At 37.6% G+C, this 54,043-nt stretch overlaps 4 protein-coding genes across 4 annotated transcripts; all 4 read right to left on the reverse strand.

Annotated features, from left to right (window-relative positions):
* Positions 1 to 21,911: 21,911 nt before the first annotated feature.
* On the reverse strand, positions 21,912 to 22,675 carry LOC123918181 (MFP1 attachment factor 1-like). Its single transcript, XM_045970156.1, has one exon. It carries the CDS (start codon positions 22,573 to 22,575, stop codon positions 22,078 to 22,080), a length of 498 nt encoding a protein of 165 aa, XP_045826112.1. The 5' UTR covers positions 22,576 to 22,675; the 3' UTR covers positions 21,912 to 22,077.
* A 2,483-nt stretch (positions 22,676 to 25,158) lies between these two features.
* Positions 25,159 to 28,094, reverse strand: LOC123918182 (putative cyclin-A3-1). Its single transcript, XM_045970157.1, has 8 exons — positions 27,543 to 28,094; positions 27,203 to 27,435; positions 26,700 to 26,775; positions 26,511 to 26,587; positions 26,372 to 26,405; positions 26,134 to 26,283; positions 25,913 to 26,047; positions 25,159 to 25,822 (listed from the first exon to the last, which is right to left on the reverse strand). Exons 1-8 carry the CDS (start codon positions 27,822 to 27,824, stop codon positions 25,760 to 25,762), a joined length of 1,050 nt encoding a protein of 349 aa, XP_045826113.1. The 5' UTR covers positions 27,825 to 28,094; the 3' UTR covers positions 25,159 to 25,759.
* Positions 28,095 to 37,977: 9,883 nt separating this feature from the next.
* LOC123918183 (G2/mitotic-specific cyclin C13-1-like) lies at positions 37,978 to 40,101 on the reverse strand. The gene is made up of 8 exons (XM_045970158.1): positions 39,714 to 40,101; positions 39,365 to 39,597; positions 39,190 to 39,265; positions 39,022 to 39,098; positions 38,887 to 38,920; positions 38,650 to 38,799; positions 38,427 to 38,561; positions 37,978 to 38,341 (listed from the first exon to the last, which is right to left on the reverse strand). The coding sequence occupies exons 1-8, from the start codon at positions 40,029 to 40,031 to the stop codon at positions 38,273 to 38,275; spliced, it is 1,092 nt and encodes a 363-aa protein (XP_045826114.1). The 5' UTR covers positions 40,032 to 40,101; the 3' UTR covers positions 37,978 to 38,272.
* Positions 40,102 to 42,608: 2,507 nt separating this feature from the next.
* On the reverse strand, positions 42,609 to 45,525 carry LOC123918184 (putative cyclin-A3-1). The gene is made up of 8 exons (XM_045970159.1): positions 44,856 to 45,525; positions 44,520 to 44,746; positions 44,353 to 44,428; positions 44,187 to 44,263; positions 44,050 to 44,083; positions 43,812 to 43,961; positions 43,584 to 43,718; positions 42,609 to 43,495 (listed from the first exon to the last, which is right to left on the reverse strand). Exons 1-8 carry the CDS (start codon positions 45,150 to 45,152, stop codon positions 43,430 to 43,432), a joined length of 1,062 nt encoding a protein of 353 aa, XP_045826115.1. The 5' UTR covers positions 45,153 to 45,525; the 3' UTR covers positions 42,609 to 43,429.
* Positions 45,526 to 54,043: the final 8,518 nt, after the last annotated feature.

Here is a 54,043-nt window from a genome sequence, read left to right on the forward strand (position 1 = left end):
CTTCACCCAGAAACTTTCATCTCCACCCAAACCTAAATCACCTCAACCTCCACCACAAAAAGAATCACCTATCACATCACCATCTGAACCTCAACCAGATATTCCTGTCACTAAACCAACCTCTCCCACAAAACAATCCTCTCCACCTCCTGAACCAACCCCTGAACAAATTGCTCCTAAACCAACTCCTGAACATAAATCTCCTGAACCATCTCCTGAACATGTTCACCCTGAATCCACTTCTGACATCTCATCATCTGAACCAACCCCTGAACCCCATCCTAATCCAAGTGCTGAACAAGCTTCTCCTGAGCGTATTCACACTTGTGCTCCCAAGCCTTCAGAGGCAGAGGTTGTCATTATTGACAAACATGCTAATGACTCAACCAATCTCTCTACCATTCCCAATCCTTCACCCTCATCATCCAACCCTTTTAGTAATCTATCCACTCAGTTTCATGAAGATTTGCTTAGATTATCTCAAATAAAGGACAGGTTCTTAGTTTGTCCTTCTGATGTGGATTTGGAAGTATCACGCATTAAGGCAAGGATTTGCAATGCTTTGGATGGTGCTGCTGAAGAGATTAAAGCTGTTGTTGGTAAGAGGGATTTGGATCTGATAGACTTCTTAAAGACAAGTCTGGCTAGGGCTGAATTGAAAAGGTTAACCATGTTTAATCATGCTGGTTTTGAACTTGCTAAGCTGGAAGAAATTGCTGCTGTTGAACACCGTCTGAATGCTTTCAAAGTCATCTGGATAGACTCCAAGCTGTTTCAGAGTCTTGAAGCTCAGAGGTCTGAGTCTGAAAGGTTAGAAGAAGCTGCTGCAAGAGTTGCCCAGTTGGCTAATGAGTTGCAGCCAGAGAACATCTCAGAGGATGATGTGCTTGCTTCTCAGAATCAAGAGGATGTGCTGATGATTGACTATCCAGAGGATGGTGAACCCTCTGATAAAGGCAAGGCGCCTTTGGTAGAAGAACAAGCACCTGTGATTGAAGATCAAGCCCCTGTGATGGCTAATCAGTTGCAGATTTTTCAAGAGGCCCTGAGGGAACAGCAAGAAGGTTTAGAACGTCAAAGAGCTGCTCATGAGACATTGGAAACCAAGGTGGATGGTTTAGTTTCCAATGTGGGATCTTTGAATGATAAATTTGACCAACTCTTAGCCTTTCTTAAGAAACCCTAGGATTCTATGCACATTTTCTTCATATTTTTATGTTTTGCTTGCTTATTTTGTCATGTTTATTTCCTTGTTTACCTTCTGAACACTTTTTCTGGTTTATCTATTTCAAGATTTTGTTTATGTTTTGATTGATTACTTATTTTAAGTCCACTTGATATCTATATTTTCTTGATAAATAAGAACACAAGAACACAAGATGCTTTTAAAAACGAAAATTTTTATTAATGATCTGATAATGTAGAGTACATTGGTAAAAAGAAAAAGAAAAAGACAACCTAATCCTAATCAGATGGATAAAACTCAGAAGAAATCTCTGATTTCTCCTCAGCATCCTCTGATGATATTTCAATGGGATCTGGGTTTTGCTCTTGTTCTTCTTCTTCTTGTTCCTCTTCTGGAACGTAGCTAGCCAAGAACTCCACATAGTCAGCATCATCTTCATTCTCTTCAGCTTCAGAGTCTGATGAGATGATTATTATCTCAGCATCTTGTGGTTTCTTGTTGTCTTTTTTATCCTTCTCTTCGTCTTCGCGTTTCTCTTCGTTCTTCTTTCTTTTAAACTCTGCGATGCGCAAACTAAATCTTTTCATTATTCCAACCTTCTCTTGCTTCACTTGTTTCTTCTTGTTTTTACGTGAAGCAGGCATGTTAACTTGTTCCTTTTTATAAACCCTTGAGCGCGTTGGTTTTTGTTTTTGAAATTAATTCACCTTTGTAACAACCACTCTTTCTTCTTTGACTGTCTTGGTTTTATAACTTTGTTTTACTTTTTGATAATGACAAAAGGGGGAGTAGTTACGCATTAATTGATATGTTCCAAAACTGAAACCACGCCTTTTATCTCGCTTTTATCTGTTAAATTAAAAGTTGTTTCTTTTAAGTTGTCTTACGTATTTCAATGCGGAGACTAAGTTAGTTGAAACTGAAATAAATTTCATAAGTAAGGATAAGTTAAGAGTGCAATTTTAACTTAGCCTTATGAGACTTAGGGGGAGAGCTTGCAAACCTCTCACTCTGAAGAAAGATATGAAATTTGTTTTATTTCAAAACATCTTAATCTTATACTAAATTAAAATATCATGGATAAAACATAAAGTTCAGACTTTATGGAGTATCAATCTTAGGGGGAGCTTGCAAACCTCATAAACCTAAGAGAAACATGATAAGTTAATTTAACAACAATTGTCAATTAATACTTATGTTTGTCATCATCAAAAAGGGGGAGATTGTTGGAACAAAATTGATTTAAAAAATGTTTGCCCCTAAATCTATAAAGGTTTTGATGATAACAAAGTATTAATTAACAAATTGGAAGGACTAAAAATTTATTTTAAGTGCGCAGATATAAGCATCATTTAAGTCCTGAGTGGAGTTCAGAGGATGTGAACTCAGAAGTTCACAAGCGCTCAGAAGATGTTGGTCTTCAGAGGTTACAACGTTCAGAGGATGAAGACTTCAGAACTTCTTGTCTGTCTACAAGCTTCATCAAACTCTGAAGATCTCTTTGAAAGCTGTGAAGATTCTCTTTACTAGTCAACTCTTCTTCCAATGAAGAAAAGGACCTTTCAAGTCTGATCAGCTCAGCTATCTCTGTTTTGTCTGTCCTATCTTGAGAACGTGGGTCTTCAGTTTTGTTAGCTGAATAAGGAAAGTCCACTCTGCAGTAGTCAAAGTAACTGAAACTCTTTCTTAGTTTTGGATACAACCAAACTGCATCAAGACAGACTGCTTGAAGACAAAAGGTTATCAACTCCAACGGCTCCTTTGCAACGACTCTTTTCTAGTGGTATATATACTAGAAGGATCAGCTGCAACATATAACAATTATTAAGATTTGAACGTGCGCTGAACAAACTCTGAACTCTGTGATATACAAGCTCTGAACCTTTCTCAAGTGTTTTTGCACTTTAGCCAAATACTCTGTAATATTTGTATTTGCTCTCTTTAGGTTCATCTAAGAGCATTTGTATATTTTTATATACTTTACCATTACTTGAGGAAACTTAAGCTTGTGTGCTTAAGTGTGTAACTTAAACTTGTGTGTTTAAGTGTGAAGTCTTAAGCTTGTGTGCTTGAGCATAGTTGTGAAGTCTCTTGCTTGTGTGCTTGAGCAGGTGTAATCTTGTGTGATTATAGTGAACTCCCTTGGAAGTGCAAGGGGACTGGACTACTCTCGTTTTTGTGAGAGGAACCAGTATAAATTGCTTGTGTGATCTCTCTCTCTATCTCCTTAACTTGTTATTTATTGTGTTACTTTTCCGCTGCTAACGTAGTTGAGTTAAGAACTTGAAAAAGTTTTAACTTAGCTAAAACACAATTCAACCCCCCCCCTTCTTGTGTTTTCACACCTTCAAAAATTATAATAGAAAATATTTGAGCACCAAAATTTGTTAAATTTTGAATTTGCTATTGAAAAAAAAAAACTTGTTAATTTTTTTTTTATATTGGCTAAAAACAAAACTTAAGATATTTATAGGGATCAAAAAACATATTTAACCCTAAAATTTAATTAAATAATCAAAAGAAGAGACAATTGATGACGAATCGTCACACTCTCTAATCCATGCCTATTTTAGCAACATTAGATGCATTTTAGTAGGTTTTTAGCAATAAATATAAGAGAAATCTAACCATAAGCTTGATTACTTGATTTGCAAGAAAACAGGAAAAATTGCAGGAAATGGAGGATTTTCACTACGCTGGGGGCGTAGCCCATCACGCGCCGCGTGATGGAGCTCACAGGGAGCCAAGATTTTTACTCTGATCACGCGCGGCGTGATACCTGACCACGCGCGGCGTGAAGCTTTGTTCAGGAACTGGATTGCTCTCTGACTTGACCACGCGCGGCGTAGCTTTGACCACGCGCGGCGTGAAGCCTTGATTGAAGAAGAAGATTGTTCTCTGACTTGATCACGCGCCGCGTGATTCTGTTACCACGCGCGGCGTAGTTGATGGATTTGCAACCACGCGCGGCGTGATAGATCTGGCGCGCGGCGTGGTTGCCTTCTGTATATATAGTTTCTGCATAATTCTGTTTTGGGGTTGGAAAATTCTGCAAATTTGATCTACATTCTGGGTTTTGAACTTCAAGATTGGGATTCAAGACTCCGAAGGAAGCTCCAAGCACATCGATAGCATGGATTCACAAGCCATGACATTGAAGCTCGGACGCGGACAAAGGGAGATGAGGAGCTAAGTTCTTCGGAGGTAGGATCTAGGATAGCCTAGGATGTAGATAGACTTCATGTAATCGGCTATATGTGTAAGAAACTACTCGGTTATAGTGTTGATTTAATGCAATTCGATGTTTAATGCTTTATAATCCTTCATTAGTGTTGTAATGATTTCGAGTTAAGTCACGTGCGAGAGTATTGATTTAATTTCTGAACTGAATTGCATTAAGCGCTCGAGTGTCTCCGGTCGAGAGATTGAGGCATAGAGTGTAGCGAAAGATTGACGCGCGTTAATATCATTCGTTGTAGGTAGCTTCCGCCCGAGAGATCGGGGGAGTATCGACAACGAATAGAGTGGATTTTGACAAGAGATTGCGATTCACTAATTTGTCGATCTAGTTGTTAACACTTGAGTAGATTCCTATGATATAGTAGATTGCATGTTGTTTAGCGATAGACTAGGCGATTCCGATGATTCTACCTCGCTTTTCCATTATATCAAAGCACGTTTTCTAGCAATTCATAACTCAACATACCCCCAATTTATGTGTATTTCTTGCATAATGTCTATGAGCACTATTCGACTAGTTTGATCACACAATCCCTGTGGATCGATATTTTTATTACTACGTGGTAATTCGTTCACTTGCGAAATAATCCATCAAGTTTTTGGCGCCGCTGCCGGGGATTGTGATTGATTCGACAAGGCGATAGTGTTCATATTTTCTGTGTTTTCTTATTTTCTGTTTTATATTTTTCTCCCGGAGCGTTCTACTTGTGTGTTTCATTGTGCATGCGGAGAACAGGTCCTCAAGAGCTGCAATTTGATCCAGAGATTGAAAAGACAGCTCGCGCAATTCGAAAGGCAACAAGGGAAGCCCAAGCTTCAAGGGGAACAGCTTTGCTAAGGGATACACCGGACTGTCAAGGACAGACTGCAGCAACAATGGAAGAAGAGCAGATTCCACCGGTTCCTCAACCGCCAAGGCGTACCCTTGGTGATTATGGGAGGAGAGACAATGACGCGTTGGCAAATCAAGGCTTTCAGCCGGCGAATCCTGTCTCATTCGACATCAAGAACACGGTCCTCTCCGCCCTAAAAGAAAATCCGTATTCAGGATCGGAAGCTCAATGCCCGAATTTACACTTGTCTCACTTCTATGAAGCCTGCGACTATACCGATCCACCGGGGGTGAGCGAATCGGACAAAAGACTGAGGTTATTCAAGCATTCTCTCACCGGCTGTGCTAAGGATTGGTTAGACACGATACCCGCCGGAACGATAGAGACTTGGAGACAGCTAGAGCGGAAGTTCTTAGATCGTTACTTCCCTATTCATAAGTTTCTAGAAAGAAGGGCTGAAATTAGCAACTTCGAACAAGCGGATGGTGAGACGTTGTATGATGCTTGGGAGAGGTTCAAAGTTTGTCTTAAAAGGTGTCCGAATCACGGTTTCGATGGCCACAATCAGATGCAAATGTTTACCCAAGGCTTAAGGGCTCAAACGCGAATGATACTTGACGCATCAGCCGGTGGTTCGTTGAAGAACCGTGACGAAACGGAAGCAAGAGAATTGGTGGAAAGCATGGCTCAAAACGAGTATAGAGCTACTAATGATAGAGGAGCCAAAAAGAAAGGTGGAGTGTTGGAATTGGATACTCAAACAGCGCTATTGGCACAGCAAAAGCTCATGACTAGCCAAATGGAAGCAATGATGAAGCTGCTGTCCAATCCACAAGTTCAATCTTCTCCAATAGGTAAAATTGACAATGTGCGCTGTGATTTTTGTTTGCAGGACCACCCAAATGGCGGATGCTTCCCGGAGGGTTCAGAGGAGGCTCGCTACTTAGCCAATTTCCGGAAGCCGTACAACAATAATAACAACGGTTCCGGGTGGGGTAACGGTATGCAAAGTCAAGGTACACAGCAACAGCAGCAAAGGCCTCCATCAAGGATGGAAGAGACTCTAAATCAGTTCATGCTCATGACCCAAAGCAACTTTGAAGCGATGAAATCGAGTCAAGCAACCTCTAACAAGAATCATGAAGCTTCTATAAAGAATCTTGAGGTGCAAATGGGTCAGCTGTCAAGACAGTTTTCTATGTTGCAAAATCAAGGAGGTTTCGGTGGAAACACTCATGATAATCCGAAAAATGAAACTTGCAATGGAATCACTTTGAGGAGTAGAGAGATACCGGAAAGGCCAGCTGTGGAGAAGCCCTTGAAAAAGAAGGTCAATGAGGGAGAAGTTGAAAATAAGCAAGAGGTTGTAGTTGAAAATGAGAGACGTGAGGGAGAAGGAGAAAATGAAAATCTGTCTAAGGAAGTGGAGATTAGTGAGGATGAAGTAGAAGAAGTTGAAAAACAGAGGGAGATAAAAGAAAAGGAGAGTAAGAAGGTTGAGAAAGGTAAAGGGATTGATGAATCGCCATATGCTAGGATGCCTTTTCCTAGGAGAAAGAAAGTTAAGAATCTTGAGCGGGAGAAGGAGTTCAAGAAGTTCATGAAGGTGTTGAACAAGCTTGAGATGGCTATACCATTGGTTGAGGCATTGGAGCAAATGCCGAGTTATGCAAAGTTTTTGAAGGAGCTGCTCACAAAGAAAAGAAAACCATTAGATGATGAAATGGTAAGTATGACGGAAGAGTGCAGCGCTCTCATCCAAAGGAAGCTACCTCAGAAAAAGAAAGATCCGGGGAGCTTTACAATTCCATGTTCCATTGGAACACTCACTATTGAAAAGGCTTTGTGTGATTTGGGTGCGAGCATTAATCTGATGCCGTTATCAATGATGAAGAAGATACCGGGAGCGGTAGCAAAACCGACAAAGATGAGTCTCTCTTTGGCGGATAGATCGATAGTGCATCCGGAAGGTATTCTCCATGATGTGTTGGTTAGAGTGGGTGAATATGTGTTTCCCGCAGACTTTGTGGTTCTGGACATGGAAGAAGATAAGAATTGGGAGCCTCTACTCCTTGGTAGACCCTTCCTAGCAACTAGCCGTGCCCTAATCGATGTAGAGATGGGGGAACTCATGCTAAGGACCGATGATCAGCAGGTCACATTCAATGTCTTTGACAAGATGACATGTGATGATGGAGACCCACAATGTTTTAAAATCCAGGTCTATGATCATATTGTTAAAAATGCCCTTAAGTTACCTTGGAATGCACACTACTTGCCGCATGGTGGCACTTCTTCTCCATGACCCTTAGGGGCATGGAACGTCAAGCATCGGGACGTTAAACAAGCGCTGGTTGTGAGGCAACCCAACGGTTACTAATGTTTTAGTTGTTTTCTTTTAAAGTATGTAGGTAGGTATGCAGCAGAAGCAAGGACAGGAAGCAAAACAGGGCAAAACAGAATTCTACTACGCCGGGGGCGCAATGCAATCACGCGCGGCGTGATCCTTCATCACAGAGGAAGGAGTTTTCAGAATGTATCACGCGCGGCGTGGGGATGCATCACGCGCGGCGTGAAGCCTGGAGAAATATGGAGTCTCTGACTAAGCGAATACGCGCCGCGTGATGGCTATTACGCGCAGCATGGTCTGGTTGAAAGAAGTTCTTGACCGTTACAATTGGTACCACGCGGGGCGTAGGTATGGTCACGCGCGGCGTGGCTGCACAGAAAAGCGTGTAAAATTTGAATTTCTTCATCTTCTCAACCACTCCATCCGTCCCATCATCAATTCACACGTCCTTTCACACGGTAAACTCCATTGTTAACCCATTTTCATCTTCCAAACCCCTCCAATTTCATCTCTAATCACTTCTAATCATCCCATTCCTTCACATTCACATACAACCCATTTCAATCATTTCAAATTCACTCCAAATTCCTAATTTCACCACTTCCCAAATTGACCCATTTCAACCTCCCTACTATCACCATGTTGACACGGCTAACCGGAAAGGGAAAGAAGAAGAGTGATGCTAATCCAACACAAGAGCCACCAAAGAAACCAAGAACAAAGATGAGTGCAAGCAAGGGCCAATCTTCTCGGTCTGCTCAAGCATCTCCTCCTCGCCGGAGCAATGTTACCCGGCCACAAGTTCATCCTCACTTCATTAGTGAAGTTCATGAGAAAAGGTACTCACAAATTCGAACCTTTACTATTAATCAAGAGAAGGGTTTTGGTGAGGATTTGCTGAATGGTGTGGCTGAGATAGGAAATGAGGTAAAGTCTAGGGGATGGGAGAAATTTAATAAGTTGATGATTAAAGATGAGATTAATCCTGGTAACCAGATGTGGGCTAGGGAGTTCTTTGCAAATGCCTATTTACCGGATCAACCAATGTTTCCGGAGTATGTTTCTGTGGTTAGGGGTGTTAAGGTGAGTTATTCTTTTGAAACGATAAACAATCTGCTTGGTTGTGCTGCTGGAGGAGTGTGTGAACTCTTGCGTGATAGAGAGAGGATTGACAAGAGTGGGATCGAAGTTAGGGAGGAACTAAAGAATATAGTGTGTCGTCCGGGAGCAATGTGGCTAGCCCACTCAGCAGCTTCCCTCCCTAGAAGGTTGAGCTTAACAAGTTTTAATCCAGTTCACCGAGCTTGGGGTGAATTCTGGTTGAAAAATGTGAGGGTTGTTGGCAACAATTCAGAGATTCAGCTTGATAATGCGCACGCGGTCCGATTGTTGGTTGAAGGGAAGTTTATTAATCTTGGGTATTGGTTACAAAAAGATCTTCATGAAATAGCCAATCATCCGAATCCTACTTTTACTTTGGGACATTGTAATCTCATCGCTGCTTTGTGTAGGGCGAATAATGTTCCCATGAATGTGCAAGAAGGTGATCTTCATCCCGTCCGTCCATTGTCTTTATCATACTTCATCAAAAAGTTTGAGAGAGGTCCTATTGTGCCCCGAGGTGAGGGGAATGCTGCAAGGGAGGAAGCTTTGAGAGAAGAAGAAGAGATTAACCGGTTTGAAGAGGGTAACCATCCGGATCAACAGGGGGATCCGGCATATGAGTCTCAAGAAATACCGGCACATGCTCCTCCTCCTTACTCTCATGATGTTAACCAGCTGGCTTCAATGTTGCATCAAATGGAAATTTCTCAGTATTCGGGGCTGCCGAATCTCTACTTTGATACCGCCTCTTCCATGTACACCGAGGCGATGACTTATCGGTCTACTTTCCCTCCTCCTACTTTCGGGACTTTGTATCCCGTTGATAATGATTGGGAGGCACATCAGGCAAGGGAGCTGACATCTTTTCAGGCCAGACAAGCATACAATTCGGGTCTGAGAACTTCTGAATTGGCCGAGATCGAGAGGCGACGCCGGGTTGAGCAGGATGAGGCCGCTGCTATGGAGAGGGAAATGCTGGATGTGGATGGGCTGAATTTGAATTTGAATAGCCCGTTCACAAACTACTTCACTGGCCAGCCGGATGACGCGGTTTGACGTTGTTGGTGATGATGTTCTACTGCTGCTGCTACTACACTACTACTCTATCTTTATCTTTACTTAATTGTCTTTTATTTCGTTGGTTTGTAATAATATTCTGATGTTGCTTGGATATTTGGCTGGATGTACTATTTTAACTCTGAATTTGAATCTTCTTTTGTTTAATGGTGGAATGGTTTTTACTTTTAGAGTTTGTTTCAATACTTTGGCATGTTCTTTCTAGTTACTTGAGTATCAATTACTTGATTTTCTCCGTGTGTGATATGTGAAACCTGCAGTGCAATAGCTTGTTGCACTCATGTGATCAAGAGGCAAAGGACGGGAACGCACACTTTTTGACCGGTTCTTTGATTCGACCCAACCGAGAGGTATTGAGCCAAACACTCCTTTTTCTTCTATGTGTGATATCCACTCATGTATTGTCTCTCGATTTTGCTTGTCGTCTTTTTTATTTGATTGGTACTTTCGTAGCACACACGAGGCATGTTTCTTGGTACCTTTGAGCCTTTCTATCCACCCTTACATATAATTATCCTTTGCTTAACCAATTTGAGCTGAAAAAGAAAATGTTATTTTTGCAAAACCTTAAGAAATTTTTGATGAAAAAAGGAATGACTTTCTTGGAGGTTAGGCACCTAATTAGTGGTTGATGCGCATTGCTCACCACTAAGTTTGGGGTTGCTCTTTGGAATTAGCAACAAATAAAGTTTGGGGTGAGGGTACTAGAGAACTTACAAATGTGTGATTTGAAAAATTGAGAAAAACATTTCAAAAGTTACAAGACTTTTTGTGGAAGAAAAAAAAAAAAAAAAGAAACAAAAGAAATGAATGTGAAAAAGGGAAAAGAAGTAATAAAAGAATTGCAAAACTTTGTTTGATGAGAAAAAAAAAAGTTCTCTAGTCCACTATAGTTCAAAAGAAAAGGGTTGGTTTATGAATTTTTGACCATAGGGGGATCTAACTCCAAGTTTTTCTACTACTTATCCCAAAATGTCACCATCCACCCTAGCCAAGCCACGTTATAACCCTAAAAGACCTCTAATGTGTGTGCACAAAGTGAACCGAATGAATTCTTAGACTACTTGCAGAATTATTGTTGACTTGCATTGATGTGTTGATTTGAGTGAATTGCCAAAAACTGAAGAGTGCATGTGAGTAGTGTGATGAAATCATAGAGCTTTGGTCGAAAAGTGTGAACTACTTGAAAATGTCTTGCGGGAACGATTGTGCAATTGAGCATTGTTTGCAGGCGGAGCATTGATCATCAGGTGAGTCTCACGTATGTATGATTCGAGTAAATTTAAGGAAAATGCCAAGGTCTTGACACAAAAGCTTGAGGTAAAAGTTGTTTCCTTGAGGACAAGGAAAGGTTTAAGTTTGGGGTTGTGATGACGAATCGTCACACTCTCTAATTCATGCCTATTTTAGCAACATTAGATGCATTTTAGTAGGTTTTTAGCAATAAATATAAGAGAAATCTAACCATAAGCTTGATTACTTGATTTGCAAGAAAACAGGAAAAATTGCAGGAAATGGAGGATTTTCACTACGCTGGGGGCGTAGCCCATCACGCGCCGCGTGATGGAGCTCACAGGGAGCCAAGATTTTTACTCTGATCACGCGCGGCGTGATACCTGACCACGCGCGGCGTGAAGCTTTGTTCAGGAACTGGATTGCTCTCTGACTTGACCACGCGCGGCGTAGCTTTGACCACGCGCGGCGTGAAGCCTTGATTGAAGAAGAAGATTGTTCTCTGACTTGATCACGCGCCGCGTGATTCTATTACCACGCGCGGCGTAGTTGATGGATTTGCAACCACGCGCGGCGTGATAGATCTGGCGCGCGGCGTGGTTGCCTTCTGTATATATAGTTTCTGCATAATTCTGTTTTGGGGTTGGAAAATTCTGCAAATTTGATCTACATTCTGGGTTTTGAACTTCAAGATTGGGATTCAAGACTCCGAAGGAAGCTCCAAGCACATCGATAGCATGGATTCACAAGCCATGACATTGAAGCTCGGACGCGGACAAAGGGAGATGAGGAGCTAAGTTCTTCGGAGGTAGGATCTAGGATAGCCTAGGATGTAGATAGACTTCATGTAATCGGCTATATGTGTAAGAAACTACTCGGTTATAGTGTTGATTTAATGCAATTCGATGTTTAATGCTTTATAATCCTTCATTAGTGTTGTAATGATTTCGAGTTAAGTCACGTGCGAGAGTATTGATTTAATTTCTGAACTGAATTGCAATAAGCGCTCGAGTGTCTCCGGTCGAGAGATTGAGGCATAGAGTGTAGCGAACGATTGACGCGCGTTAATATCATTCGTTGTAGGTAGCTTCCGCCCGAGAGATCGGGGGAGTATCGACAACGAATAGAGTGGATTTTGACAAGAGATTGCGATTCACTAATTTGTCGATCTAGTTGTTAACACTTGAGTAGATTCCTATGATATAGTAGATTGCATGTTGTTTAGCGATAGACTAGGCGATTCCGATGATTCTACCTCGCTTTTCCATTATATCAAAGCACGTTTTCTAGCAATTCATAACTCAACATACCCCCAATTTATGTGTATTTCTTGCATAATGTCTATGAGCACTATTCGACTAGTTTGATCACACAATCCCTGTGGATCGATATTTTTATTACTACGTGGTAATTCGTTCACTTGCGAAATAATCCATCAACAATAATAATTAATAAGGATATAAGAGGAAAATATGATTAAATATTTTATTGATATTGTAAAATGACTTATAAATTGGGATGAATTTGTGTTTGCTTTATTTATTGTCCCTCAATTTGTTGTGTATAGAAGAGAAATAGACACAAATAAAAATAAATAGAAGTGACTAATTAATCATAAATATTTTTGTAAAAAATCATTAATACATATAAATTCTTAAAATTATGTTAAGCAACAAAGACTCAAAAGTCAAGTTTTTTTATAATAAGGTAGAGAGTATATTACTAGATACCCTCGCATGTGAAGGCTTTGCAAGTTTGTCTAGTTTTCTAAAAGCTACGCTACAAAAGTTGGACGCAATATTGGGGAATCTCTTTTGAAAACGATTTATTTGGCATTTTCTTACCCCCATTAACTTTTTTTTAAAAAAAAAATTATAAGGAGGGCCAAAGATAGATTACACGGAAATTAAACGAGTTAGGCATGACTCATAAAATATCATACTCCATCCGGACACATTTATAAATAAATTTGATTTTTTTAGTACATTAAAAAATGGATGTATACATATATCCATTTTTCAGTGTACCAAAAAAATCAAATTTGTTTATAAATGTGTCCGGAGGAAGTATTATTCTCCAACAAATATCCATAATTTGCTAAAACATCTTTGTTTGTCCTACGAAGAGTGATGAACCACCACTTCCCAATCAAGCTCAATCAAGTGTCTAATTTTCCAAAGCAACATTCTACCCATGGGGCTCTTACTCACTCTTGAATGAATCACTTGCACCACCACAACAAAGACCACATACAACTCTACGGCTCTAAAGCTCAACCTACGAGTAAGGTTCAAACCTTCTTACCCCCATTATCTTACTAATGCAGTTTTTATTAAAAAAAAAAAAAAAAAACTTACTAATGCGGACACGACTTGTAACTTTTTATGAGTACTACATGATTTTTCATTTATATGAGATAAATTTAAATTGGGGATGTTATCTGGTCTTAAAGCAGGAAAGATTTTAAAATTTAAAGAGTATATTAATTTTATTCTAAGGATATTAGTTGAGTTTTTTTTTTTTGGATAGTTGGTAAGGGATATTAGTTGAGTTTAAATCTGAAAGAATATGAGTAACAAATTAAGAGCAAATTAAATTTCCATCTTTAGAGGGGGTACGTACAACTGGTATCTAACGGGGCCTTGCAATTGTGGCCTCTTTGGACTTGAATCGGCCCAATGTCACTTTGTGGTTCGTCTACCTCTTTAGCCCAATGTTCTTTTATATCCTCTGAATTTCCAAATTTACTTTTGCAAAAAACTTCGGTTTATAGAACCTGAAGTTTTTTTTTGCCTTGAGTTTAGGGATGGCAAAAAAACCCAAACCCGAGAGACCCACCCGAACCCAAACCCAAGTCAACGGGCAAAACTCGATTTGACTGGGTTTGGGTTTGGGTTCGGGTGACACCCGATAATATGGGTGTGGGTTTGGTATCAGTCAAACCCACACCCGAAACCCATACACCCACCCGAAATATTTTATAATTACCTAATTACCCCCATAGTCTCCCTCAATTTCCTTGGAAGACCTTAAATTTTAGTTGTAATTTAATTTCTTGAAAGTCTATGTTGTAATTTCTTGAAAGTCTATGTTTGAATTTACTTGGAAGACCTTAATTTTAGTTGTAATTTAATTCAAAGTCTATGTTAGAATTTAATTTCTTAAATTTGCAAATTATTTTCAAATGTGCTGCGGGTTTGGGTTTGGGTGGAAAAAACCCGAACCCAATGGGTGTGGGCGTGGGCGTTGTTTTGCCACCCGAACAACCTTTGGGTTTGGGTTTGGGTGATGATTTCGGGTGTGAGTTTGGTAAGTGTCAAACCCGCACCCATGGGCACCCGTTGCCATCCCTACTTGAGTTCAATGCATGTTACTAGAGACATCTAATCCCAATACCCGAGTATAGTACTTCATAATCCGACCATGACAGTCAAGGTAGTTCAAGCCCACTTTAGAGATCCACATTTCTTTTTTCGAAAATTTGGTATCCGACCTTAGGATCGACTAATTCAAGGGGACGAGATCCACATTTCTATATCTAGACGACCTAGTTCATGATCATCATCATATATAATTAACGAGATAATGACCAACCACATAATGCTGGAAAAGATAAGATGAAAGATGAAATAGATTGATTAATTATCTTTAATTATAATATGATCTAATTATGAAATTTGTTTGTGACCCCTTCCTCCTCGACTTGGACCAGAGCCATGATGAAGCGATTGAAGGGGAAGGAAGTAGGTAATGAATGCCTCGAACTCGAACCCTCCACACACCATGATGAGAATGAGAAACAAAATAAGATCATAAGCATCAAAGTAATGACTATGAGAACATGATGATGTTTGGTGAACAATATGAAATTCCTACATTTCATCTCTCTATCGATTTTTTTGCTCTTTACACACGTAGACTAAAATTGTGTCTTCTAGTTCTAGTTCCTTGAGGCTTGACACACTCACACATATATATATATATATATTGGAGCCTTGCTTAGGTGCATGTGGTGGTACAATTTTCAAACGGAAATGTGCTTTTACGAATTAATTTTTTTATTTATTGTTGTTTTTTGACTAATTTTATTTATTGTTGTTGAGTTGTTCTATCTTTTTGGGCTGAAAAATGAGACTATAGGACACATAAGTCATGAGAGCGTATACATGACCTAATATTTCATATCTTTTACATTTTAATTTTGGGTTGAATATCATCTCTTGCATTTTGTGTGGATAATACTAATAAATTAATAAACAGATTTTGTCACTTAGATTAGGTATATCTCTTGAAGAATAAACTTAATTAAATCATCACCTGATATTATAGGATAAACTTAATTAATTAGAAAATCATCTGTTACTATAGGAGAATACAGTATTAAGCAACTTTTTTATAACGTGAAGGGTGTGATAGCTACTGAACTGTGTTTTAAGGGGGTGAGGATTGTCTCCCGTGACAATCCCACTGAAGATGGTCCAGTATTGATCTTAGCCCTCCGTTCCTTTTTTTGTGATTGTTGTTAAATATGCAGTGTCTATCTCGTTTCGATGGCCTTTCAATGAAATGATGTTGCCCAGGAAGACAATCCCTTGCAAATGCAGATTCAATCTTGAGTTGGGTATCAACATACTTGCTCCTAACAAATTGAGAGAGTTCGGGAGCATTATTCAATCTAAGGACACCATCAACTCGATCATCTAATTTGTTCACTGTAGAAATGAGTTTTTTTTTCCTTTCTTTTTCTAATTAATTGTTCATAAACAACAATTAAATCAAATGTATGATCTTATAAGGACAAATTCGGTGCAGTATATATATTGATGTCAATGGTTAAATGATAGAGTTCATAAGATGATTGGTAAAACATATTAAACCTATCGTGGCCCCTTTGGGATTCTAGATCGAGGTGAGTTTAGTTCTGCACCAATTTCTTTCTTGTTATTATTCTTGATTCTTGAGGAGGGAGGGTAGGTCAAAATTTCCTACCATTGGTTTTGAATTTTGATCATGTATTTATGTTGTACATGTGTCATTGTTTCTTGATTATTTGTTTTTTTTATCGAAAGATGCTTATAATAAATTAAAATGTATGCAATACAATCTGATATATCAACTAGGATCTGGAAACTAGTTAACAAAGCCTTAGCTAGATTATTTGTTAGTTAATTACTATATTACCTCTTCATTTCATAGTTACTCACTCCCTTCATCTCAAAATTTCTAACCACTAAATTACTAAAAAAATTGTATCATATTTGTTACTATAAAATGAATTGGAGAAATCACACCGATCACATGCATATATTTCCTATTCATTCCTATATGGGCATGTGCCACTGTCCTTTGCACCGTCTTCAACTCTTAAAAAGTGACTATTTGTTCAATTTCCTACTAATCGGCAGCTACAAAATTTGGATGTAATCATGTCATGTAGAGCATCCAAATTATATTGACCAAATATAGATTCATCATGTACACGTAAGTGTAACACATTATAAACACAAACATTTAGTCAAAAAACCGTGTGAAATTGATTGTGTTGAAAGACGTGGAAAATACAAAAACCACATTTATATATATATACCGTAGACTTTAGGAACTAATTCACCAACCCCCTTTTGCATTCTTTCGTTGTCAACATCTTTTTAATTAAACTCCACGAGTCACAACATAAACTAATATGTTATCAAGAACACCTCTCACATTAAACATTAAACATTAAACATGTTTTGGTGTACGACATGCATCGGTATCTGATACTAATACGATACTAACATTTATGATTATAATGAATTATGTCATTTTTTAAAATTATTATTGGTATTAATGTGTCGGTATCTGATATCCGTACGCGTGTTTTACATCACTTTTGAATTTCTACTATCATAAAGTCAAATTCTAACATTTCATAGCACAAGACAAGTGAGAAACCAGCAGAAGGAAGGACGGTATATAACCCCACACGAGTGCCATCACAATTCACAAATTCACAACAAAAATTCTTCAAACCAGATTACTCAAAAAAGTGGTTAAAATCAAATCAGATTGCAACCTTTAAAGGGCCCACTTTGAAAGCGCTTCACCGTCCCCATATCATTTTTTTTTTGTATATAAACCAAAGTATACTGACTCCTCATTCATCCCAAAAATAAATACAAGTATAACTTTTGGAAATAAAAATATATCTCAAACAGGGTAAGGAATATTGTGAAAGGAATTGGAAGAAAAAAAGTTGGTGATGATGATGATGAAGAAAAGCATATTGGTTGTGTTTTTTATGATGATGTTTGTGATGTCATCACAACTCTGTTTTGTTCATAGCAGAGTTCTTCAATCCAAGGAGTTTAGAAAAGATGGGGTGACATCTTTTGTTTCTTCTAATAATTCCAACAATGGTGATTCAAAAAGCAGCTTTTCATTCATATTAGCTTCTGGACCAAGCAAAAAAGGCCCTGGACATTGAGTTAAATTCATTTTTTCTTTTGATTATTATTATTTTTTTACATATGGTTTTCTTCTAGGTTATAGAGATTGAATTCTTCCATGGCTATTTTTATTCCATGGAATTGTGAGTGTATTTCATTTGTAGATTGCTTGCTTATCATAAATATATATACATGGTGTGACACACTTGTGAATACAATTATCTTTAATGTCTTCCTCTTTATCATGACTATATATATATAGTCTATATATATATGAACCAATTTAAGTTTCTTACTTCTTCTTATAACCTACTCGGCGCCGTTCAGCAGTGAGTAACCTCCGTCAGAAAATTTGTTGAACTAGTTCGAGTATATTTTTTTTTTTGGTTTACAATCAGCTGTGAATCGAACTCAGAACCTATTACATACTACCAAAATTTCTCACCACTAGACCCAACCTAGTGGCTTACTCGTTCGAGTATTTAGATAATAGGAAATATTAAAAGCATTTACTATTGTATTATATTTAGATGATTAAGGATATAATTGAATTGATCAATGTAGATAATTCAAATCCATTGATTTATATGCAAACCATGATCCAAGACAAAGTATGTATACAACTAAGACACACAGTGATATAGTACTAGATTGAATGTTGGGAGGTAACAGTCAACTAAAATTTGTAAATGAGAATGTTCAAATAGATAAATAGTCACAAAACATGATAAAGTTAAAATTACAACTATTATATAAAAAATTGGTGTAGCTTCCATTACAGAAAAAGATATTTTCTCAATCACCCCATAAAAGATGCGGTTTTGCAAATACACTACAAAACACGCTTTTAGTAGTATATTTTGACAGATCTGAACATATAAGTGACGAATTGAGAAACTGTCAAGAAAAATTGATAAAATTTTGATTTACTATTAGATAAGTAATTGGGATGTGTATGAGTTGAAGTTAGATAACTAGAGATAGAGTTAGATTAAAACAAAGTTACCATATGTTAAATCATGGGAAAATAGGGTTTTACCCTTGCAAAATAGGCGAATTTTATATTATCCCTGTAAAATAAAAAGTTGTGATTCCCCTCGTAATATCAAGATTCTTTGTTTTACCCCCCTAAATTGACAACTTGAATTTAGAATCTTAATTTTGCTGACATGATAACTATATGTGGCTTTTTTTTACACATGGCTTTTATTTTACTGAGATTAAAAGTTGAAAAAAGAGTTAGATGTGTTCCTCTTTGTAACTCTTCCCTCTTCCTCTCATGGTCACCGCCGACCATCTCTGCCCAGCACAGCAGCACTGCCTCTCCGTCCGTCGCAGCGTCCCAAATCGCCTTTCTTTCTCTCTTCTCCGAATATATCATGAGTGAACCACTATTCATTATTATATATATATATATATATATATATATATATATATTATTGTGGTTCGTTTTTAAGATTGAATATGATAGGAAATTATAGCAGGATATCCATGTAGTGGATCCCAATATGTAAAACATGGTTTGGTGCTATTCATTATTATATTTTAGTCCAAATGCATGCGTTCTCAATCTTCAAAGTAATGTGCATAAAGTCGTGCACGTTGAGTTTTGTATGTATTAGCAGCAATTGCAATTAGGGAATTAATTGATTCCCTCACACAAGACTAACACATGACACACAAGTCCAGTTTGGACTATCATAAAACCAATCCAAGCATAACCTTTACAATTAAAAATTAATCATTTTATGAGTTACATTTTTCAGTGAGCAATGTCAAAGAATGTGTCCCAAAGTCACAGACAACATATACAGACCTCTTACAGACAATAACATACAAACCTCACCAAACATGCACAATTAAGGTCAAAGGTTAGATACTCTTTGGAAGATAGCTATTGCTACAAAACATTGACTGAGCCTTGTATCTTCCTTTGAGTCTAGCTTTATTTCACATGGTACACTATATGGTTTTACACTGGCATACACAAACTTCTTAAAGCCAATCCAAGGAAGAGGAAATAGAATGGATTACCTCAATTCTAATATTTTGTTAGCTATCAGTATTAAAGAATGGATTACCTCAAGGAAAAATAATTCTATCCACCAAATTACGCCATACCAAATTTTCTACATTGTTATAGTGTTATTATTATACTATAACGGGAAGCACATTTAAGTGTGTTTCAAAAGAGATGAACCAACAAACTCAAATACAATTAAAGAAGCTTATTCAACCATTGGCTCCGCCGACGAACATTGTTTAGTTGCCAATGATGCAACTTTTAACAAGGTATTGTATTTCGGAAATTGATTTTCTCCATTGACATGAGAGAATAGTGAAATCTAAAACCATTGAATAAAAAGAGATGTAATATAAAACAATTGACATGTGCAATAAGTGGGAGTGAAGGTCGTCTCTTGAAAAGAACTATATTTCTCAACCATCATCAAGAACTAGCGGTCAAGAAACAAAGAGAACAAACCATTGAGCCACAATTGATTTCATAACACAAGCTATAAATACTTCTCATGCATCTATAGTTTTGGCCCCTTCATAAAATTGTTACAGGTTCCACCCCTTAGTTAAGAGTGTAGGTTAAAGAATGAAGCCGCGTCAAACCACCACTTCACCTTCTCATCCGACACTAATCGCCCGAAAGTATATTAGTGGCATCAATTTTAGCAGTTTTGGTGGGCAGACGGATCTTGTCCACACCTAATGGGAACAATAGCACAAGATACAATCTTTAGCACAATGGTTGAGCAATGTGCTGGTCCTACAACACTCAGATTCAAAACCCAGTCAAGCTATATGCAATCGCTTTATTTTTCCTCATGCAAGGATAGTAAATGCCACATGATGTAAAAGAAAAATAAATGACTTGCACGGTGTTCTTCCAGTGAAAACAAAGAGAACAAACCACTGGGCCACCATCGATTTCATAACACACAGGTTATAAATAATTCTCGTGTATGTATAGTTTTGGCGCCTTAATAAAATTGTTACAAGCTCCACCACTATAGTTAAGAATGTAGGTTAAAAATCTTATTAAAAAAAAAAAGAAAGAAAAATAGTCTAGGTTAAAGATAAGAATCATATGATTTTACAATAGAGGCCAGCAGAATGGAACCAAAAATGTTAGACCTCTTCTCTTTTGGTTCATAAAATTTCTAAGACTTAACTGTACAAAATCAAGTAATATAAGACAACAAATCAAACAATGGCTTATACGCTATGAAGTTCAGAGTCGGGCAAAAAAATAGATTAAGGCATTACTTGCCTGCAGACAACTGTGTTACTCCTCATGACTAAGTGATGATACACATTCTAGTATTTCAAGATTCTCATTGTATACATGATGTGCAATGTGCATTTAATAATAAAAATACTCAAATTAGGATGAATATCCATTACAGTTAAATTTATACTTTTTACTAAATGTATAGGTTCATGATCCAATCTCTAGTAGGCAATCAATTAGTATGACCACAAGTAGTACATATCATAACAAATTTAGACTAACAAGGAAACCTGGTAATATAGAACTCTTGCTGTAGAAGGGCGAGAAAATAATCAGAACCATTGCAGATATATTGAGGATATCGCCTTTACCTTGCATTTGCAAGAGGCTGATTCCAACTCAAAACCAACAACACCAACCATTGCAACAAGACTCCCATTTCATATAAATTTGTGATTAACACTACAACTTCCTAAAAGATCATTAGAATATTGGATGCCTTCTCAAGCACCGACTACAAAAGGCTATTATAAACAGGTGTTTCCAAGTACTGTTCATTAGATTAGTGAAGCATCGTCACTTATAAGGTTGAAGGCCACTTCATTTCTAGGATTAGATCAGATCTATTGTAGCCTCTTCAGAATGTCATCTGAGAGAATGAAACTGACTCGTCCTATTTCCACATTTCAATTAAAACACTTGACCTACCTCACACCACATTTCAGTTAAAACATTCGATTTATCTCACAGATGTTATGAAGTAATCAGTCTGAAACAAAAGAATATAGAACACGAACCCGCAGTACCAACTTTCAAATAATTTATTTCCCGCTAGGTTTAGAGTAATTGTGATAGATTAGGATAGTTTTCATTAGATCATGGCTTCATAACTCATTGTCACCATTATACCCAAAAACAATTGCACAAAGTGTAAACTATAAATACTCATCTATATTCTCCTGTTGCATATTGTATATGTAAATCACCTCCTATGACAGAGAGCACCAAATTGCATAATAGAAGAGAACATATATCATCACTTCATTTAATACAAAAAATTATCATGGCAACCAAGTTAATATCATCACAACCTAGTTCCAACAAATTGCAGGCATAGAAAATTTGTGAAGTGAAACTCTAATGAGATTTCAGAAAATGCAATCCCTAGACACTCTGTATTCCAATTCCATGAGAATGAAAATGAACAAAACACAAATTAACGCAAATTAAAACAAACCGATAATTCCAATTCCAAATTTCTTCTAATAATATGTGATATGGATTGATGACATGACATAACTCAAGAAATGAACAAAGTTCCACTGATAAAATATAAATCCAACAACATTCATACTATAATCGATGATAATCGACGTCGATTATCAGGCATCAGTCTCGATCTTGCCAGTATCAGAAGCATCATCTCCGGTTGGGGAAGAAGAAGGAGGATCATCAGCAGGAGGAGCCTCAGCAGCATCATGATCAACAGCATTGGAACCAGTTGAAGTAGGTCTAGCCTTTACGGTTTCAAGCATCCTCTTACTGATTTCCTTAGAGTAAACCTGGAGAATATCAATACCATCGCCGCCGTCAGGAGCGGCGGAATCACCGGCGATAGAGTAAGCCTCGCTCTCGATCTGGCGAGCGGAAGTTGCGGCCTCTTCAGGGAGCAATGTACCGTATCGTTTGGAAAGGACGGAAGGAGTGGTTAGGGTTTCGATTAAGCGATTGATGACGGCGTCGCGGGTGCGTTGAGTGGGTGGCCATATGCTGAATCCGGCGGAGTTGAGTTTGGTTTGGGCGCCGTTTTGTTGTGGTGGTGGAGCGGAGCTTGAGTCTTGGTCGGAGGTGGTTACGGTTGTGATTTCTGAGTCGGACATTTTTGGAGATGAGCGTTTTTGTTTTTGGAAGAGAATAGAGTGTTGCGGTGGCTAATTTTAAGGCTTTCTAGGGCCAGCAAAAGGACGGGTACTTACGAATTTATTGGGGTGTGTTGTAAAAATTCAAAATTATGGTAAGTATAATTTGAAGTTTATTTTGATAATTTTTCTTTGTTCCCCAACTTCACTTTTGCAATTTTATTTTGATAATGTCTCGTAATTTTATAGTAAAAACTATAATTTTGTGATTTTTTTTTTTTTTTTATAATTTTGTGAATTGGTTTGTAAGGGTGTTGCCTCTTAAGTTATTAGGTGTTTAATTTCTGATATTTTTTTTTAATGCATGGAAAGAATTTGATGGGAAGTAGAAGAATTTATTTCGTATGTTAGAATAGAAAATATTATAATATTATTTGTTGAGAAAATATTTCGATTTGGTTTGTTTATTCTTAGCCCTATAATAAAGGGATTTAGTTTAGATTTAAATTTATTCACTTGGTTATAAATACCAAGGTAGTATCATACTATTTGATTAATGTAAATAATGTAAATATTATAATTAGGGTTATTGCCATCATCATCAATAATATTTTATTATCATCAATAATATTTTATTGTTCCTTATTATTTTCTCCTATTCTTTCACCTAAATTTCCCCAAATTTCAACATGGTATCAGAGCCATGGTATCCACCTTGAAACATAATTCCGCTGCAATTTTCCCCGAGATTTAACTCTCGATTATTCTTCGTTTTACTTACCTTTTTATTCATATATGCTTTACTTAACCTTTTTTTCATATAAACCCTAGCCGTCATTGAAATTTTTTTTTATTTTGTTACCCGTTTGTGATTCTTTAATCCGCGGGTCCCCATTACCTTTGATCCCGTTACCCGTTTGTGATTCTTTAATCCGCGGGTCCTGTTACCTTTAATCCTTTACCCGTTTGTGATTTTTTAATCCGCGGGTCCTGTTACCTTTAATCCCGTTACCTGTTACCTTTAATCTTGTTACCTGTTTGTGATTCTTTAATCTGCGGGTCCTGTTACCTTTAATCTTGTTACCCGTTTGTGATTTTTTAATCCGCGGGTCCCGTTACCTTTAATCCCGTTACCCGTTTGTGATTCTTTAATCCGCGGGTCCCGTTACCTTTAACCACAGTTACCCGTTTGTGATTCTTTAATCAGCGGGCCCCCATTTGTGATATTTCAATCCGCGGGTATTTTTACTTAATTTGATATGGATTCATCTCTTCAGCCGCTCCTCTACTGCTTCTTTGGTTGCTGCTCTTCGTTGGCTTGCTATCAATGGATTTAATTTATTTTCAGGGTTAAATTTGTAACAAGCTTAAAGCTTAGTAAGCTTTAGCTTGAGGGGGAGTGTTAGAATAGAAAATATTATAATATTATTTGTTGAGAAAATATCTCGATTTGGTTTGTTTATTCTTAGCCCTATAATAAAGGGATTTAGTTTAGATTTAAATTTATTCACTTGGTTATAAATACCAAGGTAGTATCATACTATTTGATTAATGTAAATAATGTAAATATTGTAATTAGGGTTATTGTCATCATCATCAATAATATTTTATTATCATCAATAATATTTTATTGTTCCTTATTATTTTCTCCTATTCTTTCACCTAAATTTCCCCAAATTTCAACATCGTATATTTAGGATGAGGCCCAGTTCAAGGTAAAGAAGACCTTAAAGCTCAAAAGATGCTTACAAATGTATTTACATTTACCTCCCTCCAAAAACACCGGTGAGGCTCAAACCTAATACCTTAAATTCAAGACATGTTTTTTTATCACTAGACCAAACATTTGGAGTTAGTTACTTTTTAGATTTATTGAATAATAATAGATTTTGTCTTATAAATCTGATTCATTCACTATTCAATGAATCTTAAAAGTGAATTTTTACTGTCCATCAAGGCTTCTCAGCTGTTTCGAAAGCCATTTGCCGAAACAAAAGAAAAACAACCCCAAACAAAAGTCGACTTTGATCAAAATAAGATGAACTTATATTTTGAAATTAGTTCAACCGCTAAATATATTATATACTAAAAATTCAACCAAACTAACTTAACCTTATCACCTATAATATCATTCGTCACCTATAGTATTAATTCATCACTTATCAGCTATTTTTTACTATTATCACTAACCAAAAATTCTGTAACAAGAATTGAGATTTTGGTGGCAACAAAGGTATTAAAAATAAAAACTAAAACTTGGTAACCCAACGGTACCATCTGCATTCGGCCTATAACACATTAACACATAACAAGGTTACAAGGCCATTCAATTTTACGTAACCCTCCATCTCACCAGTAACACTGATATTTCTGTCAAATATTTGAGGAGTAGTAGGCGTATCTGATAACTACATTTTACATTGATGCTGATTGAACAACACAATACAACTACCATCCATTTATACTCAATTGCTACTGCCAATAGCAATATTACTGCTCTACTACATTTTCCTCTCCTTTCCACGTACCTCAATAAAAGAGATAAAAGGAGGAATAAGATATCTTAAAATTAATAGAAGAGACAATAAACTAAGATAAAGATATAGGGGTTTTAACTCGAGGAAAAGTATTCCATTCTTCCTTGAAAAAATAATAACCATGTACTATATCATAATGTCCCTTACATTGTTTACCCTTGATGCAATTTTACTTCAACCATACAAATCAAAAACATTAAAGCAAGACTATAAGTCCAAGTAATAAATGTAGTATACCCAGATTATGCAAGTGACCAAACATATGAATTAGTTAATCATGGACAACATCCCAGGAGCATGCATAGGTTGTACTAACAAGTGACAACTACTTGATCACAAAGGGCCATCAGTAATTTAGTAGTACAACCAATCATCAAAAGTTAGCAGGCAGTCAGCATCAGTAGTTGGATTATCATATATGCCAAGATCCAGCAGCAAATGCCCATCAAATAATTTATGAATAAGTTAATTAAGTTGATTTCTAAAAGCTATACATAACCCCAAACAAATGAAATTAATACCACCTAGTGTGTTGAGAATAATTATTCCCTTCATTGCTACTTGTGTAGAAGAAACTAATTCTCTTCATTGCTTCATACTAACCCACCATGAAAAGTACTTAATATTTGTAAGCCATCAAACTCATTCATCAAGTTATACACACTGTATCACTCTTCAAAGTAATTACTTGGCACCTCTGGCGGAGAAGGTAGGTTTGCCACATATTCGAACTGTTCCAGACAATAATTTCAAATCAATATCAACTTGCAATAATAAGAATTAACTATAACAAATGAAATGTTAGAAGTTAAAACAAACACCTTCTGCTGCTTGTATTTCTCCCTAACAGCTTTTAAGGATGCTTCCCTTCTTGACAAATACAAGTCATGTAACATTGTAACACATTCTTCCAAATCAGCTGATTCATATCCCGAGCATTCACACAGCAATGAAGTCTGATAGATTCTCATCATTTAGTATGTTCAAATATAATTCTTTTATAGAATCAAATAGATTAAAGTCCATAAAATCAAATATTTACCCAAGGATGTACTCCAGGTTGGTTGATAAATCTAGCAAGAAATATAACGGATGCAGCCACAACAGAAGGCAAGAATTTTATACACTCATAGTCCAACAAGCTTAAATCAGCGAGATAGTTGCACAGATATTCAAACTGCAAATTAGAAGTCTGCAATTAAAAAACCAAACAACAATTAGTAAGCACAACAAAAACCTTTGAAATCACCAAATAATAACAAAAGAACAGTTCAACTTACCTTTGGATTCTCAGAAGCAATCCCTACAAACCTCCTGAAACACAGCGATTACACATAAACATGATTGATCAGTCCAATTAACTTCGTTTCAGTAAGGCGGCTATAGGCATTCAAATTTACAATTTAAAAAATTCCTTACTTCAGAAATGTGCTAACATTAGGGCTGCCCATTTCAAAATTTAGAGACTTGAGTATGTCGGCTTCCATCTTTAAAACCTGCAGTAACAACAACTAAATTGAGAAACAAAGCAACATATGATAAAAAATGAGATCAACTAATTGAAACAAAAATAAAATTTGATACAAGAGGAAAGAATCAGATATTTACCTCTGCCAGGTCATAGGTGTTATCAGTAATTTTGCAGAAATCTACAGCCTCTGGTGGGGTGATTTCTTCATACTTTCTACAAATTCAAAAGTAATTGAGATGTTATGCTTAAGCAAAGTAACAGAACATTTGTAAAAATCAATAAGGCTTATACAGTAGCTTCATACATGTTCATAAAATGTTAATTTCAATCAGACTTTCATAATAATTTATGAAGAAAAAAAAAAAACTTACAACTTATACAATAGCTTATATATAAACATCTAAGATAAACATGTATTCAATACATAATCTCATTCAAGAAGTTTAAGGCATATTTACCATACAAGTAGTAGGAAGTTACATCATAAATCACTACTTAATATCAACATAAGTTTTGATGAGACAAATATTATAGGGGGTCAAAATTCAAAGAATTACAAAATAGGAGGGTTCAAATTCCGGATTTTAAAATAGGGGGTAAAACTGCATTTAAGCCAATCAATAAACAGTTGAGATCTTACGATGCAATGAGCATGGAAGAAACACCAAGCAACTGAAGTTTGGATCTGTTGACACTGTTAAGAGATAGGAACCTATCAATGTACGAAACCGAGAGATGAAGGGTTTCGGGGAGAAGCTTGTATTCGTCAGCAACCTCAACTAACCAATCAACCAATGTCCCCCTCATGTTTGAAGTAATGTCTGTTTGAACATTCTCCATATAACCAACCATTGGCCTTCTCTTTTTCTGCATCTGAGATACAAACAACACAGAAAGTTAAACACCAAGAAATTATAAATGAAATAACACATTGATTTAAGCAATAAGAATAATAATTTAACATGGAAAAGCTGCATTACCTCCATTGTGCAAAGATAATCGACAATGTCGGATACATAAGGCTCATCAATCTGTTCATTGGAACGTATCGGATTGTTGTTTCTTGAAACTGGCTTATCCAAATTGGAATCAATTGAAGGTAGATTAGGGTTTCTCCTCACTTGGAGTTTCTGTTTGGGTTGAAATTGGGGGAAACTGAGATCGGGAATTTCACCCAAAACAACCCTCTGCCTTTTGAGAACAATGACAGATGGTGGTTGTTGAGCGGTGTTTGCTCTTTTCTTTGAGGCACTAGTCTCCATCTCTCTCTCTCTCTCTGTGTGTGTGTGTGTGAAGTGAAGCGTTGTTCTGAAGCACTAAAGGAAAAAGATGAAAGATTAGGGTTTCACAATGGGTGAGGAATAGATTGTTTTTTTTTATACTGAAACAGAAAAAGGTATGTTTCAAAAAAAAGAAGAGGAAAACGAAAACGGCGATTGTTTTGGATTTAAAAATTGAGATTTGAATGTGGCGGTAAATCGCGCGTCATAATTTTAAAATTAAATTTTTTTTTTTTATTTTTTTTGGTACAAGACGGTAGTAAACTTGTGAGTTGAGGTGTGGAACGAAAACTTCAAAACATAGGGTAGTCCTAATTTAAATATTTGTTTTATTATTCAAAAAAAAATTGTTTTTAAAATATAAATGAAATTAGTTTTGTTTTCCTTTTTTTGTTTTACAATGAAGCCAATAATATCGAATCTAAGACCTCAACATAACATATTAATAAAATTTCTCAACACTTATAAGGTTTAAAAACTACTTTAAGAATAAATTTGAAAGTAGAAACTTCAAACAAGGTGTTTGATTTTTTTTTTTCAACTTAAATATCACTTTTAAGTTAAAGTTGTTTGGTAAAATACTTTTATAAAAGTTTTGATATTTTAATACAAATTTATCATAAATATCATGCTTATTGTTCTGGTAAAAACTCAAAGGGGGTTGTATTATTGACTAAATGGTGTGATTACACTTGGTTCAATCCCAACAACCCTGGGAGTTTTATAAGTCAGAAGTCGATCAGAACATAGGGGTTTGTATTATTCAAGATTGATAACTGATACAAGTATGTCAGAGAAGAAATTGATTCTCTTTACAAGAATGAAAATATGGTGGTTTCTCATGATGAGAGTGAGTCTATGTAGAATCAGTGAAAAAGTTCTCCCCTTCTTCTCTTGAAACAGACCCTATTTATAGGCAAAAAATCTCCTCTTGTTGCTTGATAACCGCCTTGCTTGGAGAGGAATTCATGGGTAGTGGGCGGTTTCTTTTCCTTCTTCTCCAAGCTTCTTCCTTCTTCTTCAAGTTTCTTCCTTCTTCTCCAAGTCATGTTGGATCATGCTTATCATGTGTTTTTCATGGTTGTTTTCACGCTTCTCCTTTAGATGCTCCCATTGGGCTTTTTTCGTATTGGGCCTTAATAAATCACTCCCTGGTCCATGGCCCGGTACACAGCCCCCCAAGCACGAGGCTTCAAGAAGGCGAAGTGCTTTTGAATGAAGTCACTTGGCAATTATTATGCCTCGATGTTGTTCTATGTCGCCCATTTGTTGCTGACTCATACTATTTGTTTGCTTGCCGCCTTATCCTTCCTTTTGTTGTTGATATTTCTTAGATAATTTGTTCGCCCTTCTATGACCTTTGAATATCTTGATGTACGCCATTTGTGGCTTTGAATATTGTTGTCATTGTTTCTTGGCGACTTTGAGCAAGTTGGCAAGTCGCCCTTCCTTCTTTTCCATCGTATTTGCATTTTTGAGCCAGCGTTGTCACCAATCTCGCCTCTTCGTCTTTCGCGGATCGCCTTTCCTTCTTGGAAACGAATTGAAACTTTGTGGCTAGTAACTTTGTTAGTCTATACTTCTGCTTCTTCTACTCAACATGAGTTTCTTATTTTCTTTGACACTCTATATTTGAGGATTGTAAGTATTCTGGCGTAATCTGTTTCGCCACTTCTTTGTTATAGTTGATTTTCGTACTGCCAGGCTTGCACGCCTTATTTTGTAACTATTGTTTCTTTGGAGATTTAGAAAGAATTGGCGCTGCTCGGAGTCGCCCTTCCACTGTACTTTGTGTTTGGTGTTGAAAATAATCTCGCCTTTGAAATTTTTAACTTTGCACCTGCAATGTCTTTAGCACTTTAAATATAATTATATATCATTTATGAATGACTTTATACCTGTTGCCTTTTGGCGGTTGCAAATGATTTGGCGTTGTGATGAATCGCCTTGCTTTGGTTATGTATAAGCTTTTTCTGGCGGCGTCAATAATCTCGCCTTTCTTCGCTGTATCTTTTCCTGACACCCGCTACTCGTAAGATTTACAGGTAGCGCCAAAGCATTTCAACTTGTCTTTTTCTGACGCCCCCTACTCGTAAGATTTACAGGTAACGCCAAGGCCTTGCAACCTTGTTTAATTTTTCTTTTTCTGACGCACCCAACTCGTAAGATTTACAGGTAACGCCAAGGCCTTGCAACCTTGTTTAATTTTTCTTTTTCTGACGTACCCAACTCGTAAGACTTACAGGTAACGCCAAGGCCTTTCAACCTTGTTTTATTTTCTTTTTCTGACGTACCCAACTCGTAAGACTTACAGGTAACGCCAAGGCCTTTCAACCTTGTTTAATTTTTGCTTTTTCTGACGTACCCAACTCGTAAGACTTACAGGTAACGCCAAGGCCTTTCAACTTTTTTTAATTTTGCTTTTTCTGACGTACCTAACTCGTAAGACTTACAGGTAACGCCAAGGCTTTGCAACCTTTTTAATTTTTCTTTTTCTGACGTACCCAACTCGTAGGTGACGCCAAGGCACTGTAACCCTTGTTTAATAATTTTTTTTTTTCTGACGTACCCAACTCGTAGGTGACGCCAAGGCACTGTAACCCTTGTTTAATAATTTTTTTTTTTTCTGACGTACCCAACTCGTAGGTGACGCCAAGGCACTGTAACCCCTGTTTAATAATTTTTTTTTTTTTTTTCTGACGTACCCAACTCGTAGGTGACGCCAAGGCACTGTAACCCTTGTTTAATAATTTTTTTTTTCTGACGTACCCAACTCGTAGGTGACGCCAAGGCACTGTAACCCTTGTTTAATAATTTTTTTTTTTTTCTGACGTACCCAACTCGTAGGTGACGCCAAGGCACTGTAACCCTTGTTTAATAATTTTTTTTTCTGACGTACCCAACTCGTAGGTGACGCCAAGGCACTGTAACCCTTGTTTAATAATTTTTTTTTCTGACGTACCCAACTCGTAGGTGACGCCAAGGCATTGTAACCCTTGTTTTTGGTTCAGCGCTCACATCTGAGTTGATCTTTAAATAAAGATTCAGAGCTCAAGTTTGAGATAACCATTTTTGTTGGTTCAGAGCCCGTAACTTAATCAGGTTGACCTTTATTCCATCACCGGTTAACCTTTATTGGTCTAGAGCCGGCTGGCTTCATTTATTCTTGGTTCAGAGCCCGCAACTTAATCATGATCGCTGCAAATAAGCTTTGATACATTAGGTTCAACAATAATAATATATGAAAAATAAAACAAACGAAAATGATACCGCCATGGGTGGTTTGTTGCGGCGCTCCTCGCCTAGCAAGAAAAACAATTATGTTTTGGCGTGGTGAGACTGAGTTCCATTGCGGTAGTTATCGCGGAATATGCTTCAACCTGAAATATTAGTTGGCGGCTTCTATCTCGCCGAGTGATAATTACTGAATTTTCATCTCAATTTTCCACATTTGTTCGTTACCCTGTGCTATGATCAACTTGATAACTTTGTTAGGTACAAAGGAAATAAAACTATCACAGTATCATGCATCAGATGTTCTCTATAATAATCAACAGCTATACTATCGAGAAATTAAAAGATTAAACACCAAACATCATAGAACTTTTGGTAGTTTGAGGTTCTAGCATCAGAAGCATATAATCGCTATATCAATACAGTATAATGTCCCACTCCAAATATTGTCCTTAGTTTCATTTTCTATTGGTACATTACTATCACTAATTACATCAATTTGTTCATCACATTGATCAAGTTGCATGGCAAATAAATGGGACAATGCAGGAAGGGATGATATGAGTTCAACACTTAATAGTTTCATTGTTTCAACTTATCCAGTACCCTACTAATAGAATGCAACATGATCTCATGTTGCTATGCAGTTTATTTTTGTGGTGCTCTAACAATTTCCTTGAATAACTAAGAAGCATTTTGTGTTAATTATAAGTACAAATAACATATTATCAAAACAGAAGGAGTGAGAACTATATGATTAAATGGTAAGTTGCAAGAAAAGAACGTTAACACCTGATCGAGATGAACAGAACGACCGACGGTGAGATGGCGATTCCTCCATAACCGACCGCGGCGATGACAATTTCTCCACAACTGACGTCGGAGGCGATTTCTTAACGAATATAACGGCGGAGATGGCGACTTCATTGTTTCCGCCTGGATTGAGAGCAGAGTTGCCGTAAAGAAAACAATGTGTTAGTGGCGGCGTGGCGGTTCTTGGATGGTGTGATAACAGATGCATGGCGATGCAAAGACGAGGACGCGATGCGATTCTCCGTATACACGCTTCTTTCTTTATTGATGAGTGGAGCCAAACAAAATCCTCCGGATCAAAACTATAATAATAATAATAATAATAATAATAATAACATAGAGATATATCCAAAAGAGATGTCAAGTTGTAACTTCTGCTTCTTTCTCATCTGCCCTTTAAGCCTTGATGGCCGCAATGTGAGTCTGCAAACGCCGAATTTCTACGACGGCGGCTTGCAAGGTGTTAACGCTAGAATTATCGTTGTTTCCATGCTCTCCAGCCATGTGAAGATGTTTGATTTTTCGTCTAGTTGCTGTGATAGGCTGGGATCAAATGATTTTACCGCAGCCCCACGGTGGGCGCCAAAATGTTCTGGTAAAAACTCAAAGGGGGTTGTATTATTGACTAAATGGTGTGATTACACTTGGTTCAATCCCAACAACCCTGGGAGTTTTATAAGTCAGAAGTCGATCAGAACATAGGGGTTTGTATTATTCAAGATTGATAACTGATACAAGTATGTCAGAGAAGAAATTGATTCTCTTTACAAGAATGAAAATATGGTGGTTTCTCATGATGAGAGTGAGTCTATGTAGAATCAGTGAAAAAGTTCTCCCCTTCTTCTCTTGAAACAGACCCTATTTATAGGCAAAAAATCTCCTCTTGTTGCTTGATAACCGCCTTGCTTGGAGAGGAATTCATGGGTAGTGGGCGGTTTCTTTTCCTTCTTCTCCAAGCTTCTTCCTTCTTCTTCAAGTTTCTTCCTTCTTCTCCAAGTCATGTTGGATCATGCTTATCATGTGTTTTTCATGGTTGTTTTCACGCTTCTCCTTTAGATGCTCCCATTGGGCTTTTTTCGTATTGGGCCTTAATAAATCACTCTCTGGTCCATGGCCCGGTACACTTATGAAATTCATGTTTTTTTAATAAAAAAATATTAAACTATGTAGAGACGTGATTTTTAAAAGATACTTAATAATAACAAACTTTTTTTTTGTACTAAACTTAATATTAACAAACTTTAAAAAGCGATTTAAACAATATTTAGATAAAAATCCAAAAGAGATGTTAATAACAAAGACCAAAAAAGATAATAACAGATAATCATTCTAATAATAACAAACTTAAAAAAAGATAATTACAATTAATAATAAAAACTTAAAAAAGATAATTATCATAAATTATTTTTTTTAAGTCACTTACATTGTGTTTTCTTCAATAAAAAAAAAACAATTCTTATTTTAAAAACTTTATCAAAATTATGTTTGACCCTACTTCTTATAAGAAGTAGAGAAGTAAAATATAAATAGGCCACCAATCCTTAGTTGGTTCAGTGATGATTGACGCTGAACTTGGTAAGGAGGACCGCGGTTCGATCCCTACAACTGTGATCAGGAGGGGACTGAAATCACTTGATGTCAGAACTGACCCCCGAACCAGATTCAACTCGTGGTTAAAGCCAAAAAAAAAAATTTAAATAGGCCAAATATGCACACCAAATCTGGTGACTTTAGAATAAACACCATACATATTAGAAACCGAAGCCTTCGCTCAAGTCCCGCATCTCAACTCTGAACTTGGAGCGGGCAGGCCAACATGGTGCAGCACCAGCTCAAGCTGACAAGCCAAAGCTGTGCTCCACTTGGGTCACAAGTTGGCGCTACCCAACTCGGCAAACCGGCGGATGTGTTAGGAGTTTATAAACACTCATTTGTATCATATTCTAACCAATGCGGGACTTGTAAATGCTAACATATATAAACAATAGATCCAAAAAATGCTAACATGAACAATAGTCAATAGATCCAAAAGGGTGTATAGTCTTCAGTTGGAATTTGGTCTGTTGGAATTTGATACTGTGTAATCCAAAATTGTTGTTGCTGTGATGATTTTTTCTCCTTACAAGGAAATGATGATCTAACTGGGTTCAGTGGGTTGCATATTTGGGAATTGCAACTTGCAAGGAAAAAACATTGTGCCAAAAATGAAATTGAAACAATACATATTGAATGACTATAATATATACCACATAGTATCAAAAATGTTGTTTTTTCATGTTGTCAAAATGCATATATTGAACTTTCATGTCTCAGGTTCAGATATTAGTTTGATAAGTCAATCAGCAATGTTAGGGATAAAAAGCTGACAATTCTCTTACATTAAATACAATTACTTGCAGTTATACAAGCAATAATTCACAATTATCAATCTCCTTGGGCATCAAATTCAGACAGATTCATCTGCTTCAATTCATTTACATCTTGCCACTTCCTTGAAGCCAAATGGGGTTTTGTAAAAGAAATGGTTACTAAATGATTTTTTCTCCTTACAAGGAAATGATGATCTAACTGGGTTCAGTGGGTTGCATATTTGGGAATTGCAACTTGCAAGGAAAAAACATTGTGCCAAAAATGAAATTGAAACAATACATATTGAATGACTATAATATATACCACATAGTATCAAAAATGTTGTTTTTTCATGTTGTCAAAATGCATATATTGAACTTTCATGTCTCAGGTTCAGATATTAGTTTGATAAGTCAATCAGCAATGTTAGGGATAAAAAGCTGACAATTCTCTTACATTAAATACAATTACTTGCAGTTATACAAGCAATAATTCACAATTATCAATCTCCTTGGGCATCAAATTCAGACAGATTCATCTGCTTCAATTCATTTACATCTTGCCACTTCCTTGAAGCCAAATGGGGTTTTGTAAAAGAAATGGTTACTAAATGTGTGGTGCCAGGGAGCATGAAGAAGAGTAAAAAAATGATGGTTCAATGGCTTGGCTCACCAAGCTTTTTGGACTAGGATTGCTGTGGCCTGTGATCCCTCCACTGTTAGGAGAAGGAGGTGTTCGCTGCTCTGTGAAACCAGCCTCACGCTGTGCCCTCCTGTCTAAGAGCCAAGAGACCTAAGCTTTCGCCTAAGTCACATGACTCAACTCTCAACTTGGAGTGGGCAGGCCAACATGGTGCACCCACCAGACCAACCTGACAAGCCAAAGCTGTGTTCCATCACTTTGATGCCCCCACTTGGGTTACAAGTTGGTGCTACCCAACTCGGCAAACTAACTGATGTGTTAGATGTTTATAAAGAGTCATTTGTGTTATACTCTAGGCGATGTGGGATTTGGAAATGACAGAATTAGTTCTTTGCAGAGTTTTAATCATTGAGCTTCTAGTTCACACATCACACCACTGATTATTAAGTATACAGAAGCTGGAGTTTCAGTTAAATCATTGATGCACCCTTTCCTTCCTTCAAAATTGTTCTCAATATTTAACAATGACCATATGTAACTTATCATCAACAGTTAATCAACAAGACAAACATCCCAGTGACCAAATGTAGTAAACAACATTTTGCAAGTGACCAACATATGAACTAGTTTATCATTGGTAAGATCCGACGAGCATAAGTTGTACTAATTAGGAACAACTTAATAAAAAAGGGCCTTCAACACTTGTAGTAAAACCAGTGAACAACATATGAATTAGTTTATCATGTTGAATCTCAATCATTGGTCATGAGAAAATGTGTTTAAAAGTAGAGATTAAAAACATAACCACCATCACCCAAATGTTTTTTTTCCAACATGACTGGATCCCCTCCCGTAATTAAGTTATCATATGTATAGAAATGCAGAGGCATGTATCTGTCAACAAAATAATTTATGCCTGAGGCTACTGATTAAGTTGATAGCTAAATGCCACAAGAGGCTTGCCTCTTGGGTTAAAGAAACTACTTTTCATGGAAAGGGTTCAAAATTTTGAATTAAGATAAAGATGGATGTTTCAACTCTAGAGGAAAAGTCTTGTATTCTTCATTGCAAAAATTACAATCATGTAGTATAATATATGTCTCTTACACTGTTTACACTTGATGCAACTATACTTTGACCATACAAATAAATAAAAAATAGTTAACAACACTATAAGTTACCAAACAAATGAATCAGTTTAGCATGGACAAGATCCCAGGATTGAAGACAAAGGGATTTGGGTGTTGGTAGTACAATAAAACCAGATTATCATCAAAAGTTAGCAGGCAGTCAGCATCAGTTATTGGATCATGATCATCACATGTGCCAATATCCGGCAGCAAATGGCCATCAAATCATTTATTCCCGAGCTTTTGAAACGCCACATAACCGTCCAAAATATGGAATTATCGTCAATTAGTGTGTGTGAATCGTATATAGAAGGACCAAGAAAGGCATGCTTGTTGGGTAGAAGAAACCAATTCCTTTAATACTAGCTTAGCTCAATCAGTTGCATATCTCTGTCAGCCATGAACTTCATTCACCAAGTTATTCATCATGCATCACTCTTCTTCAAAGTAATGGTTTGGCACCTCAGGAGGAGAAGGCAAGTTTGCAACACATTTGAACTGTTCCATACAATGATTTTAAGTCAATCAACTTGCAATAATAAGAATTAACTATAACAAAAGAAAGATTAAAAGTTAAAACAATCACCTTGTTCTGCTTGTATTTGTCACGAACAGCTGCAGCCAAAACAGAAGGCAAGAATCTAATACACTCATAGTCCAATAAGCTTAACTCGGCCAGATAGTTACACAGATATTCAAACTGCAAATTGGAATTCTGCAATTAAGAACACAAACAAGAGTTAGTAAACCTAATAAAAGCTTTTGCCATCACCAACTGATAAATGATTAAAAATAAAAACAGTTGAACTCGCGCGACTCCTAATTTGAATATTTATTTAAGTACACTATTTGGTTTTACCCAACCCAAGTACACCCCTAATCTACACTTAATTTCAAACATAAATATCAACAAGTCGTTGTAGTATAGTGGTAAGTATTCGCGCCTGTCACGCGGGTGACCCGGGTTCGATCCCCGGCAACGGCGCTTTTTTATTTTATTTTATTACCACATTTGTCTAAAGTCAATGTCCGGAGCTGATTAATAATCTCAAAGTTTAAAGATTCCACTGTTGTGCAATTCGAATGGTGGCAATAGGTTTGCACTAGGAATGGCAGTTCTGATTTTACATCTGATGTTATGTGATTTTGGTGACATTGTATTAATTAATGTGAATAGGAAAGAGGCTAATTCATAAACTGATGTTTAAGGGTACTAATGGAGTGCTTGTTCAAAAAAGGGTACTAATGGAGTTTGATTATTGGGAGCTGAAATGTGTTGGTTGGTTGGTTGGATGGTGTCCACAAATTGGACTGCACTGTTGTATCAGTAAGAATGCTGTGCTATTACATTATCCCTCATTTTCTGCATAATTCTTGGACGCATTTATTCTCACATGGCATGCCTTGTGCCTGTAACAAACAAAAGAACAACCAGTTCCTGCCTTGGATTAATCTGCTAAACCACACTTATAACACACAAGGCCGTTCACATTCACGGATTCACCAGTAACAATGGAATTTCTGTCAAACATTTGGAAAAGGATGTACTAGCTGATAAAATGTTTCACATTGATGTTGATCGATCAGTGCAGTACCAACTATCATCCTTTTGTATATTGCTGTAAATAACAATATGATTGGTGCTCTACTACATTTCCTCTCTTTTTCCCCGTTACCTCTCCAAAAAAAAAAATGAGACGAGGACAAGAATAAGATGAAAAATATTAAGGTAAATGAAGGGAGCAAGAATAATTAAGAGATTTGTGGAAACATGACAACAGGAAAGGGTTCAAATTACAGAAATAAGATAAATATGGGTGTTCTAACTCTTAAGAAAAAGTATTGCATTCTTCATTGCAAGAATAATAACCATGTAGTACCATACATATCTCTTACATTGTTTACACTTGATGCAATTATACTTCAACTATTGTAAAATCACAAGAATTCAAACACTATAAGTCCCACTAATAAATGTAGTATACCCAATTCACAAATTAGTTTATCTTGGACAAGATCCAGGGAAGCATAGGCTATATTAACAAGTGACAACTTCACCACAAAGGGAATTGGCCATTAGCAACCAGATTATCATCAAAATTTAGCAAGCAGTCATTGGATTATAATATATATCAAGATCCAGCAACATGTGGCCATCAATAATTGATTGTCAAAAACAACATAACTCCCCAAGTTTGAGATTATCACCACCTCAAAAAATCCTTTATATTTGTCACCAATGAACTTCATTCACCAAGTTGTTCAGCAATAGATTAAGTAGTAATGGCTTGGCACCTCAGGAGGGGAAGGCAAGTTTGCCACACATTTGAACTGTTCCATACAATGATTTTAAGTCAATCAACTTGCAACAAGAATTAACTATAAGAAAAGGAAGATTAAAAGTTAAAACAATCACCTTGTTCTGCTTGTATTTGTCACGAACAGCTTTGAATGATGCTGCCCTTCTCGACAAATACAAGTCGTGTAACATGGTAACACATTCTTCCAAATCAGCTGATTCATATCCCAAGCATTCACACAGGGATGAAGTCTGCAATAGATTCTAAGCATTTAGTACCTTCAAATATAATTCTTTTATTGAATCAAAGATATTAAAGTCCATAACATCAAATATTTACCCATGGATTTACTCCAGGCTGGATAATAAATCTGGCAAGAAATATAACAGATGCAGCCACAAGAGAAGGCAAGAATCTTATACACTCATAGTCCAACATGCTTAACTCGGCAAGATAGTTGCACAGATACTCAAACTGTAGATTAGAAGTCTGCACTTTATAAATGAGCAACAATTAGTATACACAATAAAAGCTTTTGACATCACAAACTAATATTAAAAGAACAGTTCAACTTACCTTTTGATTCTCAGAAGCAATCCCGACAAACCACCTGAAACGAAACATAACAATTGCACATAAACATAATCAGTACAATAACTTCATTTCAGCAAAAATTGTATATATCCAATTCTACAATAAAAATGTCCTTACTTTAGAAATGTGATAACATTAGGGTTGCCCATTTCAAACTTTAGAGCATTGAGAATGTCAGACTCCATCTTTAAAACCTGCAGTTACAATAATTAACATGAGAAACAAAGCAACGCACATGAAAAAACTTAAATTAACTAATTCAAACAACGAAGATAGGATATTTACCTCCTTTAGATCATAGGTGTTATCAGTAATTTTGCAGAATTCCACAGCATTTGGTGGGGTGATTTCTTCATACTTTCTGCAAATTAAAAAGCGATAAAATTATAATTCAACTGCAAACTAACATAAAATTTATAAAAAAAAAATAAAAAAAAAAAACTAGTGATTAAGATCTTACGATGCAATGAGCATGGAGGAAACACCAAGAAGCTGAAATTTGGATCTTTTGACAGGTTGAATAGATAGGAACCGATCGACGTAGGAAATAGATAGATGAAGGGTTTCAGGAAGAAGTTTGTATTCGTCGGCAACCTCAGTTAACCAATCAACCAATGTCCCCCTCATGTTTGAAGTAATGTCTGTTTGAACATTCTCCATATAACCAACCATTGGTCTTCTTTTTTTCTGCATCTGAGAAATAATCAAAGCATAAATTTAAACACCAACAAATTGTCAATGAAATAACACATTGTGCAAAAAGAATGAAAATTTAACATAAATAACCAGAAAGAAAAAAGAGGCATTACCTCCATTGTGCGAAGATAATCGACAATGTCGGATACATAAGGCTCATCAATCTCTTCATTGGAACGTTTGGGATTGTTGTTTCTTGGAAGTGGCTTATCCAAATTGGAATGAAGGGGAGATAAGGTTGTTATTGTTGTTGTTGAATTGTTGAGGTTAGGGTTTCTCAGAACTTGGAATTTGTGTTTGGGTTGATATTGAGGGAAACTGAGATCAGGAATTTCGCCTAATACAACTCTGTGTCTTTTGAGAACAATGACTTGTGGTTGTGGTGGTTGTTGATTGGTGATTGCTCTCTTCTTTGATGCGCGAGTCTCCATTTCTCTCTGTGAGTAGTGAAGTGTAGTAGTGATGCTGTGAAACAGAGAGAGAAAGAGGTGAAAGATTAGGGTTTGGTAATGGATGAAGAGGAATGAATGAGTCTTTGTGTTTTATAGAAACAAAATAGGTAGGAAAATTTGTGTTTAAAAAAAGAAGACCAAATCCAAATTATTCTTATGGCGCGTTGTTAAGTTTTGGCGATTTTTTTCTTAAAAAAATAAATAAATAAATAAAATGAATCGGTGCAGTTTGGGTTTGGTTTGTTCTTTCATTGGATTGAGATTTGAATATGGCGGTCAATAGCGCGCTTCCTTTCCCCCGTCTAATTAAAATAAAAACATTTTTTTAAAAACTACTGTATAATTTCAAAAAAACATGGGTACAAAATTAAAAGAAAGAAGGGATATGCACGTATGTCAACTTTATATTTCATCAAGTCACTCCACTTTATTTAATTTAATAATACGACATTGAAAATTTATCATCTTATTACTCCCTCCGTCTTTAATTATAAGATCTTTTTACAAAAAAAAATAAAAAAAATTTCTCTGAATATACGACTCTTAGTCTCAACACATTCTTAGGTGCAGTTATTACTCTTTTTCCACATATACGCTTTATCATACCATCAATTTTATCTTGGAATATGAAAAGTCAATAATGAATACATAGAAGACAAATGGTATTCTAGTAATAGTCACATGCATTTCCAATAAATTTATTAGTCCAACAACTTTTTTTTTTACTAACAACTTTTTTTAATATCCATGATTTTTGTAAAAGGTTCCAATAAGGGACGAATGGAATGGATTTTGGTGTAAATACCTTGGACTTCAAGTTTCATGGTATTGTTCCAAATGCTTAAATTGATCACAATCTTACTTTAATTAGAGAGGGTAACCATGGTGCTGACAAGTTAGGATTTTTCGTATCTGATAGTATTTGGTTTGATCACAATCCTACTTTAATTAGAGAGAACTTTGCTAAGAATATGATTGGTCTACCTTATTTTTGGTTTTCTTAGACCTTGGGGAGGACCTGGTGTGTCCCCATTTCTCCTATAACAATCTTCTTAATATATCTTCATTTATTTAAAAAAAAAAAAAGTGTAGATAGTTTACTTTCATAATAATATAATGAATCTTAACTTTATCTTTATAAATATGTTATAGGAATCTATGTTAAACATCCAGATAGTGGTCTGATAGAGTGATATGGAGAAGACCGAAGGCAAAGAGTAAGTAAAATGTCTTTGTTTTGCAAAAATTGCATAGATTGGTGGGGAGATGGTAGCGATACATTGTTTTGGTCGGATAGTTGGGCTGAATGAGGTGTCTTGAAGGAAATATATGAGACACTTTATAGTATATCTAATAATGAGACAAATTTGAGAATTGTCTGAAAATTTGGTGAGATGTGATCGAATAGGGATGGGAATGGAGAAGAAGCCTGTTTCAATGGAAAGTGGAGTTGCTACATGAAATGAAATCGACAATAATCAATACAATAACTAAATATGGATAATGATAGTCATAGTCATTTATTCCCACTACTACAAAGAATCAACTAAATTACTGTCCAGCAAGTTTCAAAGAAGCAGGCAAGGCAATATATTTACAAATTACTCTAGAGCTTTGTAAACATCAGTAGTAGCCTAGTAGGAATCAGTATCTTCATAACACTAGATTAAGGTTGGCAATCCAACTCACTGGGAGGCCAAAAATTGGGGATCTGTCATGTCATTACAGGCAAATAATGATCAAAGATTGCTCAAGGCATCGTGAAGCTCCATGTCCCTTGTTTCAATTTAAACGTGCAATGGTGCAAGCAACAAAATGGCAGGAATATTAAAATAATATGGACATTAAATAATACCATTGGTAATACAAATTCCGTCGAGCTTGGTGTTGGCATTAGTTGAGAGAAACTTAATCAATGCACAATTTATGGAGGCCTTTACATTCTTGCCAATTATGTGTAGTGCTATCCCTTCATGAATCTGCTCAAAAAATTCCTATCCCTTCTGTCTGTTCTATTTTGCCTAATACTCTTAGGAATGCTTCTTTTGATCTTTGCACTGTCATTTAATGTTTTGAGAGATCTTACTGTTCAATTTCCTTTTGTTAAAATCTTCTAAGCCTTTTGATTTAATGCATTTTAGATACATGGGGTCCTGTTACTATTTATTCTGTTCATAGACATCAATATTTCTTAACTGTTCAGCTGATGATTTTGTCTCTTTTTGACAAAACATAACAGTGAAACTAGACATCCTGTTTATGATTTAATCATGTTAGTCTCTGCTCATTTTTCTTGCAAAGTTAAAATGGTTAGATCAGATAATGGATCTGAATTTCTTATGCCTTCTTTTTATGCTAATCTTGATATTTTACATAAAAAATCATGTGTTGAAATGAAACCCCTCAACTCAACAAAACACCATTGTTGATAGAAAACACAGGCATATATTGAATGTCACTAGATATCTTCTTTTTCATGCTCAATTCATGAAGATTGCTAAAATCTGTTTTTTCAATTATTTTTTATTCAAAAGATGAGGAAGATGAATATAAGTATTTAAACCATAGAGGAAAAGTCTAATATTCTTAATTCATCACTGCAAAATTACATTGTATGTTGCAAATATATATCTGTTACATTACACTTATTTATTTATTTTTACCAAGTATCTGTTACACTTGTTTACATTTGATCAACATATCACCAACTAATGTAGTATACACTATTATGCAAGTGATCAATGTATGAATTAGTTTACCATCCATTCCAAGAGCATAGGTTGCATCAACTAGGAACAACTTCATTCACCAAGTTGTTCACATCGAATCAATCTTCTTAAAAGTAATAATTTGGTACCTCTGGTGGGGGAGGAAGGTTTGCCACATATTTGAACTGTTTCAGACAAAGATCACAACCATGCAGTATCATATGGCCTTTCAACTATAGAGGATAAGTCCTGTATTCTTCATTGCAAAAATAATAACCATGTATCATGTAGTACCACCAACCAATTTAGTACACCCTGTTATGGAAGTGACCAAATATATCAATTAGTTTATCATGGACAACTTGTCCACCAAGGGAATTGGCCATTAGTATAGTAGTACAACCAGATTATCATCAAAAGCTAGCAGGCAGGCAGCATTAGTAGTTGGACAATCACATATGCAAGAACCAGCAGCAAATGACCACCAAAAAGTTTCTACCTGAGCTACTTAATTGTTTGCCTGACATCACATAACCGCCAAAAATTTGAAATTATCAACATCTAATGTATATTGAATAGCATGGCCAAGAAAAGGAATGCTTGTGTGGAAGAACCTAAGTCCTTTATATTTGTCATTCATGAAGTTCATTCACCGTTCTATTCACTGCATCACTCTTCTTCAAAGTAATTATGTGGTATCTCTGGAGGGGAAGGCAAGTTTGCCACGTATTTGAACTGTTCCAGACAATAATTTCAAGTCAATCAACTTGCAATAATAAGAATTAACTGTGACAAAAGAAAGATTTAAAATTAAAACAATCACCTTCTTCTGCTTGTATTTGTCGCGAACAGCTTTAAAAGATGCTGCCCTTCGTGACAAATACAAGTCGTGTAAAATGAGAACGCATTCTTTCAACTCAGCATATTTGTAACCCAGGCATTCACACAAGTATGAAGTCTGCAATAGATTTCCAATATTAAGTACCTTGAAATATTATGCTTTTATAGAATCAAAACAAATAGATTGAAGTTCAAGACATCAAATATTTACCCAAGGCTGTACTCTAGGCCGGATAATAAATCTGACAAGAAATATAACCGATGCAGCCACAATAGAAGGCAAGAATCTTATACACTCATAGTCCAACAAGCTTAATTCGGCAAGATAGTTGCACAGATACTCAAACTGCAAATTAGAAGTCTGCAATTAAAATAAAAACAACAGTTAGCAAACACAATACACGCTTTTGCATCACTAACTAGTAATAAAAGAACAGTTCAACTAGTACCTTTTTATTCTCAGAAGCAATCCCAACAAACCTCCTAAAAAGAAACATAGCAATCAAATATAAACATAATTAGTCCAATTAACTTGATTTCAGGAAGACTATATATATCCAAATATACAATAAAAAAAAGTGCTTACTTAAGAAATGTGGTGACATTAGGGTTCCCCATTTCAAAATTTAGGGACTTGAGTATGTCAGCTTCCATCTTTATAACCTACAATAACAGATTAACAGCAACAAATGAGAAACAAAACAACAAAGAAAACAATTAAATGGACTAATCGAAACAAGAACAAAATTTACCTCTTCCAAGTCATAGCTGTTATCAGTAATTTCACAGAAATCCACAGCCTTGGGTGGGGTGATTTCTTCATATTTCCTGAATAATAAAAGTAATTGAATTGTGATGCAGGTGCTCAAACAATGTAACATAGCAACATTTATCTAAAAAACAGTGGTTGAAGTCTTACGATGCAATGAGCATGGAGGTAACACCAAGTAGCTGAAAGTTGGATCTTTTGACAGGTTGAATAGATAGGAACCGATCGATGTAGGAAATAGATAGATGAAGGGTTTCAGGAAGAAGTTTGTACTCGTCGGCAACCTCAACTAACCAATCGACCAATGTCCCCCTCATGTTTGAAGTAATGCCTGTTTGAACATTCTCCATATAACCAACCATTGGCCTTCTCTTTTTCTGCATCAGAGAAACAAGATACAAAATTAACATAATTATTACAAAAACAATAGCATTACGGATGAATTACAAACACTTATTATGAAATTACAATGAGAATATACATTACCTCCATTGTGCGAAGATAGTTGAAGATATCGGATACATAAGGATCAGTATTCTGTTTGGCATTGGTTTTGTTATAAATTGGCTTATCCAAATCCAAATTGGAATCAATTGAAGGTAGATCCGTTGCTGAATTGTTGAGATTAGGGTTTCTCCTCACTTGGAGTTTCTGTTTGGGCTGAAATTGGGGAAAACTGAGATCAGGAATTTCACCCAAAACAACCCTCTGCCTTTTGAGAACAATGACAGATGGTGGTTGTTGAGCGGTGTTTGATCTTTTCTTTGAGGCGCGAGTTTCCATTTCTCTCTGCTTAGTGAAGTGTAGTGTTGTTGTGAAACAGAGAGAAATAGATGAAGGATTAGGGTTTGGTGATGGGTGAGTGAGAAATGAGGGTTGTTGTGTTTAATACAGCCGTGTTTGTTTGGAAAACGAAAATGATTTTCATGGCGCCGGTATTAGGGTTTTGGCGATTTTAATTTTAATTTTAATTTTGGTTAGTTCTTCTTTTGGATTGAGTTTTGAATATGGCGGTCAATGGCGCGCTACTTTTCCCCTCCCGTTTTTTTCTTTTTTTTAGAAAGATTCCCCCTCCCAAATAATTAAACCTCTCCAAAACTCGATTACTTGATTTGGCTCTCTCTCTCTCTTTCTCTCTCTGCGGATGAGGTTAATTAAAATGTTTAATTGTTGTTCATAAGTTGTAAGTCGTTATTGTGTAAAAAAAAATAAAAAATTGTAAGTCGTTAATATTAATATTATGCTTGATCAGGCTTGTTTGACCCAGCTTTTTTTTAGAGTTTATGCAATATAAATTAGGTTTTATGTTATTTTATAAGTTCACACTAGTGAAAATTATAATTTTATAAGTTATTTTATCATAAACTACCTTAACAAACTTATAATAATATATAAAAATTGCATAAGCTCTAAAAAAAAGTTGGGGCAAACGAGCCATAAGTTTATCTAAGTTAAAATTGAAAATTGCAAAAAAATAAAATAAAATTGAATTGGATTGTCTTCTTTTTTTTCTTTTTTTTTACAATGGATTGTCTTCTTTTTTTTTGTTGGTGTTAGGATTGTCTTTTTAAATTAGCCATTTAAAATCGAAACAAATCACGAATAGTTTTTTCTTTAAATCATATGGATTTTTACTCCAAAATTGATTCAAACTGAATTGTGAACACTTCTAGTTAATAGTATTAGGTTGACTATTTTTACTTAAATTTAGGTAGTGTAGGTTTTTTTTTCTTTGAAGGATTAGGATAGTGTAGTTGTGGTGACCGTCACTTTATCTAAAATAATAAAAAAGATTATTGTCTTAAAAATTATTATTTATTTTATTTTGAGACATTTTTTACAGCTACGATGCTAAAAATATTCATCTCGACTATTTGAAAGTGAACTAGGATATAATTTTTGTTAACATAAAATAGGCTATCATTGAAAATTACAACTTTTTTAAATACTTCATCCAGTCCTTAATATAAAAAAAAAATATTATTTTTTAGATACATTAAAAGATTAATGTATCTAAAAAAAATGAATTGTTTTTTATATTAAGAACCGGAGGTATAAGTATACGGAATATTTGATGAAAGTGAAAGCATCTCACATTTAGTATATGTTTGGTTTCAATTCTGGAGCATCCAGAATTGATTCTGGACGTGTAGAATTGATTCTGACTTGTTTGGTTTCTCAAAAGTAGAATTGATTCTGCCTCCAGAATTGATTCTACTTGAAGCTAGAAATCGTAGCTTCTGATTCTAGAATTGATTTTACACTCAAATTTTTTGTTCAACTCACTTTTTCATGAATATATCCAAACATAAACCACTTCAGCTTAAAATCAATTTTGGCCAGAATCAATTTTACAGAATCAATTCTGCCAAAATCAATTCTCTCCGCCGCAGAACCAAACACACGGTTAATAGGCCTCATGCTTAGGGTTTGTTTTGTGGACCATCATGCAATTTATATATGAGCAGGCATACAAAAACTAAAATTCCTTGGACCATTCCGACTCTAATTGACACATCTTCTTGTAATCGAATCATCCTCAGCCAAACTCAAGATACATGACTTGAACTATATCGTAATATAAATAGGGCTAGAAGGGCTAGACCTTAACCATAGTTGAATTGAAAGTTTATATCATATAAATCATCCATAGAAAAATTTAGAAAAATTGAAAATCATTTGATATGTTGATCTTAACTGTTGATCAGAACAGGTAGAAGGCCAGCTAGAAGTCCGTTGAGCAGGTGGTAGGCAGCAAGTCCGAGCAGATGATCCACGGAGGGGGGGTTGTACCTGCAGGTGCTCCGATGCCTAAGTCAGTAAGGGTAGAGAGCAAAAGAGATACTAGAGAGAAGTTAGAGTGAGAGAGTAATTGCAATAATGAATAGTGTCTACCTTGCTCTCCCAAGAGGGAGAGTATTTATAGCCCCCAGCTCTGGGCCAAAGGTCCTCTTAGTGGGCTGGTCTAGCCAAGGCCCATTAAGAGGGACTGCCAAGATATTACCCTTAGATAGTGGGTAGAGTAGTAATTTTACCCTATCTTGGTGGAGAGGTTGTGCCATGCTGACATGGAGGTGGTTTGGGCAAGCCATGTGGACTTTGTGAGGGTCTAGGTGGACTAGCATTAGTCTAGTCCAGAACAGGAGCCCCCCAAGTCGTTGCTCCTAGGCATAGGAGTGATGACTTTAGATGTGCGCCCAAGTGCAGAAGGAAATCTCCTTGCAACCTCTCTTGAACGAAAGTGGACGAGGAAGTTGCTCGTCTAGGCCTTGCTCGCAGCGAGTATCTGCAATGTTTTGGTCGAAGTGGTTTCAGTATTCTGCTCGTATTTACTGCGAGGAGATAACTACGAGAGGGATTTGTTGCTCGTATTTATGACGAGGAGATAAAGGAATTGTTGCTCGTTGCTATGACGAAGAAGTTAGCAACGAGGAGGTTTTCTGCGAAGCGCAGCTTTTTGCTTGAAGACTTGCTCGAGTGAAATTCGAGCATCCTCTTTCATTGGGGACGTGAAAGGGTGCATTTACTGCTTTGATTTTTACGAGGGAGTGTAAGGACCATTGGATCAAAGCGTCTCTTCACTTTCCTGGCTTGATCTATATAATAGAGGAGAGTGAACTTCATTTTTACTTTTCACTCTCTCTCTTCACTTGTGGATTTCTCTGAAGTTTAAACATCCTAGTCAAATCGCTCTTCAGATTTCCCTCATATTCAAGGTAATTCTTCCAAATTTTCTTGCTTAGATCTATCTTTTGTCATTTCTGCCCAGTTTTGGGCGTTTTTTACATGAAGAATGTATGAATTTATGAACATTAGGATGAACGTGCCGGGCACCATATGGATTTAGTGCCGGGGAGCTTTCCTCCCTTTTGAAACTTTAGATTAGACGACTAGTGACGGGGAGCCTATCTCCCCGTTTCAAACTTTGGATAGTTTATTAAGAGCCGGGGAGCCTATCTCCCCGTTTGAAACTTTAGATAGTTTGTTTGGGTGACGGGGAGCCTATCTCCCCGTTTGAAACTTTAGATAGTTTGACTTCGTGACGGGGAGCCTATCTCCCCTCTTTTTAACTTAGAAAATTTTGCATGAATTTTGTTGTTTAAACTTCATGCCGGGGAGCTTACCTCCCCGTTTTTAACTTAGAAATTTTTACATGAAATTTGTTGTCAAAATTTCATGCCGGGGAGCTTACCTCCCCGTCTTTATCTTAGAGAAACTTTTGCATGAAATTTTGTTGTTTAAATTTCATGCCGGGGAGCTTATCTCCCCGTCTTTATTTGCCTTATCCTCCTCGGAAACGATTTTGATTGCCATTTGAAAAGGGCTTTGGTCGGGGACAGCGTCCTCGTCCTATCATGCGCCCTTTCACTTGAATTGCGGTGAAAGGGTGGATTTGATCATCGAATTCACTTTGTTTTTGCTGCATTTCAGGTTGTAAAATGTCAGAGTCCGAGGAGGTTGTGGAAAGCCAGGGTGCGGAGAAGTATACCTTGGTCGACTGCATAACCGATCCTGCGCTGGATTGGGTTGCTCCAGAACCCCGGGGAATAGCCTCGGCGCTTAGTTTCCAGGATCCAAGATTGTATATGACCGTCGAGCAGCAGAGAGCAGACGGGCTTCAAAATTGGTCGACCCGTATACCCGGGGAGGGTGAACGGGTGTGCTCGTCTTTTGACGGGCATGATTTCGCTATGTACGAATTTTTATTTAAGGAGATGGGGCTCAGGTTGCCGTTCAGCCCCTTTGCGGCCAGCGTGCTTAAAGCCTTGCAGGTGGCTCCGTCGCAGCTGCATCCAAACTCGTGGTCTTTTATTATGGGGTTCGAGCACCTCTGTACGTATAAAGGCGTTCTTCCCACTCTTCCTCTTTTCTTTAGAATCTTCAAAATTCAACGTAAGCCGACGAGGGAGGTTGGGCGAGCACCTCGTCAGAATTGGGTTTCGTTAAAGCATCACGAGGATGTTAAATTATTCAAAATGTTTGTGGATTCCGTTAAGGATTTCAAGGAGAGGTACTTTGTTGTCCGTCCAGAGTCTCCATCTGCCCGGGAGAGTTTACTGGAGCTGGAGGAAGATAGGGACGAGCAAGGTGTTGCTCGCAAGGATGCCAACGGGCAAGTTATATTTCGGGCAGTCCCTAAGTTCCCGTTAAGCTGGTCGTACACCCATTTCCTGAAGGAGCCCAAGGAATATACAACCGGGGACGCAGACTTGTCTCCCGAGGACATGGCTGCCTTCGAAAGTCTGAAGACCTTTGTGGCCGGTTTTACTCCCGGGGTCTGGACGACTCGTAAGGGAGTTACCATAAGAGATGAACGCGGGGAGCCTAAGGCCTCTCCTCGTTTTATTAATACTAGGACCCTCCTTAAGTGCAAAAATGCCGGGGAGGTTAAACTGTGCTTGGGTATTGCTTTCTTTCCTTTTAACTTAGAAAAATTTCTGTTTTGTATGTATTCCTTGTCTTTTACTAACTTGCTCGTCCTTTGTTTGCAGACGAAATGGAATCTATTGCCGAGCGCATGTTGAAGGCCAAGCAGGATGAGAAGGCGAGCAGGACTGGCCGAGGTAAAAAGAAGATTGTTTCCAGAGCTTCCCAGGAAGTGAGGCCGGGGACCCCTTCCGTGCAGGTTATTGGGACCTCGGCGGGCACCCCCTCCTCGGCTCCCCGGCCTCCTCCAGCAAAGAGGATAAGAGAAGAAGATTCCCCGGTTGAGGAGGCGGGCATGGGTGCATGCAGCAAGTTTCCAGTTCCTCGGTGCTTTACCGTGGACAAATTTTTTGAGAAGTATCCTCCGGAGGTCTTTGAATCTGAAAGGGCTGCTATTCTCAACCAAGAGCCTGAGGTCCGTAAGCAGCAGCATGCTCGTGACATGGCCGCTATGGTGCGGATGATTTCGAGCTCCCTTGTCCTTGGTGACGAGCGGGAAACCTTAGTCGAGCAGCTGAACACTGCCCAGGCCAGGCACGAGCGGGCCAAAGGTCGGATCAACCAGCTCAAAATTGTAGTGGATGACCTCAAGGAGAAGCAACAACACTGGGGTGACCAGCTGGATGAGCATCGTAAAAGGGGAGAGGAGTTGGAAGCTGCTCGGGTTGAGATTGAAAGGCTCACTGCTGCTATGGCTCCGGGCGAGGACGAGCACAAGGCTGCTGAGGGGTTGACCACCCGGGCAGACTTGGTCAAGGTTATTGCCCAACTGTCCCATGATTTTGTGGAGGGCACCGAGTACGCCTTTGAGAATGCCGTGCAGCAAATCAAGTGCCTTAATCCTGAGGTGGAGTTGGTGACCCGGGGAATGCATGTCAACGGGCAGGTCAAGGATGGCCAGATTGTTGTCCCGGCTGGCCTGGTCGACTCTGATGAAGAGGAGGATGATGCTGAGGTGGCGCACGAGGAGGATGAGGAGGGCGATGGGCACGAGCAGGAAGATAGGTGCGAGGAGTAGATGTTCCTGGCTTTTGCGTTGTAATTTTATTTTGTCTTTTTGAATTTTTGGGGCCTTTGAGCCATGGTTTGTAATTTTGGAACAAGTGGGCTTCTGTCCCCGTTTTACTTTTATGACAATCCGGGCAGGTGCCCGTTTTATTTATCTATGCTTGTTTATAACTGCTCGTCTATACCTGCTCGCATGTATGTTTACATTTTCTGCTCGCATGTATATTTCCTCATTTTTTAACTTAGAAAATTTTTACGAAATTCTGTTGTTTAAAATTTTAGCCGGGGAGCCTCCTCGTCTAATAATAACTTAGAAAATTTTTGATGAAACTTTGTTGTTTAAAATTTCAGCCGGGGAGGTCTGGTCCCTACTTTTCACTTAGCCAAATTTTATGCTAATTTCTTGCTCAAAATCTGAGCCGGGGAGCTTGTCCCCATTTTTAACTTAACGAAATTTTGTTGTTTAAACTTCGTGCCGGGGATCTTACCTCCCCGTTGTTAAGGTGCTCGTCTGGGCATGCTGGTATGCTCATTCGAGCAAGTTGGTGTGCTAAGTTTTGCCTGTTTATTTTTATGCCTGTTTTGTATACTTATCATATTTTTGCATGTATGAATGCTGCGCTCGTTGTTATTTTGCCGGGGAGGTTTCCCCTGCTTGATATTGAGCATGTTTTATTGAGGGTAGTCTCCTCTGTTTTGACTTAAACAGTTTAGGGAACTGTATAAGCACTTAGAGTTGTTTCTAAGTTACGCGAATACAAGCACGCTAGTGTACCCTTCTTCGCAACCTGAACCTCCCATCGCGAGCTGGGTGCTAGGTCGTGGCACGGGGACGATGGGCTCGTTTCAAGAGTTATCCTCGTCTAGCAGGAGTTCCATTTCCCTTATGGTGAATTAGTTCCCCTGCTATGGTTTTAGATGAGCACGTGTGCCATGGTGCCCTCCGTTGTTTAAGGTGCTCGATTCGTTGTGTTCTGAAGTGCGAGCAGCCTTTTAGTGTGGCAATAACTTAGCTGTAATATTGTTTCAATTTCTGGGCATTCCAAGGTCGAGGAAGTTTCTTTCCTCGAAGATCCTCGAGATAGTATGCACCATTTTCTGTTTTGTCAATGACGCGGTATGGTCCTTCCCAATTGGGTGCAAGTTTGCCATCCTGGGAGTCTGCATTGCGTCTTAGGACGAGGCTGCCCACCTCGAATTCTCTTTTGATGACTTTGGTGTCATGACGGGCAGCTATTTTCTGTTTCAGGGTGGCCTCCTTTAAAGAAGCTCCTGTTCGAATTTCTTCGACGAGGTCGAGCTCCTCTCGAAGTGCTTCATCGTTTTGCTCCTCGTCAAGAGGCTGCTCAGTCCGACGAGATGGTTCCCCAATCTCTACGGGGATAACTGCCTCCGTTCCATATACCATTCGGAAGGGGGTTTCTCCAGTTGTGGAGTGTGGGGTTGTTCGATAGGCCCAGAGTACATTGTCAAGCTCTTCGACCCATTTCTTTTTGTTTTGGTCAAGTCTTCTTCGGAACCCTCTCAGGATCACTCTGTTGGCTGCTTCAGCTTGCCCGTTGGTTTGGGGGTGCTCTACCGATGTGAAGTGCTGCTTGGTGCCCAGGGCAACAAGGAATGCTTGAAAATCTTTGTCTGTAAACTGTGTTCCGTTGTCTGTGACTACCACCTGTGGTATTCCGAATCTAGCTAGCACATTTCTTTTGAAGAAGCGCAGGACTCTGAGTGATGTGATGTCGGAGAGGGGTTCGGCTTCCACCCACTTCGTGAAGTAGTCCACTACTACTATTAGGTAGCGATTTTGATAAAGTCCTTTGGTAAAAGGACCAAGTAAGTCCATGCCCCACCAGGCGAAGGGCCAGGGGGAAGACAAAGATTTTAGTTCTTGAGGGGGAGCTAAGTGCATATCCCCATGCCTTTGGCATTTGTCACATTTTTTTACGTGGTCTTTGGCGTCCTGTTGCATAGTAGGCCAATAGTACCCTGCTCGTAGAGCTTTCCTGGCAAGTGACCTTCCTCCCAGGTGCTGGGCGTTAATGCCCTCATGGACTTCGCGCAGGATGTAATCTGCTGTGTCCTCGTCCACACATTTTAGGAGAGGAATGGAAAATCCTCTCCTGTATAATTTTCCATCAAGGATGACATAGGAGCAGGCTCTTCGTCTGACTATAGCTGCTTGTTTCTGGTCGTCAGGGAGAGTTCCGTGCTCGAGGAAGTTGTATACTGGAGTCATCCAGCAGTCTTTGTCGCCAATGACGTTTATGTCCACAACCTTGCTTGGTTTTTCTATGCTTGGACGAGGGAGTATCTCTTGGATGACCGATTTATTTCCGCCCTTTCTTTTTGTGCTTGCCAGCTTGGACAGGATATCTGCCCTTTTGTTATGCTCGCGGGGAACATGTAATATTTCAACAGAGTTGAACTTGGTGATTTTTTCCTTTACTAGCACTAGGTATTCAGAGAGGTTATCATTCTTGGTCTGATACTCTCCTAGCACCTGTGAGGCGACCAGTTGTGAATCTGTGTAGATTTTTATCTCCTTGGCCTGCAGGTCCTCGGTCAAACGTAGTCCAGCGAGGAATGCTTCATATTCTGCTTGGTTGTTTGAAGTTGGGAAGGATAGTGCTAGGGATACCTCGATTAGTAAGCCATTCTCATTTTCAAGAATGATACCTGCACCTGCTCCTGTGGCGCTTGATGCTCCATCCACAAAGATTGTCCATTTATCTGCTCCGTCCACTGTAGGGGAGGAGCTCGTCATCTCTGCGACGAAGTCAGCTAGGACTTGGGCTTTTAGAGCTTTTCTGCTTTCGTAACGAATGTCGAATTCTGAGAGTTCGAGGGACCATTTGAGCATCCTGCCCGCCATATCTGGTCGGCCAAGTAGGGACTTGATTGGTTGGTCTGTTCGGACCACAATTGTATGGGCCAAGAAATAATGTCTTAGTCTCCTCGCAGCATACACTAGTGCAAGGGCTATTTTTTCAATTTGTTGGTATCTTAGTTCAGGACCCTGCAAGGCTTTACTCGTAAAGTATACTGGTTTCTGCCCTTCGTTTGTCTCACGAATAAGAGCTGCACTTACAGCCTCTGAGGCGACGGAAAGGTACAGGTATAATACCTCCTCGTCACTTGGTCGTGAGAGGACAGGTGGCTCTGATAAGGCCTTTTTCAGATGTTGGAGAGCTTGCTCGCATTCATCTGTCCATTCGAAGACTGCTTCTTTCTTTAGTAGTTTG

The sequence above is a fragment of the Trifolium pratense genome, linkage group LG3 (assembly GCF_020283565.1).
Source record: "Trifolium pratense cultivar HEN17-A07 linkage group LG3, ARS_RC_1.1, whole genome shotgun sequence".
NCBI lineage: Eukaryota > Viridiplantae > Streptophyta > Magnoliopsida > Fabales > Fabaceae > Trifolium > Trifolium pratense.

Excerpts from the sequence above, each read along its gene's own strand:
- LOC123918181 (XM_045970156.1), bottom strand. The coding sequence starts at position 22,575 with ATGTCCGACTCAGAAATCACAACCGTAACCACCTCCGACCAAGACTCA.
- LOC123918182 (XM_045970157.1), bottom strand. The coding sequence starts at position 27,824 with ATGGAGACTAGTGCCTCAAAGAAAAGAGCAAACACCGCTCAACAACCA. Across the intron at positions 26,588-26,699 it reads ACACCTATGACCTGGCAGAG|GTTTTAAAGATGGAAGCCGA; the intron begins GTAAATATCTGA and ends TTGTTACTGCAG. Across the intron at positions 25,823-25,912 it reads AGAAATACAAGCAGCAGAAG|TTCGAATATGTGGCAAACCT; the intron begins GTGTTTGTTTTA and ends TGTCTGGAACAG.
- LOC123918183 (XM_045970158.1), bottom strand. The coding sequence starts at position 40,031 with ATGGAGACTCGCGCATCAAAGAAGAGAGCAATCACCAATCAACAACCA. Across the intron at positions 39,598-39,713 it reads ATTATCTTCGCACAATGGAG|ATGCAGAAAAAAAGAAGACC; the intron begins GTAATGCCTCTT and ends ATTATTTCTCAG. Across the intron at positions 38,562-38,649 it reads AGCCTGGAGTAAATCCATGG|ACTTCATCCCTGTGTGAATG; the intron begins GTAAATATTTGA and ends AATCTATTGCAG.
- LOC123918184 (XM_045970159.1), bottom strand. The coding sequence starts at position 45,152 with ATGGAAACTCGCGCCTCAAAGAAAAGATCAAACACCGCTCAACAACCA. Across the intron at positions 44,264-44,352 it reads ACAGCTATGACTTGGAAGAG|GTTATAAAGATGGAAGCTGA; the intron begins GTAAATTTTGTT and ends CTGTTATTGTAG. Across the intron at positions 43,719-43,811 it reads GGCCTAGAGTACAGCCTTGG|ACTTCATACTTGTGTGAATG; the intron begins GTAAATATTTGA and ends AATCTATTGCAG.